Source organism: Nicotiana tabacum, chromosome 14 (genome assembly GCF_000715075.1).
Source record: "Nicotiana tabacum cultivar K326 chromosome 14, ASM71507v2, whole genome shotgun sequence".
Lineage (NCBI taxonomy): Eukaryota > Viridiplantae > Streptophyta > Magnoliopsida > Solanales > Solanaceae > Nicotiana > Nicotiana tabacum.
Genome location: NC_134093.1, coordinates 7,405,970 through 7,478,058, shown reverse-complemented (window position 1 = coordinate 7,478,058; position 72,089 = coordinate 7,405,970). Strand labels below are relative to the sequence as shown.

The 72,089-nt window shown below is 38.2% G+C and overlaps 1 protein-coding gene and 1 pseudogene across 1 annotated transcript; one reads left to right on the top strand and one right to left on the bottom strand.

The window, feature by feature from the left end:
- Positions 1-16,717: 16,717 nt before the first annotated feature.
- On the bottom strand, positions 16,718-18,806 carry LOC142168790 (toMV resistance protein Tm-2(2)-like; annotated as a pseudogene).
- Positions 18,807-35,234: 16,428 nt separating this feature from the next.
- Positions 35,235-37,871, top strand: LOC142168789 (uncharacterized). Its single transcript, XM_075229941.1, has 4 exons — positions 35,235-35,515; positions 35,974-36,614; positions 36,754-37,075; positions 37,766-37,871. The coding sequence occupies exons 1-4, from the start codon at positions 35,235-35,237 to the stop codon at positions 37,869-37,871; spliced, it is 1,350 nt and encodes a 449-aa protein (XP_075086042.1).
- Positions 37,872-72,089: the final 34,218 nt, after the last annotated feature.

The window sequence follows — 72,089 nt, the reverse complement described above, 5'->3', positions numbered from 1 at the left end:
ACAGCAGCCGGGCCTTCCACCGGGACAGCCGCAATGCCACCATCTTCATCTTCTAGGCCATCAGTTGCAGTACCAGTGCCAGCCTTATCCACTTATCCTCTTACTACGATGTGAGTCTCCCAGACTTTGGTGAGCCTCAACAAATGGATGCAGACAGCCACTTCTAAGTTGTCTGACATATCCAGTACTGTTGCAGCACAGTCCTCTACCCCAGCAGCACCACAGGTCCCTCCGTCAGTGGAGAAAATATTGAAGAAGATTCTGGACAACCAGAAGACTGTGATGGATACACTGGTGGCTCACGGGGTTACTATTGAGGAGTTTACCAAGCATATGAAGAAGATGAGGAAATCCCAGGCTTCAAAGAAAGCAGTGGAGATTTTGAGAAAGGAGGTGAAGAAGATAGCAGCAATAGGTGATTTGCCTTTTGACCTACTGATAGAGCTGACCCAACAACACCATCAGCAGAGGCACCATCAGCAGAGGCACCAGCTGGCCCGTCTAACGAGCCAGATCTCACTGCCCCCACTGCTGAGGAGATGCTTCAGATGCTCACCAACCTTGTTGTCCCTCAGCCCGATGATGATGAGATATAGTTGGAGGAGACTGAGGGTGGTGATGCTGTCAATCACCCTTAGACCACGTAGGGAGTTTTCTTTACTCTCTATCCTCTTTTGTTTTGATTTTGCTAAGCATTAAGGACAATGCTTGTTCTTATTCTGGGGGGTGGTCTATTTTGGTTCATTTTGGATGACTGTGATGACATTTGATTACTTTTGGGCTGTAATAAATTTAATACTCTTTTTCTTTTATTTTTGTTTTCTCCCTCATTATATATATATTCATCCCTCTTATATATATATATTCTATTCCTCTCGGTTTGTATATTCATTTGCCTTACTTTCAGTAGTTTATTTCATAGCTTTTTCATTTTTGTTTTCTTAATAGTATAGCTTCTTAGTTAATTTATTAGCTTCTTTTTGATTTGTTAGCTTATTTTTATGTTTTAGTAAACAATAAGCTTTTGGTTTTCTTAATGCTACGGTTCTTTCCAAAGGTGAGTCTTGTGTGAACCGGTTGACTCGTCCCAACGATGGATGGCGTGACAACCTTCTTAAGGGATCGAGTCAGTTTTTGATGATTAGGTAGAAATAGGTAGTATTAATGAATAAATAAGGGTCAAGCATGCTTCACTTGTTACCAACACACTTAACTATGCGCTTATGGTTAAAAACAAGTTTTTGTAAAGAAATAGCCCTAGTTAGTGACCTTGTGACTCTTGTGTTGACTTAGGCAATCATCGGGTGATTTAGTTGAACCATTAGCGATTTTCAATCTTGAATGCAGTTGTTGTGGGCCCTTGACTCTATTCTCTTGGACAATCCGGTTCTGTTAGAGGTGAGGTATTTTGTTACAAGTCCAACTACCCGTGCGAGTGGTCTAGAACTTGCCCCGAATGTGTTTCTAGGCTAAATTCCAAGTTAGCCTGGCTTGAGAAGTGATTGTAGGCTTTCCTTGACCCGTTTTGAAACCTTCCATGGCCCACCAATGATATCATCCTTAGTAAACCCTTTTGAGTCTAAAGCCTTTTTATTCGATAACCACATTACAAACCTTTACCTGTTTTATAGTGACTCTCTCTTGGCACCCGAAATTTCTTTAGCACTCATGTGATTCAAATGGCAAAAACATAAGTTTGGGGGAGAGACGGGGAGTTTAAAGATGGTCTCAAGGAACAAAAAAAGAAAAGAAATGAAAAAGAGGAAAGGCAAAGAAAAAGAAAGGAAGAACAAAAGAAAAACAAAAAAGAAAGTGAATAATGTGAAAAGGTTGAAAAGATGCAAAATAAATCAAAAGTTCAAAGCATGGAGATAACAAAGAAGGAAAGTATGAATAGCATGACAAAGAAAGAGTGATGTCAAGTCTCTCTAATCCCCCTAAGGTAAAAGAAAATGACTCAAAGAGTCGGCAACGTAAGAGCCAAAAAGAGAATATGAAGTACAAAAGGAAAGATGAACCAATTACATTCCGATATTTCCCTACTTAGTCCAAAAGCCTTCATTACATGCCGAAAAAACCCTACGTGATTTCAAGCCGAGCGAGCTTACATTAGTGGTAATCTACATGAGAGGCAAGCATATGGTACTTAGAGCCGGGCATGAGACATTCTTTTGAAAGTGATGAATGAATCTTTCTCGAGTCATTGAATTGAATTCTTCATTCGGGAGTGAGATGAGCTTCCAGAGAGTATAGGAGGAGGAGTTTGGGATCCACAGTGACCTGTATGAAAGTGCGAGCTTCCTTGATGAACAAAGTCAACCCTTGATGCTCAAGCGTCACATTAGAGCCATTTGTGCTTTAACATTCAAATCATAAGCCTGTTAATGATTCATGAGCGTATGTGTAATTGTTGGTCCCAATTGATTTGTGTTTGATTCAACTTAGGCCAGCTGAAATAGCTCTTTTCTAGTGGAGGTGGAAAATTGCTTTAATTGCTTGAGGACAAGCAAAAGTTTATGTTTAGGGGAGTTGATAAGTAGAGATTTTGATCACTTATTTACTCTCTTTTACTTACGTTTTAGCTCAAAAATGCTTAAAGGTATTCCCGAGAACTAATGAAATGTGCTTTCTTGCAGGAATATTAGAAAATGACCCAAAGAAGTGAAAATCAACTCAAAAAGGAGTAAAATTGTACAAGAACCAAAACAAGGCAAAAAGGCTATTGTGCGGACCACACAATACTGTGTGCGGCCGCAAACTCTAAAGATGCACTGATAGAATTTCTTCACAGAGTGCGGACCGCACAATTATTGCACGGCCGCAGAAGACTAGATTCAGAGACTTGTAGTTTGGGAGCTTGAAGATGTGTGGACTGCACTATCATTGTGCAGCCACAGGATGCCAAAATGCGGCCGCACACATAAATGTACGGTCCGTAGAATAAAACCTAGATCCAGTCCAAGATCAAGAGTGCGGCCGCACTCAGAAATATGTGGTCCGCAAAATTAGAGGAAGTGCGGCCGCATCTCACTTTTATGAAACCACAAAAAGCCAACCTAACCAGTCAATATCAAAGTGCGGACCGCACACATAATTGTGCGGTCGCACAACCTTCGCAAGGGCAATTTTGTCAGATATTTTCAGCTGGGTATAAATAGATCTTTTTGTCATTTTTAGGTTAAGTTGGGTGCACCTGAACACTTAGAGTCATTTTTGTTTACTGTATTGGGTAACTTTGTACTAGTTAAGCATTTAAATATTAGATTTTCTTTCCTTAATCAATTATTATGCATTTTATCTTAGTTTCTTCTTTAATTTCTTTATTTTCCATGAGTAGCTAAACTCTTAGCTAGGATTGTGACCCAACCCTGGTATGGGTACTTAGTGGGTGATTGATTTAAGGCTTATTAGTGATTGGGTATATGAATTTTAGCCTAGTTATTGCTTGAATTTGAGAATTAATGGTTGCAAACATAGATTCATACCTAATTGACTTAGTCTATACTTGAGAAAGTGAGACTAAGTCTAGAAAAACTTGGCTAACAAGAAATTGGGGAGAGCTCAAGAAATTGATAGCCCCAATTAAAGGGTCGAATTTAGAGATAGTAAGACCTGACTTGAGCATTTATCACTTGTGTCGTGAGATACCCATTTGGACTTGAGAAATCCGAATTGGGAAAAATCACTCAAATTACCGAGAGGTATAAAGTGAGTAATTACGTGTGATTGCTATATTGTATCCCGATCAACCAAACATGCCCTAAAGCTATAAATCCGTTAGGTAACCAACTAGGTGGAAGTCGTAACCCTAGATCTTTTATAACTTGAAAAACAACCAAAACCAAAAACATTGTCTCTTAGATTTATAATTACATGCATTAACGTAAACGTAGAAGTAGAAACAATAATTGATAATGTGGAAGTGTAATCTTAGGCACGTCATACATTCACATTAGATATATACCTAATCCCACATCAAGCTCCTTGTGGAATCGACCCTGACTCGCATTGGGTTTTTATTATTGCATCGACCGCCTCGCAACCTAAATTAGTGGTGTGAGTTTTGGCGATATCAGTCTTCGACTCTAATCTACCGATTATGTACATCGGCCCAGGTGATAGCCGGGTACTTGATTAAGTTCTGCTTCAACAGTCGCGAAGCCATCAAACTTCGTTCGTTCAATCCTTGGTTGAAAGCTTGAACGGCCCAGTCGACCATGACCGGTGGTAGATCCGTTCGTTCCATTTGGAAATGAGATACGAACTCTCTTAGCATCTCGTTATCTTTTTGCCTTATCCTGAAAAGGTCTAACTTCCTGGTTTCGGCTTTTATGGCTCCGGCATGTGCTTTTACGAAAGAATCTGCAAGCATAGAAAAAGAATCGATAGAGTTAGGGAGTAAATTATGATACCATATCATTGCTCCCTTTGACAGTGTTTCACCGAACTTCTTTAATAATACGGATTCGATTTCGTCATCTTCTAGATCGTTCCCCTTAATGGCACATGTGTAGGAGGTGATATGTTTGTTGGGGTCAGTCGTTCCATTATATTTAGGAATTTCGGGTATGCGGAACTTCTTGGGGATCGGTTTTGGAGCTGCACTCGGGGGGGGAAGGGCTTTTGTAAGAATTTTTTGGAATCCAAGCCCTTCAATATCGGTGGTGCCCACGGGATCTAATCAACGGTGGAGTTATAAGTATCCATATTTGGGGAGAGAATCTCGGCGAAAATCAAGAAAAAGCTAATTAATTAATCTATCATGGGATCCACACTATGTATTTTTAATTGTACCCAAAATGAGATTCCCTCACTATATTAAGAGTGCTTATCATTTGTAAGAGGACATTAATTGATACACATTCATTCCAATATATACAGAAAATAGAGCTAATACTATCTTTTTTTGGCTTTTGGTATTTTAGTAATATTGTTTCTTCTATCAATCGTTCTTCACCAAATTTGGAGGTGATTAAACTTGAAGGCTTAGGTTAACTAGTTCATCTGGTTTGCATTCATCTCTTTTGTAACCAATTTCAATATACATTTATTTATCTTTCCCAATTTGTACCGATATATACCACGTATCCTTAAAGCTGCGTATAAATTCAACTCTATCCGTTTTTCGGGTAAACGGTTTGGCACCCACTATGGGGCTAAGAATAATAGTGGTTATTTGGTGCGAATCTCTGCAAAACACACCATTTTACACTATATCTTGGAAGTGTCTTCGATTTCAGGTTAAAAATGACGAACTCCCAATTAATGGCCCTACCTATCGACAACGAAGTTGGCTTTCAAGATGAAAACAGCAACCTGACGACCGGGAATGAAAGGCCACTCGTTGATCCCATTGGAACTCGGGCCGTAGATCCAATTAACATTAATTCACATGTGTCTATTGAGGCGAACCAATGTTCTGACCCCGAAAACAACATTCATGGTGGAACTCGATCTGCAGTTCGAAATACCCAAAATGTTGGAGAGGATGGGATCAGCCTTCGTATGATTTTCGAAATGTTGCAAGCTCAACAGGTAGCGATAGCTCAGTTGCATAGCCAAACTCAGGCACCAAGCAGGCTCGAGCCCGGTCCACCCAAAGAAGTCACCCACAAAATGGGGCCAGTTGTAGTAAGGACAAATGAACAAGAATCGGGGACTAATCCCGAAATTATTAAGATGCTAGAGGAACTGACAAAACGAAGAGAGTCAGGAGAAAGGAGGATTGAAGCAAACGATAAAAAAGTGGAAACTTATAACTCCAAGGTTGATCAGATTCCGGGGGCACCACCGATATTGAAGGGCTTGGATTCCAAAATATTCGTACAAAAGCCCTTCCCCCCTAGCGCATCTCCAAAACCGATCCCCAAGAAGTTCTGCATGCCCGAAATTCCTAAATATAATGGAACGACCGACCCCAACAAACAAGTCACCTCCTACACATGTGCCACTAAGGAGAACAATCTAGAAGATGACGAGATCGAATCTGTATTATTAAAGAAGTTCGGTGAAACCCTGTCAAAGGGAGCAATGATATGGTATCATAGTTTACGGCCTAACTCTATTGATTCTTTTGCTATGCTGGCAGATTCTTTCATAAAAGCACATGCCGAAGCAATAAAGGTTGAAACCAGGAAGTCGAACCTTTTCAAGGTAAGGCAAAAAGATAACGAGATGCGAAGAGAGTTCGTATCTCGTTTCCAAATAGAATGAATGGATCTACCACCAGTCATGGACGATTGGGCCGTTCAATCTTTCACCAAGGATTGAACGAGCAAAGTTCGATTGCTTCACGACGGTTGAAGCAGAACGTAATTGAGTACCCGGCTGTCACCTGGGCCTATGTACATAATTGGTATCAATCGAAGATTAGAGTCGAAGATGACCAGCTGTGTTCTAGGCCCATTATTAAAAGGGGCACTGACCGAGAACCAAGGTCGAACAAGGACCGATATCGGCCGTATAACGAAGATCGTAGGGGTAGCAAACCTGCACGCAACTCCATATAAGACGAAAGGAGAAAGGATCGAGGCCAAGGGATTCGGGGGCTGATGAACAGGAATGGGTTCGACAGGCATACCGGACATAAGGAAGCACCACGATTATCAGAATATAACTTCAACATCGATGCATCCGCCATTATGTCGGCTATTGGACGCATCAAAGGCACTAAGTGGCCTCGACCTCTGCAGTCCGATCCAGCCTAGAGAAATCCCAAACAAATGTGCAAGTACCATGGCACCCATGGACAAAAAACGGAAGACTGCAGGCAGTTGAGAGAGGAGGTAGCCCGGTTATTCAATAAAGGGCACCTACGAGAATTTTTAAGTGACCGGGCTAAAAACCATTTCAAAAACAGAGATTTCAATAGACAAAACGAACAAGAAGAGCCATAACACATCATCCACATGATCATCGGAGGGATCGATGTCCCCCAGGGGTTGGCGCTTAAACGCACTAAGATGTCAATTGTAAGAGAGATGCAATCTCGGACTCAGGATTACACACCTAAAGGAACCTTGTCCTTTAGCGACGAAGACGCAGAAAGAATCATGAAACCCTATAATGATGCACTGGTAATATCTGTACTTATGAACAAAACTCAAGTTAAGCGTGTGTTAATTGATCCAGGTAGTTCGGCCAACATCATTCGATCAAGGGTCGTAGAGCAGCTCGGTCTACAGGACTAGGTTGTGCCCGCAACCCTGGTACTAAACAGATTCAATATGGCATGTGAAACTACTAAGGGTGAGATAATTTTTCCAGTAAACGTGGTTGGGACCATCCAAGAAACGATGTTCCAAGTGATCGAAGGTGATATGAGATATAACACCCTATTCGGGAGGCCATGGATCCACAATATGAGAGAAGTACCCTCGACACTTCACCAGGTTCTAAAATTCCCAACACTAGAGGGAATCAAAACGGTGAGCAACCGATCGCAAAGGAAATGTTTTCTGTCGATGAAGAGATTCCGATATCATCGCTATCATCGACAAAGGGTTCAGATTCGAAGCATGACACCAAATAGCAATTACAAACATCAGCCTCGACCCAACTAGAGAAGTAGAAGACTGACGAAGATGATGATTATGGGATCCCTCGATCCATCATGGTCCCCGATGATTCCGACGCTACCAAATCAACGGTCGAAGAACTGGAGCAAATCACATTAATCCAACAATTGCCCGAGCAAAAGGTACACTTGGGCACGGGGTTAAATCCCGAGCTTAGGAAAAAGCTTATTAAATTTCTTATAACTAATATGGATTGATTCGCTTGGTCCCATATTGACATGACAGGGATCCCACCGGGAATCACCACTCATAGACTAAGCTTGGATCCAAAATTCCATCTGGTAAAGCAAAAAAGAAGGCCCCAGTCCAAGGTCAAACATGCCTTCATCAAGGACGAGGTAACCAAACTTCTTAAAATAGGATCCATTCGAGAAGTAAAATACCCTGAATGGCTAGCAAATGTAGTGGTAGTCCCTAAGAAGGGAAACAAACTTAGAATGTGTATAGATTACAAAGACCTGAACAAAGCATGCCCTAAGGATTCTTTTTCTTTGTCTAATATCGATCGTATGATCGATGCCATGGCCGGCCACGAGACTCTCAGTTTTCTCGATGCCTACTCCGGGAACAACCAAATACAGATGAACCCGGAGGATCAGGAAAAGACTTCATTTATCACTAACTACGGTACCTACTGTTATAACGTAATGCCATTTGGTCTAAAAAATGCTGGTGCAACTTATCAACGCCTAGTAAACCGAATGTTAGAAAAATAAATAGGAAAATCAATGGAAGTTTATATTGGCGCCATGTTAGTTATGTCCATGCGAGCAGAGGACCATTTAAAGCATTGGCAGGAAGCTTTCGACATACTGAGGGAGTATAATATGAAGCTCAACCCCGAAAAATGTGCATTCGGGGTTGGCTCGGGCAAGTTTCTTGATTTCATGGTGTCCAATCGAGGAATCAAGATCAACCCCGATAAAATCAAAGCTATCGAGGACATCATAGTAGTAGAGAATGTAAAGGCCATGCAGAGGCTAACAGGATGGATAGCTGCCCTAGGACGATTCATTTCGATATCCTCAGATAGGAGGCACCAATTTTTCTTACTGCTTATGAAGAAAAGCAACTTTACGTGGACTCTGAAATGCCAACAGGCTTTGGAAGACCTAAAACGGTATTTATCGAGACCGTCGTTGCTTCATACCCCGAAAGTAGACGAACAACTTTACCTATACTTAGCTATCTCGGAGATAGATGTAAGTGGAGTTATGGTTCGAGAAGAACGAGGTACATAATTCCCTATTTATTATGTCAGTCGGACCTTGGGCGAGGCCGAAACTAGATATCCACACTTAGAAAAATTAGCGCTTGCTTTAATAAGCGCCTCTAGGAAACTAAAACCATATTTCTAGTGTCATCTGATACATATTGTAACAACTTATCCTCTTAGAAATATTTTGCACAAACCTGAGCTTTCGGGTCGATTGGCCAAATGGGCCATAGAAATCGGCGGGTACGATATTGAGTATCGACCCCGAACCGCTATCAAATCTCAAATCTTAGCGGACTTCGTGGATGACTTCACGCCGGCTTTTGTATCCCAGATTGAAAAAGAACTACTGATAAAATCGGGTACCTATTCAGGAATTTGGACCCTCTTTACGGACGATGCCTCAAACACGAAGGGGTCCGGACTAGGCATCGTACTAAAATCACCCACAGGTAATATAGTTAGACAGTCTATTAGAACTACAAAATTGAATAACAATGAGGCCGAGTATGAGGCCATGATTGCAGGTCTCGAACTAGCTAGAAGCTTGGGAGCGGAAGTTGTAGAGGCTAAGTGTAATTCCCTCATCGTGGTGAACCAAGTTAACGAGACTTTTGAAGTCCGAGAAGATCGAATGCAGAGGTACTTGGACAAACTACAGGTGACTCTACATCGATTTAAAAAATGGACCTTGCAACATGTACCTCGAGAACAGAACAGCGAGGCCGACGCTCTTGCAAACTTAGGTTCATTGGTCGAAGATGACGAACTCAACTCGGGGACTGTCGTACAACTCATAAGATCGGTAATCGAAGAAGGTCACGCCGAGATAAACTCCACAAGCTTAACATGGGATTGGAAAAACAAATACATAAAGTACTTCAAGAACAGGAAGCTTCCATCAGATCCAAAGGAATCGAGAGCACTGCGCACAAAGGTAACACGGTTCATCTTGTCCGAAGACGGAACACTGTTTAGAAGGACGTTCGATGGACCATTGGCAATATGTTTGGGATCGGGAGACACCGATTACATCCTACGGGAAATTCATGAGGGCACTTGTGCAAATAATTCCGGTGTCGATTTGTTGATCCACAAAGTAATCAGAGCAGGGTATTATGGGACCGATATGAGCAAGGATGCAAGGGAGTTTGTTTGAAAATGCGACAAATGCAAAAGGCATGCGCCCATGATTCATCAACTCGGAGAGCTACTCCACTCGGTCTTATCTCCATGGCCTTTTATGAAATGGGGAATGGATATCGTTGGCCCCTTTCCATCGGCCCCAGGTAAGGCTTAGTTTATTTTGTTTATGACTGATTATTTCTCTAAATGGGTTGAAGCATAGGTTTTCGCGAAAGTCAGAGAAAAATAAGTGATAGACTTCATTTGGAACCACATCATATGTTGATTCGGGATACCATCTGAGACTGTATGTGATAATGGAAAACAATTCATCAGCAGCAAAGTAACTAAATTTCTCGAGGATCACAAGATCAAAAGGATCCTATCAACACCGTATCATCCCAGCGGGAACGGACAAGCCGAATCGACCAACAAAACCATCATCCAAAATCTTATGAAGAGATTGACCGACGCCAAAGGAAAATAGAGAGAAATACTACCCGAGGTCCTATGGGCATACCGCACAACATCGAAATCCAGTACCATAGCAACACCATTCTCGTTGGTTTATGGCGCCGAAGCTCTTATCCCAGTCGACATCGGAAAACCTAGCATCAGGTTCCTATATGCAACAGAGGAGCCGAATAACGAGACCATGAATATGAGCCTAGAATTGTTGGACGAAAGACGAGAAGCCGCTCTTGTACAATTGGCCACCTAAAATAGCGGATCAAAAGGTATTACAATCGAAGAACCAATCTTTGACATTTTAATATCGGAGACTTGGTGCTAAGAAAAGTCACCTTCAACATCTGAAATCCGAATGAATGGAAACTGGGTCTGAACTGGGAAGGACCGTATCAGGTTCCCGAAATCATCGGAAAAGGATCCTACAAGCTCGGTATGATAAACGGTAAGCAACTATCGAGTAATTGGAACGTATCGCACCTAAAATGATACTACTGCTAAGGTACGACCCTCCCATGTTCATTTGTATTTCGAAACTAACCCTTGCAGGTGTTTGAGCGGAAACAGGGATGGATTCTTCAAACACGAAGCCTTTAGGTCTGAAAGTATGCATTTCACTCTTTTTCCCTTAGACCGGTTTTGTCCCAAATGGGTTTTCCGGTGAGGTTTTTAATGAGGCAACCATTGATCGTCCTAACTTAGAACAATTCAACAGTATCCGAGGCCTCTTTACAATCAACCTCAAATACTGGGGGGCATCGCCCTCAGATATCAAGCTCGTTACTTTATGGAAACGGGGTCTCAACAGGAAATATTTGTAAGGGACAAAATGGTCAAACGAACCATGCCCGCATAGTTTGCTCAAGCCCTAGCACAAAACATGTACGCATGTATAATGACCTATAAAGAGAAAATTTTCTTTTACCGATATCCCACACCTTAGAAAGGTTCTTCTGCTTCATATTCTCGATCTATTATGCAAACAAGCTTAAGGGCCGACAATGGCCGAAGTTCGAACTATAACCCCGAATCGGGGACTACGTATAAAGCCTAAGGGCTACCTTAATTTGAGTTCGAGAAATCACCCTCACTCGACTGTAAAGTGTAAGGGCTATCTTAATTCGAGTTCAAAAAATCATTCTCACTCGACTGTAAATCCTAAGGGCTACCTTAATTCGAGTTCGAAAAATCGTTCTCACTCGACTGTAAAGCCTAAGGGCTACTTTAATTCGAGTTCGAGAAATCGTTCTCACTCGGCAGTAAAGCCTAAGGGATACCTTAATTCGAGTTCAAAAAATCATTCTCACTCGACTGTAAAGCCTAAGGGCTACCTTAGTTCGAGTTCGAGAAATCATTCTCACTCGACTGTAAAGCCTAAGGGCTACCTTAATTCGAGTTCAAGAAATTATTCTCACTCGGCTGTAAAGCCTAAGGGCTACCTTAATTAGAGTTCGAGAAATCATTCTCACTCGACTGTCAAACCTAAGGTCTACCTTAATTCGAGTTCGAGAAATCGTTCTCACTCAACTGTAAAGCCTAAGGGCTACCTTAATTCGAGTTCGAGAAATCATTCTCACTCGACTGCAAATCCTAAAGGCTACCTTAGTTTGAGTTCGAGAAATCATTCTCACTCAACTGTAAAGCCTAAGGGCTACCTTAATTCGAGTTCGAGAAACCATCCTCACTCGACTACAAAGCCTAAAAACTACTTAGCTTCGAGTTCAAACATTCACTCGGGGACTACCTATAAGAAACGGTCGAGTGCAGTACTTGCTATCGGTCCTTACTATCTCAATATTGGGCCTTCGAATAATTATTCCAAGCCGATACATTTTTTGACCTTTATATAAATTGACAAAAAGGCAAAAGATTCAGAAGCCATAGAAGGGTAAATTTTTTATATATACATCAAAATCTTTTAATGAATGCAACACGGTACAAAGGAAGTTCTTTACAAAGGACGAAGCAGCCTCGATAGAAATAACAAAAACTACTTAAGGTCCTAAATGGCTTGGTCTTCATCGGAGGTCGCGTCCTCGGGATCTTCCCCACCTTCAAATTCGCTCGAGCTATCGGAGTCTTCCTCAGGGAAGGCCAACCTTCGAGCCCTGTTTTCCTCCGCCTTGGCATTTTCAATTTTGGCCTCAACATCGAAGCCCTGAGCACTGACCTCCTCGAGAGCTTCCTGCTGAACCTGCCATTTAGCATGTTCGACCATGCTCTTGGCCTTGGTCTGCTTGACCTCAATATCGATCCTGAACTGGGCCACTTTAGCATCAGCTCTTTTATTAGCCTTGGCCACTTCAAATCTAGCCCTTCGAGTTCATTAACCAAGCTTGTCTTATCGGAAGTGGCCAAATCTAAGCGACTCTAAAGCTCATTAGCCCTCTCGATCTACATCGAGGCATTTTATTTTGCAGACCGAAGCTGGGCCTCAACGAACTCCAATTGCGCTTGAACAACCTCTTTTATGGAGGCGAGGATATCCATATTCTCTTTGAATTTTCCCCCCTCGACCATTAGCTCATCTACATGTGAATTAAGCCGTCCGATCTGTTCAAGCCTCTGCCAAACCTGTAGAATCAAATTGTTAGTGGTTATCTCCAATTCATCTTCACTATCGTGAAGAATTAGGAATACTTACTCGGCCATATCCTCGTGCTTATCCCGAGCTGCTGCCAAATCTGCTTGAAGTTTCTCGCTAAGAAGTTTGTAGGGGTCACTCTTCTCAGTAAGGTTCCGAACCTCGGCCTCATGCTCCTCTTGGATTCGGAGAAAATCCTCGTGATGAAACACCGAAACCTACAAATATGGGAAAAAATGTTAGAATTATCTACAACTCTAAGTATGAAGGAAATAGCAGAGATGCCATCGAAAATTATCCGATACAGAGCATGTTGGGCCTCGTTGAAAAGGCAGGCGAGTCCTACTGAATTCATCACTATTTGATCCTCTTCGGTCACCAAGGACCGAAGGTAACTGGCAATCCCCACGGGGGGAGAGACGATTCGGGTATCCTCCGGGACGGAGAGCACTATCTTCCGCCTACGATCGGGATCAACACTTGGGGCCGGGAATCAGTCCACCAGTTTTGGAACTGATGAAGACCCGGTAGAGCCTGACCATGATGCTTTATTTGGTATCGGTAATCCACCGAACCCGATAACCTCCTCTGAGGCAGCTGACTCGAGCCCATCCAGAAAATGTGGATATCAGTCGGCTCCTGAATACCCCCGTAGGATCGACCTTCCAAGATGCTGGCCTCACGGATCATAACATTCAAAATCTGGGGGGATCCGCTAATATCAACTATCTCGAGCTCATCCCTCGAGATATCCTTTGCTACCCAAGAAGTCCTACCCTCGGTCTCCCCTTCAACCATCTCAGCTCGAGATGGAATAATCTCGATTTCCTTGTTCCGGGATTAGGGCCAGTGTTCCCTCATTCACCTCCGTCGATTTGGAAGATTGTTGTATCATGACAGTAGCCCATACATAGGTTAATTCCTCTTCTCCTTCTTCGGGCTCATCCCTTAATCGGTGGATCGATTCCGAAGGCATGACACCGGAGCCCCCCTTTGGCTTGCTAGATTTCTTCGCCGGTTTTTTCTTTTCCTAGACCGGGGAACTCGGTGCATCTTTTCTCTTCTTTTAAACCTGCTTCAGGATAGGAACCTCCTCATCTCCAGATGGGGGCCTCATGGCAACGTCTTTCCCAAGCCCTACAAAGGGGGAAAGGGTGTTAAGCAAGTAAAGAAGAGCAAATGACAAACAAATTAAGAAAGAGAATTAACATGACTACGGGCCTCCCATCGACACTTTGATAATTTCACCCAAGAGCGCTCGGAGTACGGTCTCTGCAGCACTAGACCTTCAGCCCATTGTTTAAGAACCGGAATCGGTTCAGGCATCCGAGCCACAGCTGTGACAAGAAAGAAAAAATGGATCAAGAATATGAAAGGCATCCACAAAATTAAACGAACGAAAGAAAATAAGTGCTCACGGTTCATATTCCATTTCTCAGGAAATGGCATGTCATCGGCAGGGATCAGGTCCGAGGTTTTGACTCGAACAAATTGGCCCATCCAACCTCGATCATAAGTCTCGTCTATACTCGAGAATGACACTTTGGTGGCTCGGCGAGCAAGCTTGATTAACCCTCCTCGATAAAGTCAGGGACTATAAAGGCGCATAAGGTGATCGAGGGTAAAAAGACACCCCTCGATTTTTCTCGAGAAAAATCGAAGAAGAATCACTATCCTCCAAAAAGAAGGATGGATCTGCCCAAGAGTCACGTCGTATCTCTTGCAGAAGGCGACGATGACAGGGTCTAAAGGACCCAACGTGAAAGGATAAGTATAAACACTTAGGAACCCTTCCACGTGAGTAGTAATTGATTCATCAAGCGATAGGACTAACACGTGCTTATCGTCCCAGTTGCATTCTTGTTTTACTTTCTCGAGAATTTTCTTGGTGATTGTACACTGATACCTCGACATCGTCTCACATCGGCCCAATACCGAAGAAGGTTTTTAAACCTTAAAATCACTAACAGTCGAACACCCTACCGGAATGAATTCCTTAGGGCGAGGCTCCGCCGCATCCTCACCACCGGCTGGTCGTGATGAAGAAGCGGCCTCTTTTTGCGGCACCGTTTTGGAAGTTTTTTCCATTTAATGAACAATGGAAATTAGGGTTGTATGCGATAAAAAATATGAGGCAAAGGGAGTCTCTAAAGAAGATACAAGAGCAGGGAAGAAGCTTTTGAGTGAAAGGTTTAGATAAGGATGAAAGTTCGAATATTTATAGTTTGGTAATGACGGTTCAAAATTGGTAGTGGCCGACCATCGACTGACGCACATTTAATACCTTGGTGACTGGGCTGACGGGATGTTTGTCACATATGTCACTATCGGGATCGTCGCATACATCAGTATTCGTTTAGTCGGAGGTTGAAAAATCATATCGTTTCTCGCCATCTTCTTTCCGAGAAACGAATGGACTATCTGTATACGGTCAAAATAGAGTTTGTCCTTCGTGTGATTAGTCAAGATTGGAGCATGTTGGACCGAGATTCATTATTATAATATCGAGCTGTGATGTGGAGTTGGGTTGTCGAGCTCGAGAACTAGAGACCGATCAATATCGAGCTCGAGACCCAGAGACCGATCAATATCGAGCTCGAGACCCAGAGACCGATCAATATCGAGTTCGAATCAATATCGAGCTTGAGACCCAGAGACCGACCAATACCAAGACCGGCCAAGATCGAGATCGAGCCAAGGGACAAAAGAGCCGTTATAATCACATTTGGGGAGAGAATCTCGGCGGAAATAAAAAAAAAAAACTAATTAATTAATCTATCATGGAATCCTCACTATGTATTTTTAATTGTACCCAAAATGGGATTCCCCCACTATATTAAGAGTGGTTATCATTTGTAAGAGAACATTGATTGATACACATTCATTCCAATATATACAGAAAATAGAGCTAATACTATCTTTTTTGGCTTTTGGTATTTTAGTCATATTGTTTCTTCCATCAATCGTTTTTCACCTAATTTGGAGGTGATTAAACTTGAAGGCTTAGGCTAACTAGTTCATCCAGTTTGCATTCATATCATTTGTAACCAATTTCAATATACATTTATTTATCTTTCCCAATTTGTACCGATTTATACCACGTATCCTTAGAGCTGCATATAAATTTAACTCTATCCGTTTTTCGATTTACAAAACTGGATGTATACTAAAAGTAGGGGGAGGGGACTAGTAGAAGGGTGTTAAAAGCGGAAGTTTCTGGAGAAAGGGGTTAAAGGCGTGAAGGGTTGGGGAAAAAGAGGGAAAGGGGAAAATGTGGGGGGAAATAAAGAATGTGGGAGGAAATAAAGGCGCTCTTTTTTTTTATTTTTAGGGTAGTCGATGTTTATTTGCGTCACTTAATGACACCCCCCAAATTGATACAATTTGTGGAGATAGTAAGAACCTCCTCAATAAAATCTCCGCAAGTGGTCCGTTTTCTTGTAGTGTAAATCAAATCGACAATCTTTTCATGATAATAGCCAGAAATTAAAAGATGCTAAGAAACCAACCTGTCGTTCAGTAATATTGTCTATGTATTGCAAGGCTTGCCGGACGTGGTTTAGAGAGCCTAATATTTGGTGCATGAGAGACTATGACCTTCTTGAGTTTTGGCATGCTCAGCTCATCCACGGTTATATCCCACGAGTCGCTTCCAACAATATAATGTGCAACTCTTCAAGTTGAGGAAAGGTATCGGCACCTGTTGAGAGGTCTATCTTACTCTCATCACATTCAAACCAGCAGTTCCTAAATTTGAGTATCTTTAATTTGGATAGTTGTTTGAACATTGTTATATGATACATATCTATTGGTCAATTGGTGCAACCATCTTGCCTTCATATAGTAATCGTCCATCCCAATTATAGAGTTTTGTAGATTAGGCAACAACATATTGCTTGAAGAAAATGTGCCTGACTTGTAAAATGGCCGACGTACAAAATTTAAAAGACGAAGATGCCGCAATTGGTCCATTGAATATCTAGGGTCAATAAACTCCTGAGCTTGACTATACTACGTGGCATTTTTCCGCTGAAGTTTTGCCTAAGCAACTTAAATTCCCAATTCCTTTTGGAACACTAACAGCCGTCCAGGAACTACTCATAGGAATATGCATAGACAACACTAGCAATAACTTGAAGTTAAAATGAGTATTAAGAGATGTGAAACTGTTTTCACTAATATATAAAAGGGCACGAAGCTTCTTAGGCATGGAAAATGAAGATAAGAATTCACTGACACCACCAGAATAGAATACAAGCCTTCGTTGTCGAGTAACAATATCATCATCAGATGTAATATTGTTTTTGGTCAGAAGGAAGTTATTACTCTCCTTGGCCAATGTGACGCACAAACTATGTAGTAAATCGTGTATGCATGCGACAACTTGCAATTCTACCTTGGAATGTTCTTTTGGAAACTTGAATTAGGTTTCTTGAAACCAAATCATTTAATAAATCCTCTGCTATATATTCAACCTGTTGCATATAAACTTCTCAGCAACCGGCCACATATTTATCAAATCAAATGCAGGAATTTCTTGATCTTCAGGAAAAAGGCCAAAATACAAGAAACATGGCCTTAATGCAGTTGGTAAATCATTATAACTCAGAGTCAATATCTTAGCACATTGATTTTGAATATTTTGACACATAGTCTCAAGTACCCTATTCCATGCATGTTCAGTTCTCTCCCTTGCTCTTAGCATGCCTGCAATCACCACAATGGCTAGTGGTATGCCACCATATTTCCCAACTATCTCTTTACCAATGTTTTCCAAGTTTGGTGGAGCACTCATCCAATAATTATTATCAAAAAGAAAAATCCTCTTTGTAAAGAGTTCTATGCTTTTCTCGGGATCTAATGGTTTCAACAGGTGGAGCGAGTTATTCCCTCCGATGTATCTGCCTACATTGCTATTTCAAGATGTGATAATTATCTTGCTACCAGAGTTTAAATCACATTCAGGAAAGACAAGCTTTAAATCATCCCAAATTTCAACATTCCAAATGTCATCAAGGAGTATAACATATACCTTTTTCTTTTCAAGAATGACCTTAGATTGTCCTCCAAATTATCTTTCATTATCTCTTCCCTCAGGCCTCAGTCCAACTTGTTTTGCTACGTCAAGTAAGATTTCTCCCACTCTTGGCTGTTGTGAAATATAGACCAATGCCGAACACTCAAATTGATTACAAACTTGCCTATAGAGTTTCTTGGCAAGAGTTGTTTTGCCCAAACCGGACATGCCAACAATCGAGATTACTCCATATCTATTATCTTGATTAAGTAGTTTTGCTTGTAACATATTGGAGTCATCATCCAAACCAATGACCTCAGTTTCATCAGAATAAAGGAATAAATTACTTCTCCGATCCATTGGAATGTAATCGTGTTGATTATTGTTGTTATAACTTGTATCCATGATGCCGTAAATGGTCCTGATACGGTCAATCTCAGCAACCCTTCTTTTTATCTTCTCAATCTCCATAGCAAACTTATGGACAAAAGAAGCATGAAAAAGGATGCTAACCATCTTCTTAAGGCAACCAACTGTGCCTTTGCTCTTGTGGGATTCATGAAGTTATGGAAGGAACTCATCTAAGAGGTCCTCAACATCACTTGCCAGTTCTTGAATATCTTTTATAAAGTTTTTCTCAACTGCCTTGGCCTTCGCGTCATCTATATATGATCGGATGTGTGATCTCATTTCTCTCTGGAGCCAATCGTTGTCTTCTTTTAACCAATATAAGCCCCTCCCTTCTTCAAAGAGTAGATTTCCAGCTATTTCTGCTGATTTGTCTATGACTTCGGTAAGAATAATTTCAGCCATATCTTTTTTCTTCCTTTCTTTATTCAGTAGCTAAGAAGACTAGGTACTAAATCTGAAGGTGAAGAGTGCAAGATGTTGTCTTGCTACTACCTAATTAAACAAGAAAGCAAATGTTATGTCGCGAGGTTGAGTTACGAAATAGAAGAGAAAAAGTTGATCAAAGATCACTAAGGAATATTAGCTAGCGTCTAGACATAGATTTAGTTTGAAACTTGAAAAACGAGTTTTTGAAGTTGTGTTGAAAAATAATTTATGGAAGTTAGAAGTTGTGTTTGAACATGCATTTTATTTGAAAACACTTAGGACCCGTTTGGCCATAGATTTTGCCAAAATAAACTTGGATTTTATTTGATAAAGTTCTCAATTTTTGAGAACTTGAAAATTTTTGAATTTTTTTCCTCAAAACATGATCATATTTCATAGGCAGAATAGCCTCAGAAACACTTGTACTAGTTTAGTTTTGTCATCCCGGTCCCTCTACTCCACAAAGTTTCAACCGGATACTTGAACTCGATCAAAACATAAATTTTAAACACCTCTCATGCTCACTCGCTTGACATGACAGACATATCATATCCACCTCAGCTAAATTAATACCACATCATTATTTATTACAAAATATTATTTTTTTTATAAAAATTGTAAATCCATCCCCTTTTTCCAAAAAAAAAAAGAAAAGAAATCTGAAATAGTCCTCTCTCTTCCACTATTCCATTTCTCAATCTTCTACCCACCATCACCGGACATCACCACCCCTTCCTCCTTGTCTGTAAATACATAACCAAACCTACGTTTGGTTACAATTTTCAATCAGCCATGTTATTCCCACTGTCACCGTTACGGGTGAATCTCTCCAAAACCATCAGTACACTCTTCTTCTTTTCACTTTTACTATCACTTTTCAAAATCCAAGCAGTCCCTTATCGCCTATTTAGTAGAATATTACATAAAGTACAATGCTTAACCACCACAATTTAAAATATTTCATAAAATAATTGGAAAAATTAAAGAAAAATAAAGAAAATCAGATGAAAATTATGAGATTCTTTTACCAGCAGTAGCACCTTCACTGACACCATTGTCGAAATCGAATTTTAGAAGGGGAACTAAAATTGAAGTACCATGTTTCATGATTTAAGCCAATAAATTTCAATTGATTATTTTGAGTCCACTTCACAAAAAAAAAAAAAAAAGTAAACATGCAAGTGATTATTCATACCATGAATTCAAGCATTCTCACCAGAAATTGAAAAAAGAAAAACTCAAAATTAAATCAAATCACAGAGAAAAAATATTTTGGTGGCAGAAACAACCATTTTCAGTAAGGGGTTGCTTTTTTTCTCTTTTTTTGTTTGGAGATGGGGTGTCACGCCCCCAAACCTGATGAAGCGTGGCTGTCACCCGATGCCATACTCGGCCCGAGCGTACCACTCTGTAACTATGAACTCTGGAGGGTAACCCTCAACTTAGGCCGATGAGACCATATTCTGAATCATATAAAACAAATGTCTACAACCAACAATAACAAACTAAACATCTACATAGGGCTGGTAAAGCCACAATACTGATATAAAAAATGTACATGACTCGTCTACAAGCCTCTAGGAATAACTGAATTGTATCATGGCCGGGACAGGGCCTCGACCTATTCATCAAACCTGTATATATAAAATGGACTCCAAGTTATCGACCTGGTAACTCCGAGGAAGTGGAGCTTACCAACCTAGCTGATGTTTGACTTTGTCTACTAGGAAGGTCTATCCAGTTGTCTATTAGTACATGCAGGCATGAAATGCAGCGTCCCCATCAAAAGGGACGTCAGTACGAAATAATGTACCGAGTATGTAAGGCAACAAGATAACTAAAATCTGAAACTGAACTGATAATATAATAACTGAAAGTACCTGGGAGTCAAATATAATTTGAAGATATACTTACCTGCTGATACTTACTCATCTCTCTCAATATAGTAAGTAAAATAGTTGTCCGGCCCTATATGGCTCGGTATGTGTAACTGCTATGCCGTAGTAGGTTTGCTCATGGGCGCTCGGCCATACTAGGCTCTGTATCTCGGCCATCCTGGGCTTGCTCATAGGCGCTCGGCCACAATAGGCTCGGTATATAACTTACCATCTGATCAAAGGTTGCCCAATAGGGGCCTGCCCATCGATTATAGCTCGATGGTGGTGAAAATACTGTAATAATATATATATATATATATATATATATATGTAAAAATACTGTAATACTGTATATATATAAACCCTCTGCTCTCTTGAATGGAAGAAAACAATACTTAAACTGAATATTAAGTCCCGATAAGGGAGAACATTGTAACTTCTGAGACTAGGATAATGTGAATAAATTCATGAATACGAACTTCTCTTTATGTCTCATTTCCAAACATATGTAGTTACGGGATCATGCCAAATTTAAGGAAAGGTTTAGCCTTAACATACCTTTGCAATCTTCTCTCCAATCATCAACCAAGCTCAATATGATCTTCTTATATCTACAATGAGTAACTCGACTTCGTCGTCATCATATAAGCATTGTAACTCTCATATTTCAAAACCAATATTCTATAATAAAAAACCGACAGCACCTCCCCTGTTTTTACTACATCCCATAAGTTACTAAAAGTCAATAAACAGCCCAAACAACAACAATATAAATCACAATAAACTCTCTGATTACTTCAACAACCATTTTGAGCGGCAAGCTTGATTTACAATTAACAAAAAAATATAATTTAATTCAATTCATTTTCCATGAATCTGCCTACAACTTGTATAACATCATACTTATGCTTACCATATCATTTTCATCCCAAAACATGATAAGAATAATCTTCAAAAATAGTCCACACGCCTAGCACCTTAACCTTTATTGTCAACCTCTTCTTTTTCATGTTATCTTCTTCAATCCACTGAATTAGCACATAGATAAGCTTAACAACAGAAACCACAACATAATCAAACTATTTATAATAATTTCCAGCCACAACCAACCATATATATATAGCCTCAACACAGCCCACAAAACAAAAAAGATAATGATTCCTTATGCCATGTCAACTACTATCTTGAAGATTTTAACTCAAACAACTCAAACAACACATGATTAACCTTAATCACAACCAAGAACATGATTTACATACCTTAGGCAGTAGATACAACTTGAATTTTCCAGCCATAACAACATATATATATATATATATATATATATATATATATATATATATATATATATATATATATATATATATATATATATATATATATATACACACACACACACACACACACACACACACACACCAACTCTTCCCCTTTCAAGTGTTATCTTGTAATCTTTATCCAATAACATAACCAACACATAGATAATATTAATCCCAAGAAATAGGGTATTATACATACCTTAAAGAATCTGAAAAAACTCAAACCAAAGCTTCTCATATCTTACAACCACCCTTAATCACATCACGACACCATAGAGACTCTCTTCTTCACTTAGGCTAACTTTTGATGTTTGTTTATGGTGTATTCCGTTGGAATTCGTTTGGAGCCTTTGGGGAGCTGTTTGGGAGGTTTTGGAGAGTGTGATTTTGGAAGGAGAACGAAAAATGAGCAAAGCTCATCACAAAAAATAGATAAGAATAAGTGAAGATCGGGCCCCGACCAAGTGGGTCCCATAGGGGCCTCCTGCGCAGTCTCGCGAAAATGCAAATATCTCTCTACAATGATGTCGTATTGATGAACGGTTTGAAGCGTTAGAAATTAGACACATGGGAATTTAATTCAATATAAATATCTATCATTAACTCTTAATATATCGGGAGAAAACAGCCTCGCAACCTGGCCTATAAACCTGCCAGTTTCTCCGAAGTGCGGCGACATGACTTGGCGACCCTACTTTAAAAATCCATATTTCTTTACTCCGATATTGTATGAATAAATAGTTTGGACCGTTGGAAACTAGGTTCATATACCTTCATTGTGGTATAATATATGTCCCAAAATGACATCATTAAACTTACGAATTAATTTCTCAAAACGGCTTGTTACAAGGCAAAGCTTAACTCGATTTTTCCGTAACTTAAATCCAATTTGTCCCAAACTTTATATTCCATATCCAAACATCATATATAGTCATATCATGACTTTAAACTCATTTAAACCATGATTAGAAAGTCTCATATTCTTCTTAACTTACTTAAGACTTCGGTAAACCTTTCTTATCCTTATAGAAGGATTTCGTCCTCTTTGAGCTTACTTTAGTTAATCCTATAATGACAGTGACGTCTGAAGTACGGGGTGTAACATCATTCCCCCCTTTGAAATATTCGTCCTCGAATGTTGATTGATGCGCTTATCATTCTCAAAACCTATGCCTCTTATGAATAGTTTAATATTGTCATTTTCCATCTAGGCAACTGTTGTATGAATAAATCCAAAGGCCAGGGCATTCCCCCCTTTAGGCCTCTTTATCACGCCACGACTCGTGGTCAGAATTCTTCCAATCTCGTAACTATTGCTACCTTCTATCATTCAGTCTGTACGACTTTGTCCTTGTATGTGCGCCTATGCAACTCTTCTCTCATTTTCCTCCAGCTTTTAACCAATCTCTAGGCCTCACTTTGTGAACATATATAGGACTACGACAAGATGTCCCTCTGAGCATCTATAGATATACTGAAGTTCTCCTCTTGGTACTTTGTTGAATGTACCATTATTGCTATTTTTTGTATCATATCCTTGGTTATCTGTCCATATGGATTTACTACAACTAGGTAGGTCATGCTATACCATAACACTTACTTTGGTTTATTACTACCTAGGTCTGCTACCCAACTCTAGGTTACTCTCTCGCTGCTTATCCTATATGTATAAATCTAAGTCCTTTAGTTCTTCCTCATTACTGTTCATCTTAAGAATACTTTGTAACTTTTATCCATCCATTGTTGATTCACCTTAATATTGATCCATAATCTACCATTGATAACTTGAAACTTCTTACATAATACATTGTCAATAAGGCTCACATCTCATCGGGGAACATTTGAAGTGATTTGCCTGATCCTACTAGGGATGATATTATACTTCAATAACCGTATTTCATAGCATCCTAACATGATTCATCATATGGGTTCTATTCCCGTGCAACTCATGAAATCCTTTTTTCTCAAAATTGTTACTCAATCAAAGGCCGAAACGTCATCCTCTTATTTATCACCATTACACCCGTATTCTACTACCAGGGAAGCATTTCATCTCTTCTAATTGCTCATAGTCTTAGACTCCTCCGAGTCAATTCAAGCTATACTGCTCTTTCTATAACTTACGGAAACCATCAACTCTCTTATTTTGATAGGCTTAATCCCGATGCCTTACCTATTATTGTCAGATTCTCACTCATATTTTCTTATCCTTGCTCTCATCTACCTAAAACCTTATCATTGTACCATACTTTAGCTTGCGACCTACACATATCTATTTATACTACTCGTAACCTTCCTTTAACTTGCTAGCACCATAGATTTCCTTTCGTGCTTTCTCAGTTGCCTTTAAACATAAGCAATTACTTTTCCTGGTCGTTCTACCACTTGTTGCATGAATACATGGCTTATCTCATTGCCCATGATTACTGGAATTTCTTGTAACTCATATGATCTCAAATATCAGCTTTTGATTTTTTTTTTCTTCTTCCAGTTCATTAGCCACGATATGTGTCACTTTCTTATGGAGTACATACAATATTGTAGTAAGATTGTTGTTACAAGACCGTTGCTTCTTTATGTCACTATGCTTAGGTGGAAGCCTTCTTCCTTATTTCCCCAGTTGGTCTTTCTTTGTAGTATTTAAGGAGACCTTCTGGCTCTTGTAAAGTTACGAGCTTGTTATATTGTATACCCGAAGGAATTTTCGATGTTCTTACTCACCTACAAATATCCTTAGTTATATACCTCCGTTCCCTTGTGCTCGTAGAGTTACTTCTGAACTCAAATATTGATTGTCTCCTTAGTGGCACTCTCTCTTATTTTCGTAACATTTATACAGTACCTTTAATTACTCCAACTCCTATCTAAATATTTCTCAAGGGTTACGACGTCATATCTGCTAGACTGAATTCACTATGTTAGGGTTCACTACGTCTATCTTGCATGATCTATTTATTTATCCCTGGCCTCTTGTCTATCCATAACTAGGCTCTTCCTGAATCAACTACAGACTACTCGTTGGTCCATTCTCATATCTATATTCTGTGTAACCCCTCTTGGGTTATGTCCTTTGTCTTAACTTACCTCTCGCATTGGCTCCTTATGTATTAAGTGTTTCTCGCACTTATTTATCAATAATATCGAGTGTGGAACCCTTACTGGTTCTCCCCAGCGTCATGTTTGCATAATGTTCTAGAATCATATCATATCTGTAGGATCTGAATAAATGCAATATCATTCCTTTCACCTCATCATCTTTAGCGTCTTTTCACATTTTCACTGACATCTTACTCATCTTGCGGTAACCCTTATGTACCAAGGATAACTGAATTTATTTTTTTTACGCACGAAGGTGACACCTAGTGTAACTGGCACACTTAATCTCTTAACCTTAACTCTGCTCACATTGCTTACTTTAGGAAGCGTCTTCCTGAATGACCTTTAAAGGTTTTTCTTCTGTTGTCCATTCTATTATCGCCGGAATGTGATCTCTGAAATTCTCACGATGTCGACTATTATCAAATCCTTCGGTCCCTAATTTATGTTCAGTTTATCTTATTCACCAGCCCATACTATTTTTTATTACTCTGGGGTCTAATGTTTCCTTCTGGTAATCACGTTGGAGTCACCAACTCATTTCTCGAAATGGTAATATGATTTTATGACTTATACTCTTTTATTGCCTCAAGGCTTGTCACCTCTTGTCTTTTCCTTCACTTGACTATACACTTTATCATCTTGTCATATTTTGATTTACCGTTATCACCCATATATCACATCTTACTCGATGTTTCATTTACTCTCTTCTTATTCTCCGGATAATATTTTTGTGTATCACTTTATTCTGAAAACTTCAACACATTATTCTTTCGCTTTTAGCTCCCCTTGATCTATCCGCTGGCTCTTAGGGTCGCCTAGCATTCTATATTTACTAGGGGAGGGATCCATACAAAGGTAAATATTTATTCCCTCTACGATTCCAGTGCCAATCGTCTAATTTTTTTTCCCGGGCATTCTTGTATTTCATATCTAAATGTACTATTCTAGAGTGCACCATTGAGGTGTCTCACAAGGAGATTTATTACCACATTTGCACTATCATTCGAAAATATTAGCTAATGATAACAATCCATCCACAATTTTGGGTTACTCTAACCCTAGCTTGATCCTGGTATACTATCCTTCTCTTAAACTATATTTGTCAGCTCCCATAGGGCATAATTGAGATGGGTGTGGTCAATTATATATATATCTGTTACTTTTGAAAGTAACTCAGAATGTTTATATTTTTCTGCCTGAATTGTAAAGATGGTTAATCTTCATTAACTGGTACCTCGTACCCTTCTTCACCTGCTTCTTTTACTTGCTGAAACTTGTGTCTACCTTCCGATTCTCTTATTCCTTTTTACCATACGAGTGGATAGATATTCTTGCCTTAAATATTCTTATCAAGAAGCTTATACATCTTAGTACACACATGATCTGATGAATACCTCACATTTATTCATCATAAGCATGATGAAAAATCGAGTTCCTGTGACTCAGCTCTTCCACAACCATATTCAATCTTTTACCAACTGTCTTTATGGATGTAGGTATCATTCTATTACGAATAAGATAAAATTTAGGAGTTTGAATTCTTACAACTAAGCTCTACCACACGATCTAGAGTAAGAAAAAAGAGTGACAGTCCTAAATGCCTTGTAGCCTCCTGCTTATAAGTGTGGTGCACAATACAACCATAAACAAGATTCTACTAGACACGGCTTGTAGACTCCATAGGACAGAATTGCTCTGATATCAAGTTTGTCACGCCCCAAACCTAATGAGGCGTGGCTGGCACCCGATGCCATACTCGGCCCGAGCGTACCACTCTGTAACTATGAACTCTGGAGGGTAACCCTCAACTTAGGACGATGAGGCCATATTCTGAATCATATAAAAATAATGTGTACAACCAACAATAACAAACTAAACATCTACATAGGGCTGGTAAAGCCACAATACTGATATAAAAAATGTACATGACTCGTCTACAAGCCTCTAGAAATAATTGTATTGTATCATGGTCGGGACAGGGTCTCGACCTACTCATCAAACCTGTATATATAAAATGGACTCCAAGTTATCGACCCGGTAACTCCGAGGAAGTGGAGCTTACCAACCAAGATGGTGTTTGACTTTGTCTACTAGGAAGGTCTATCCAGTTGTCTATTAGTACATGCAGGCATGAAATGCAGCGTCTCCAGCAAAAGGGACGTCAGTACGAAATAATGTACCGAGTATGTAAGGCAACAAGATAACTAAAATCAGAAATTGAACTGATAATATAATAACTGAAAGTACATGGGAGTCAAATATAATTTGAAGATATGCTTATCTGCTGATACTTACTCATCTCTCTCAATATAGTAAGTAAAATAGTTGTCCGGCCCTATATGGCTCGGTATGTGTAACTGCTATGCCGTAGTAGGTTTGCTCATGGGCGCTCGGCCATACTAGGCTCTGTATCTCGACCATTCTGGACTCGCTCATAGGCGCTCGGCCACAGTAGGCTCGGTATATAAGTTACCATCTGATCAGAGGTTGCCCAATAGGGGCCTGCTCATCGATTATAGCTCGATGGTGGTGAAAATACTGCAATACTATATATATATATATATATATATATATATATATATATATATATATATATATTCCCCGGAATAAGGAACTTCTTCCCGATCCTATAAAATTACACAAGAAGTTATTGAGTAAGAAAAATGGGTATTATCACTTTTAGCTCGCGCCAGAAACTATTTATATCTGGTAACCGAAAAAGTGTATACAACTTGTATAATTTTTGTGTACTAGTTTTAGTGTACGTGCGTTGCACGTGCATGCAACATCAGTCAATTAAAACTTGTATAAAAAAAAATTAATTCTGTAAAATATCAAATGACATTAAAATAAGATTCTTAAAATAACAGTCACTTTAATGACAAAAATAAACATGGTTAATAACTGTCGTAATTGAATATTTTCTAAACTTGCAAAGATAATAAATAATTGAGTTAAGTTAGTTATATATTATTTATAATTATAGGTACTTTATTATATGAGATAATAACATGTTAGTATATTATTGAATCTAACCTAATTTCTCTTTCATAGACGATGTTGTTGGTCCTACACAATCAAATTATTTAGTTAATGCTATAACAAAAATAATGACTCTCTATCGTTAAACCATTGACGCATTTACTTTATAATAATAAGAGCAAATTACCAAGTAAAATATTTAATCAAAAAAACTATGAAAAATATTTCTTAAGCTAATCAACTATTTAATTGTAACAATTGATTTAAAATTGTAAAAGGAACAAAAGAATTCAACAAAGTAAATTTATAGAAAATGAAAAATATAAATGAAGAACATAAAACCATATTGATATATAATGCAAATATTAATAGTATAAAATTCATTAACAACAACAACAACCTAGTGAAATCCCACAAGTGCGTTCTGGGGAGGATAGGATGTACGCAGCCTTACCTTGAGAGGGCTGACAGACTATTTTTGATAGACCCTCGGCTAAAGAAGATGGAAGAAGTGCTGATAGCAATTCATAGCAAGACAATATATTAGAAATTAAATTGAAGATAGCAATAAAAAATATGAAAGAAGTACCTATACCAAGTAATATCAAGACAATCTATTTAGAGAAACTAAATCTGAGGTCTAATAGCAATAAAGAATATGAAAGGAGCACTGATAGAAAACTAATAATATAAAATTCGAGAATAAAATATTCATAGAAAACATAAATCAAAATAATATATAAATTTAGTTTATTTGAAACGTCAGTTTGAATAGTAGGAACATAAGAAAGATTAAAACGTTTTTTAGAATTGTCAAATTCAGTCTTCATGTCTTAATACAGAAAACACAAAAGTGGACCTGAAAGACAAAGTTGCACTCTAGTGTAACTTGCATAACCATTGATTTTGAACCTACGAATATGATCGGCAAAATAAATTATAGTTTATAGTCTCAATGCAATAAGGAAAGGACAAAGTTTATCCAACGGTCACTAAATTTTTAATTGATTTCAAACTCCTCTATTAGGCAAAGTATATAATATTTCATATTATAATTTTATTTAGCATGAATTATAAATGTGATATTCACCAAGAAGAGAGCGAGAGAGTGTTCTTACCATTAATGAAGAGGAGAAACTTCAGTTATCTCCGTGAATAATACTGCCTGTACAATCTCAATTCTTGTTCCAAATTCAAATTTCTCCCCACGAGACCTATTTCTATAAGTTATCAGATTTAAGCTTGAATTTGTTTAAACAAAATTAGCTTGAATATTGAATTTACCTTTTATGTTTAATGAAGAAAGACAAAAACCTCTAATTTAAAAGAAATAAAAGAAATCTTAAAAACGAAGAAGGGCTATGAATTCATATTGGATACCTACAGGGATTTATGTTAAAAAAATAATACTAAAAATATGGAAGGGTATGCCTATAAGATTCAATGACAATGCTTTTGTGTCTCTTGGTAACAAAAAAAGGAATTATGAACAAAAGCTGTAAGAAATTATAATCATCTTACATTATATAGTTAATGAGGGGCTTTATAAACGGTAAAATTTTAATAAATTTAAAGACCTAAATATTAGGAATACATACATATTCCTAAACCTATAAGGAGGTAAAATTGCTTGAGAACTTTACCCAAAAAAAATATTCGTAAACCTAACGTGCACGAAAAATTTACCTAAAATATTTATAAAGAATTAATGAATTTTTTACCTAACATAATTATATAGAATTAATCCTTTTCTTATAAAAGAAGTAATCGGTTAATCTTTTCAAAAGAAATATTCCTAAACCTGAATCAAAATTTCAATTTCTTTTTATAACTTAGAACCAAAAAAAAAAACTCATAAACCTAGAAAAGGAACTGAAATTGCTTAAAACTTTTACCAAGATTACCTAACTTTTTTTAGAATTAATTGATGAAGTTGTCACACCTCCTTTTTCCTAAGGGGATAGGGGAGTTTTTCCAATTAAAGTAATATTAATCGAAATGGGATTATTTAATTTAGTTTAGAGTCGCCACTTGGAATAATTGATGGTGTCCCAAGTCACCGGTTTATTTTAAATCCCAAATCGAGGAAATTTGACTCTATTTACGGTCCGCGAACACAGAAGACCGGGTAAGGAATTCTGTTAACTCGGGAGAAGGTGTGAGGCACTCCCGAGTTCCGTGGTTTTAGCACGGTCGCTCAACTATTAATAATTGGCATAATTATCTGATTTATTATATGTTTAAAACCTATTGTGCATTTTTACTTTGTGATCGTTTTTAATATTTATGGAACTTTATTTGAACAAGTCGCGATGTCGCACACTCGTTTGTTTTTGTACATATTGGTAATCGCGTCACGTGAAATACACCCGCGATTTATAACATGTTTATTTTTATTATTATTTCAAGTTGTGGTCGAGTTGCGCGAAACGCGCACTCGAATTGGGGTTATGTATCATGACTATGCCACGGGAACCGTACACTTAGTCACGATGATTTATTTAAACGCGCCTAAAGCAAACTACAAATGTTCGTAAGTTATTTTCCTCAACTAGTTTGAAATTATTTGTGAAGCTATTAAATTATGGAGGTTATTGTGAATGTCGTAGGTATTATGGAAGTCATTTGAAGTTATATTAATTTATAAAGGAGAGCTAGCTTACATGTTTATTGGGAACATGCCAACAATTTAATTATTCTTCTTGCCTTGGATCCAAAACGTGGGTCATTTAACATTACTGACTAATAATGCCTAAAATTAATTTGCAAACAAATCATATGACCCACTTAGCAATTAATTATAAACTAACCAAACTAAATTAAGAAAGAATACTACTTAATAAACCTCAAACAACTAATCAGAGATACTATGCAAATAATCAAACATATGAGCATTTATATCAATGTAATCTAGCAGACTCTATTCTAACAAATAAACATCCAACATGATAAATTCAAAGAGAAGTTTAAAGAGAGGATGAACCTTTATTGCTAAAATTTCCAACATGTACAGTGAAAGAGAAACTCCAAAACAGAAAAAATCCAAAACCAGCGCTTAACCAGGACCTCAAACGACGGAACTCTAACGCGACTTCACTTCAGCGTTAGCTTTTGACGGTATTTTTTGGGGCCGATTTTGGGTGCTTTGAAGATGGATTTTGTGGTATTTTGCTGGATTTTTCGAAAGAAAGGCGAAGAAAGAATGACACGAGTAGAAATTCTCTTATCCTAGAAGAACAAAATAAATTTCTCTCAATTCCCTCCTCTCTCTTTTTTTTCTCCTTCTCTCTTTTTTTTCTCCTCACATTTCTCTTCTATTTATAGGAAAAAAATCGGAATTTTCAAAATTTTTTCTTATTTTTTTATTTTTTATTTTTAATTAAAAAGAATTCCCACTTCCCATTTTTTTTCTTTTTAAAAATAAATAATTTTTCACTTTCCTTTACTTTTATTTTTTAATTTCTCACTTTTTTACTTTTATTATATTTAAATTCTCACTTTTTTTATTTTTCTTTTTTTTATTTTCCACTTATTTTACTTTTCTTTTTTTAATTTTCACTTACTTTTACTTCTTTTTTAAAAAACTTTCAGCTACCTTTACTTTTATTTTTTAATTCCAAATTTCTTTTACTTTTTATTTTTTTTAAATTTTCACATTCTTTTACTTTTATTTTTTTTAATTTTTCACTTTCTTTTACTTTTTTATTAAACAATTTTCACTTACTTTTACTTTTTAAATTCTATATTTCTACTTTTCCTATTTTTTATTCCCATCCGAAATTTTATTCCCATCCTATTTTCCTACTTTACCTATTTATTTAATTTTTCGGTTTTTTAATTTATTTTATTTTAAAATAAATATAAAAATAAAAATAATACTAATAGTAATAATTGAACTTTTAAATTATTATTAATTTTTACCCTATTATATAAAGAAAATGTAACAAAGCTAAAAAATATGTATTAAATTTCTGAAAATATTTACATAGTAAAAGGTGATAAAAATTCAAATATAGTCAAAAATTAGGTGCTCACAGAAGTTTATGACCAAAAATGTACTCTCCAGTAAAGTGCTTCAAAGTTTATGTAAACGACGCTTTTGAAACACTTTACAAAATAATTTGATTTTTCTTGTACAAATTATATGTTACATAGTTCAAATAAGGAAGATTTTAATACACAAAATCTAGTTGATCTCGAATTCCTAAATATTAGAAAATATTAAATGACAATTCATATTACCAATATTAGAGAAATAACCAAAGGACTATTTTGTCTAGTGTGAACTCTATTTTTAAAGGGTAAAAAAGGCGAACGATATTTTGCTAAGGGTATTTGTGCTTTTAATATAATATAGATATAGATATAGATATATGACAAATATGTGTGTGTGTGTGTATATATATATATATATATATATATATATATATATATATATATATATATATATACACAAAAACTATACAAATTTTATAAATTTTTTCGGCTATTATTTTTACAGTGGCTATACAGTGTCATTTTTCCTAAAAGTTAAAGATTACTTGACTCATTCAATCCGACTATTCGGTTTAAATGGAAAATTTATTCCTCCACCAAAAAATTATTTCTTTTTCTAATTAATTTCACGAATACATCATACCAATTACCACACACAATCTATCGAGTTCTCAAATTAAAGATCGATTGTATTGGAACTAATATCATCACCATTTTTTTAATGGGTTTTTTAATTTATTGACTTAAAGGTGAAAAAAAACGAAAAGAAATGGATAAGACAACTAATTTTTTGATGGATAAGACACAACTACGCTGGTGTAAATCTGCTTAGTTATCATTTCCAAACTCAAATAAGAAAAGATTATGGTAAGTTAACAACTAGCCTAGAAATATAGAGAAAGTAGGTTGGCATCCATTGACCACATGTTCCCTTTCTGAGTCTTCAAGTAATTTACATACGACTTTCACCGAATACGACTTTTCGCAGAACTCTATATGTATCTATTCAGTGAGCATGGCTCCACTCAATGTCAAACATACAAAATCGGAGTGGCATTAATATTAGACGGAGCAAATAGTTTCTAAAAGTGACTTAAAACAAAAAAAGAGTTGACGTTTAACTTCTAACTAATTCATCGACGACTTTTAATAATGCTCCCGCGTAGGAGCCTATGGTTCCACTCTTGTTGTTGTTGGAGGAAGAATTTCTACCATAAAATAAAAAAGAAAAAAGAAATATTGGATTTACACTATAAGAATTAAGAACTAAAGAGATGATTTGAGAGCTAAAAATGGAAAAGGAAAAATGTATTAAGCTTGAAAGATTTGAAACTATGAAAATCGAATAAAGGAATATCCAGATCATAAAGCGCAAAAATGATGCTAAATGTAAATTTCCTCCTTTTCCATAGGTCATGTATTCACAAAAAATAAGCCAAATATAAATGACCTATTTTATGAGAAGTACTGAAGGATGTACACGTACCTGGTGGCTGGTGATTAACTGATTTAGCTTTCTTGATTGATAGAGAAAAAATTCTAAGGCATGAATATATATATATATATATATATATATATATATATAAGAAGAGACATACCAAACTTCAAACTGGTCATACTCTCGGCGCACGTTAGTTAACGTACGCCGCCTGTGTTAGCCATGGCGAAAGGGAGAGGCATAGGGCGTGGTCGACCTAGAAAACATCCGTTAACTACTCTTGTAAGCTCGGTGGTAACTGAAAATCAACCACCGATGGAGAAAGCAACACCAGAAGCAACCCCACCTCCATCAGTTCTAATTGCAGATCCAGCAAATGGAGGTGCTGCATGTGAATTTGGATCTACTTCGACTCATCCTGGCATTTCTAAGAGACTAGATCTAATTTCTCCAGTGACAATTGGTCATTTAGCAGCCTCTTCAACAGTACCAGTCAATGGAACAGTAAAACTGGTAAATCCAGCTCAAAGTCAAGTAAACACTCTAGGCTCGTCAGAGAAATCAGTAGTAGAAGAGGTGGTGATAGCAAATGAAGCTACACCTAAAGCTCCATGGACAACTTTGTTCCAGAAAAGTCGATTTGCTACTAATGGTATGTCACTATCCTATATTCCACCACAAATTATTGATGGCCAGCCTATGGTTCAATTAGACAAATCAGAGGTAGAAGGGGAAGAAAATAAATAGAGGTGTGCGTTGATTGCTTGTATCTTAGAGGATGGACCAGGGTATAATGCGATGAAACGGTACATCAATTTGCACTGGTCGCATATTCCTAATCCTGAATTATTCTACCATGATGAAGGCTATTATATTATTAGATTTCAAACTATTGCAGATGCTCGAGAAATACTATGTATTGGTCCTTACTCAATTGCTAATAAGCCTATCATCCTAAAACCATGGACTCTTGACTTTGATTTAACGAACGAATTTCCTACTTTCATACCATTGTGGGTCAAATTTTCTAAGTTGCCTATGTTATGTTGGGAGTTGGCTCTCTCGGCAGAATTGCTAGTGTAATTGGGACCCCTATATTTGCTGATGAGTGCACTACTAACCAGACTCAAGTATCCTTTGCTCAAATACATATTGAAGTTAATGTTACAAAAAAATTGCCAACTGAAATTATGGTTATGGATCCTACTAGAAAGAAATTTCTGCAAGTTGTTACCTATGACTGGAAACCTACTTATTGTGACAAGTGCTTGGTTGTGGGACACAAGTGTTCCAACCAGCCACGACCTATGATGCAGCAGCCCATCCAGACTAAAACAACAAGATAACAAGGTGATCATACAGGAATGGAGAACCAAAGGACCTATACATAATGCACCTGGTCCTCAGAATGTAATCTCATCTAAGGATCAACATCAAATTGACAACAAAGTAGAAGTTGTAGGTCAAAGAGGAACAATAAAGGCACCTGATCCCAAGGAGATTAATAATCAGCACAACATGGTACCTGTAGCTGAGAGGCAGGATGACAAAGGTAAAGCAATGCAAAGCCCTGAGCTTAATCTCATCAACTTCCCACTTTTGACTCCCATCCCAGTGAGAATAGGTTTGAAGTTGTAGCAACAAGTAGACATGAGGAGCACATTCCACCTGGGGATAGAGGTAGAATTATTATTCAACAATGATGAATTGGTTGTTCTGTAACATAAGGGGTGTAAATAAAAGGTATAAACATAAGGAGGTTAGAGAGTATATTAGGGAAAATAAAATCAAGCTAGTAGACCTTGTAGAAACTAAAGTGAAGGAAGGGAATGCTCAAAGGATCTCAAAAGCTATTATTCTTAGATGGAGTATACTGACAAACTATAAGGATGCTAGGAATGGAAGGATTTGGTTATTATGGGATACTAGCCACTTCAGTATTACTGGTATTAAAGATGATGCTCAAATGATTCATGTCAGGTAAAAAGTAGAAGAGGTGATATAGATTGTTTACTCACTGTAGTGTATGGATACAATGGGCTAGAACAAAGAAAATCTCTCTGGGATAATTTACAACTACTATCACTGAGTATAGAAATACCATAGTTAATAGCTGGAGATTTCAATGCAGTACTATACCCCAATGATAGACTATCTTGTAATCCAATAAGCTACTCAGAAATTCAAGACTTTGTTGTCTGCCTCCAACATACAACACTGACAGAACTACCTTGGAAGGGTGACTATTATACATGGTCTAATAAGCAGCCTGGAGTAGATAGAGTCTGCAGTAGATTAGACAGAGTTTTTGGCAATTATGAATAGATGATGTCTTGGGGTCATGTGGAAACAAATTATGATTTGCCTCAAATTTCAGACCACGCTCCTATGCTATTAACACTGTCATCTTCAACTTAGACTGGTGGAGTGCCTTTCAGATTTTTTAATATATGGGCAATACATGAAGATTTTTCTCAAATAGTGGCTAGCATGTGGAATTCTCATAGTACACAATGTACTTTGAAATCAGTTTGGACAAGATTGACAGACCTGAAACCTGCTTTGAAAGCTTTAAACTCTAGGGAATTCAGGGGCATCACTCAGAAAATTGAGAAGGCTAGAATAGATCTGAGGGTTATCCAAGAGCAGATTTCACTGAATTGCAATGATGCTTTATTAGATATGGAGAAGAAAACACTACTCAATCTTGAGAAGTGGTCCTTAATTGAAGAGAGTGTCCTGCAACAAAAAGTTAGAGCAAGATGGATACAACTTGGAGATTCTAATTCTAAGTACTTCACAGCAGTAATGAAGGATAGAACTCAAAGGAAGCAGATTACAGAAATCACAACTCTACTAGGAGACAAGTTGACTGACCCTAAAGCCATCAAAAGAAAGATTGTGGATTTCTATAAAAGACTAATGGGATCAGCTATCAATTCTTTGCCTGCTATCAACAGATCATACATGAAGAATGGTCATACACTGTCTCATCAGCAAAGAGTTGATCTCTGTGCAGAGGTAACTAACCAAGAGATTGTTGAAAGTCTTAAAGCAATTGGTGATGATAAAGCTTCAGGTATTGATGATTTTAATGCAGTTTTCTTCAAAAAAAAAAGCATGGGACATTATCAACAATCAGATCACAGATGTTATAAAGGAATTCTTCTCAACTCGAAAGATCTATAAGGCAATAAAATGCACCGTTGTTACATTAGTTCCTAAAGTGACTAAGCCTACCACAGTCAAAGAATATAGACCAATAGCCTGCTGTTCAATCCTATACAAGATGATCTCTAAGATCTTGGCTTCTAGATTGCAGAAAGTCATGTCATTCATCATTTGTGAAGCTCAAGCAGGTTTCATTCCTGGTAGAAAGATTGCTGACAATGTCATCCTAGCTCATGAACTAGTTAAATCTTATACTAGGGCTCAGATGTCACCTAGGTGTATGATAAAGATTGATCTCCAAAAAGCTTATGACTCAGTAGAATGGATCTTCTTACAACGGGTGATGGAGGAGATTGGTTTCCCTGACAGGTTTATCAAATGGATAATGGAATGCATCAAGACTATACTATCCTTGTGAATGGAGAAACCACATAACCTTTCAATGCTGCTAAGGGTCTTCGACAAGGAGATCTTATCTCTCATTTTCTGTTTGTAATAGTGAAGGAGTACTTGAGCAGATCCCTGCATGAGCTTAAGAAGGAGCCTACATTCTAGTATCACCCCAGGTGTAGGAAATTTGACATAACTCATATGAGTTTTGCTGATGATCTCTTGTTATTTGCCAAAGGTAATCTATCCTCAGTGATCATATTATATAAATGTTTCTCTCAGTTCTCTGAAGCATCAGGTTTGCACGCTAATTTGGGTAAAAGTTTGATGTATTTTGGTGGGGTGAAACAAGATGTGAAGGAGCAGATTTTTGGCTCACCTAGGATTTGAACAAGGATCCTTGCCCTTCAAATAACTAGGCATTCATCTATCTACAAAGAAAATAGCTCTCATACAATGGAAACCTTTGATTGAAAAGATCACAGCCAAGATCTCTTCATGGTCTGCTAAAAAGCCATCTTATGCTGGTCGTGTGCAGTTGGTTCAATCTGTTATTTTTGGCATTCAATCTTACTGGGCTCAATTGTTCATCTTGCCTGCTAAGGTATTGAAAATGATAGAGGCACTCTGTAGAAGCTATATCTGATCTGGAACTAACACAATAACCAGGAAGGCGTTAGTAGCATGGGAAAAGATATGTACCCCTAAGTCAGCTGGTGGACTTAATCTCATAAATCTTCCTCTGTGGAACAAAGCAGCAATTGCTAAAACATGATGGGACTTAGCTCACAAACAGGACAAACTATGGATAAGGTGGATCAATGCTTACTACATCAAACAGCAGTAGCTACAGCACATGCCAATCCCACATCAAGCAAGTTGGATGGTGAGAAGAATAATTGGATCAAGAGTTACCATGTTGCAGGCACAGAACTTAAGTGATCACAACAAGTGCATTATCAGACAAATATACCTACAGCTGTTAGGAGAATTACCAAGAGTGAGCTGGAAATGTCTAGTCTTTCATAATTCTGCAAGACCAAAGGCAGCCTTCACTATGTGGTTGTTACTCCATGAAAGACTACCTACTAAAGATAGGCTAGTCAACTGGGGCTTAAATGTCACCCCTCATTGTGTTATGTGTCAAGGTCGGGATAAATCAAGGGAGCACCTACTTATGCAATGTCCATATGCTATAGAATCGTGGAATAAAGTCATGAAGTGGATTCAAAGTGTACCAATGATCACCACCTGCTGGAACCAACACCTCCAGTGGATCATCAAGCAAGGGAAAGGGAAGTCCAATAAGGCTAGCATATTCAGAATGATATATGTTGAGATCTCATATGCAATATGGATTGAAAGAAATACACGTATATTTGAGCAAAGGTATCGAGACAGTGATGTTCTTGTAAGGGAGATAGCATATATTTGCAATGTTAGAGTAGCTACTCGAGTTAAGAGTTATATACAACAATATTTTATAGGAACAGAGTAGATACATTAGTGCTATATATAAATAGGTATGCTATGTTTGTTTTTACACTTTGAGATAGTCAGTTGAGTTAGCTTGATTATGGATTTGTACAGTTCCATCTTTGGTGATTAATACAAAAGAAAGTTAATTAAAAAAAAAAAAAAGACATCACTACAAAATATAAAGATTCGTGGGTAAATACTGACTAAGAAAACACGTCGAAATTTTGGAGAATTTGGAAGTATAAAGTCAACGAAATACTTAAGTACATCAAATATTCTAATGTTTTGAGACTTTCTATGCGTTAATTATTTTTTTGGTAAGAGGGAAAATTCGCAACCGCTACCATCTCTGTCACAGCCTCTGCTCTTCGGGTGAGCACTGGGTAAACCTCTCCCTGTGTAATAACCTACAAACCACACATGGAATGTAAACCGTACTAGGTAAGCCCTGTGCGACAAGCTCAACCCAGAAGGCATTGAGGGGGGTAATCGATCCCAGATCATCTGTACGGATGACCGCTACAGATGACCGCCCTCCAAACCAATTGGATAACCCCGAAGAGTTTATGCGCTAATTATTGCTTTACAATTTCTATAGGCAAATACTGTGTGAATATTAAAGACAATAATTAATCTTCAAATATTCTAATGTTTTGAGACTTTTTGTCCATTATTACTTTAGAGTTTGTGATATATAAATAATAGTCCATGCGACCTAATTTATGTGATACTCTCTGCTTTTTATTCTGTCACAAATAATGATATTTCTTATTATTAAAGTTTAAATTTAAATTTTCTATTTTATTTTTAATGAAATGATTTATAATCTACATGTATTTATGGCTTGTTCTAACACAAGTTTCAAAAATATTTTTTTTTCTTTATACTTCGTGTCAAATCAAACAATATCACATAAAATAGAGTATATTATAGGCATATACCGTGTATTGAACACAATAATTAATCTTTACTTTATCATGTTAGCTGATATTTCATTTTCAAGCATAAATAGAAAATGTTAAGAGTCAAACGATTGAGGCAGTATGGATATTTTAACCCTCTTATATATTTTTCTCTTCTATTAATTGAATTGTTCCATTAAAATATTCGTCCTTCCAATTAACTCAAGAATAGAGCTAACGACGCGCAAAATCCAACAGCAAATATGAGTTTTTGCCGAAGTTTCTGGTGCTGTGGCGAAGCTAAAGGTGATGAAGGAGGTTCAACTAAATTTCTTTCGACCAAATATATATTCTGCAAATATGGTATATAAGCAAACTTTATGTACATATGGCTGGCGTTTAACTCAGATATCTTCTTGATTGTCAAAGAGAACATTATTTACCCGAAAAATGGATAGAGCTGAATTTGTATGTAGTTCTAAGGATATGTGGTATGACTCGACACAAATCGTAAAAGTAAATAGAAATATCGGGTGTTGACTGTAGAGAATGAAAAATAAGCAAAGTTGAAAAGAAGATGATTTATGGATATAACAAGATGAATCAATCTCTCGAACTAGAAAAAGATAACTCATCAATATAGGAGTGTATGATATCTCAGTTATAATGTATGTCCCCCCAAAAAAACCTCTCCCTTACAGAAATATAGCCATCCCTTTTATAGTGGGAGGTTCCTACTTTAGGTATAATAAAAAATATATAGTGGGGAACCCACGATAAATAAGTTTTTTCCTAATTTCCGCCGAGATTCTCTACCTTAGTGCGGTTGTAACGACTCTTGTCTATGAGCTCGATCTTGGTCGGACTCAGCATCGGTTGGTTTCTGGTTTCAGAGCTCGATGCAGGTTTGAGTTCGATGTCGACTCGGGGTCCGGTAATGACTTGGGCTCGGTATTGGTTGGCCTCTGGCCCTTAAGCTCGATTCCATCGCATTTCATCCTAGTTCGATTTGGACCCGAGCTCGATAATGACTTCGAGCTCGATATTTGACCTATCCCTGAAACTTGAAGATCGTTTGTGCCTTCTTCGGATCCCATCTCGATCAGACGTACGAAAGCCGAAATCATTTTCGACCGTATACAGATAGTCCCCTCGTTTCTCGGGAATGATGTGGCGAGAAACGATATGAATTCCCAACAGATCGATTAGATATAAGCTGACGCTTACATCGGGCACGATCATGACGCGCATGATAGTCATCCCGTCGGTTTAGTTTTCCAAGGCATTTAATGCGTGTTAGTCGATGGTCGGTCCCTGTTGATACTGAACCGACGTTGCTTAATCTATAAGTAGTCCCTTTCTTTACCACTTAGTTCTTTCCCGTCTCCTATCTCCAAATTTTATAAAGTTTTTTCTTGTATCTTCTGAGTTTATCTGTAAACTTGTGAATCTTTCACTGTAAAATCTCTCTTCAAAATACCAAATCTTTGTTACCTCCTTCTATTTTCAATCTTTAAATCAAAAATGGCGAAAACATCAAAAATCACTCCTCAGAAACAAAATGCTTCTTCTTCACAGCCTGCCGCTGACAAAATACCGGTGGAGCCACGGCCTGAGGAGTGCGTTCCTGGGGCGTGTGTTCTTACCTCTGATTTTAAGGTCGACAAAGGCTCATCGGTTCTCGGCCGATATGAGCCAGTATCGAGGTATATGTGTTCGATAACCGGGGAAAACCTCGAACAATTAAAGAAAGATTTCCATTGGGAGAACAAAGAAATAGTAATCACGTCTTCTGAAGAAGATATCACCACTTACGTGAAAGGGTTCTTAAGTGTGTATACTTACCCTTTCACGTTAGGTCCCCTTGACCCTGTTATTATTGATATCTATCGTTAATAGCAAATAACCCTAGGGCAGATTCATCCTTCTTTTTGGCAGATCGTTATTCTGATCCGTTACTTCGTGAACATAATCGAGGGGGTGCCTTTTACCCTCGATCATCTCATTCGACTGTATTGCCCTCGCCTCTTTCGAGGCGGGTTAATAAAACTTCAGCGCTGGGCTACCAAGATTCTGTTCTCGAGCATAGACGAGGACAGGGATCGAGGCTGGATGAGCAGGTTCATTCAAGTGAAGACTTCAGACCTGATTCCGACTGAAAAGATGCCATTTCCCGAGGAGTGGAACATGAAGCGTAAGTGTAATTCTGTTGTTATTTCTTACTATTTCGCCCTTTCATTTCTTTTTACTGATATCCCCCTTTTGTGATGCAGCGATTCCTTGGATGTCTGGTGCAGTTCCCGACCTCAAGAACTGGGTATGGGATCTAGCTTCGACCTTCATGTACGCCGAGCGCTCATGGCGTGATTTGTCAAAGGGCCGATGGGAGGCCAAAAATCATGGTAAGCCCATTTCTCGTATCTTTGGTAGTTTGAACAAGATATTTTCCATACTTAAATCAATTTTTCTGTATGTAGGTATGGGCAAAGATGCGGTTTTGAGGACCTCGTCCGTCGAGGAAGAGGCTTCGGCCTCTGTTCCAAAGCCGGTGAAGGATAATAACAGAAAGAGGGCCTCTTCTTTCGAAGATCCGAAATCGAAGACGAGGATGGCTCATAAGCCGAGAAAGAATACCATCCCTTTAACCATGGAATCAGTTTTGCGTCTAACGGATGAAGACGAGGAAAAAGAAGAGAAAGATGGGTCCGTGCTAGTGGCCCGAACGAAGAAAACCATCGATGCCCGAAAGACAGCAGCATCGATGGTGATTTATAAAGCTCCACCTCGGACTGATGAGATATCTGGGGAAGGTTCGGACAGAGTCCCCGAACCATTAGAGATCGAGGATGCTTCCCTCCGAAGTTATCAAACAGAGGGTATAGAAGAGGCCGGTCCCGAAGCTCTCCGGACTGAGGAGAACGCCCCAAGCGAGTTGCTTAGGGCAATAGTAATCGGAGATTCGCCCAATCTCCTTGCCTTTTCCGAATGGGCAATTCGGGAAGCCCAAGCTTTGGGGGCCCTCGAGATAAACTGGTCTCATGAAGGGGAGGACCCTTTCTGTGATTTGTTTACTGGGGTCGAGGACGCTGCTGGCCCTAGTGATGTGTCGGGCCTTTTCTGTGAAGTTAGTAAGCTTTGAATTGGGTAAGCTAAACTCTCTTTGTTGATATTACTTTTATGTTTGATATTCTTTAACTTCTTTTCTTCTTTTTTCTCAGGACGTGGCAGTTCATCGAGAAGCATGTTCTCGGTCTCGAGTTGAGCTGCATCAGTTCGAGGCCGACCTCTGACGGGTTACTGAGGAGAGGAACGCCCTTAGACTCCTTTCCGGGCAAAGGGAAGAAGAAATCAAAGGCCTTCGAGCTGAGTTGGCCAAGGCTCATCAAGACCAGACCGACCTGACCGAGCTGGTAATGATAATATTAAGAACTCATGGGCTTGATTCAGGATTGGAGGCTAATATTTCGATCGCACAGCTGCAGGAGAAACTCGAGATGATCGGGCAGCTTCGTGAGGAAGTTGATATAATAAGGGCAGAGACCATAGGATGGAAAGATGGCATGGACCGTCTTGCTGCAGAAAAGGAAACTGTCCGGGCCCAATTGTTATCGACTGCAAGCCAACTCCAAGGCATGAAGGAGAAGAGATTGGTTAAAGCGAGAAGATTAGAGGAGCTCGAGGCTCGGTTGGCCTCCGAACTTGCCAAATCCAAATCTGATGTCGAGGAAGCAAAGGCTAATGCAAACGCATTCGTGGCCATCTATCGGGCCGATGCTGAAGCTGCTCAAGTACAAGCAAGAGAGGTAGCCGAGACTGCTAGTACGAGCACATTGGGTTGCCAAAGTTGCTAAATGTCGATCTCGGAGGGAGACTCTTCAGGAGATCCATGCTCGAGGTTTCGATCTCACCGAAGAGATAAAAAGGGCTAAAGAGCTCGAAGCCGATGCTAAAGCCTTGCCTTCTGATGATGACGATGATGATGATGATGGGAGCAAGAGCGGGTCTAAGAGAGGGGAGGAGCCCGATGGGGAAGAGACTGCCCCCGGAGATAACCAAGAAACTTAGTCCTTAGTTTCCATTTCGGACATTGTAAACAATCTTGTAAGCAATCTTGTATATATATATATATATATAAATATCTTTTCTTTTCCCGACTTGCCTTTATTTTCTGCCTTGTGAAAATTTTGTTTCATTTATGCCTTACGAAGGTTTTCATAAGACTTTAGGCAATTTGATCGAATTTGGAACTTGTAGCCTTTATACTTGAGTGAGTGCTTGCTCGAACTCGAAATAAGGTAGCATGTAGGCTTAGTAGTTGGGTGAGTGATTGGTCGAACTCGAAATGATGTAGCCCGTAGGCTTATTAGTCAAGTGAGTGATTCGAACTCGAAGTAATATAGCCAGTGGGTTTAGAGGTCGAGTGAGCGATTCAAACTCAAAGTAATGTAACCCATAGGATTAATGGTTGAGTGAGTGCTTGCTCGAACTCGAAATGAGAGTAGCCCATAAGCTTAGCAGTCGAGTGAGTGCTTGCTCGAACTCGAAATAAAAGTGGCTCGTAGGCTTAGTAGTCGAGTGAGTGATTCAAACTCGAAGTAATGTAGCCTGTAGGCTTAATGGCCGAGTGAGTGCTTACTCGAACTCGAAATAGGAGTAGCCCGTAGGCTTAGTAGTCGAGTGAGTTTCGAACTCGAAGTAATGTAGCCTGTAGGCTTAGTAGTCAAGTGAGTGATTCGAGCTCGAAGTGACGTAGCCCGTAGGCTTATTAGTCGAGTGAGTGATTTGAACTCGAAGTAATGTAGCCTGTAGGCTTAATGGTCGAGTGAGTGCTTGCTCGAACTCGAAATAGGGTAGCCCGTAGGCTTAATGGTCGAGTGAGTGTTAGCTCGAACACGAAATAAGAGTAGCCCGTAGGCTTAGTAGTCGAGTGAGTGATTCGAACTCGAAGTAATGTAGCCTGTAGTCTTATTAGTCGAGTGAGTGATTCGAACTCGAAGTAATGTAGCCTGTAGGCTTAATGGTCGAGTGAGTTCTTTCTCGAACTCATAATAAGAGTCGGCCCTTGAGCCTGTTTGCGTAATCGATCATGAAATAGAGATATGGGCAAAGAAGTTTCTTTTCATGTCGTTATACATGTGTTTATATTTTCCACCAGGGACCGAGCAATCTACACGAGCATGGTTCGTTTTGACCATTTGGCTCTTACAATTTTTCTATCGGAACCTTGTTGTTATGAAGTAACTTTCTAGCATCGAACTTGATATATTTGAGGGTAATGCCCCACCGGTATTCGAGGTTGATTGTAAAGAGGCCTCGGATACTGTTAAATTGTTCTAAGTTAGCACGATCAATGGTTGCATTATTAAAAACCTTGCAAAAAACCCATTTGGGATAAAATCGTTCTAAGGGAAAAAGAGTGCAACACGTGCTTTTAGACCCAAGGCTTCGTGCTGCATGATCCATCCTTGTTTTTGATTGAACAGGATCTGTTCCATAGGTTGAATGACCCATCCTTGTTCCTGATTGAACTCCTGCAAGGGTTAGTTTCGAAATATAAACGAACATGGGAGGATCGTACTTCAGCAGTAGTATCGTTTTAGGTGCGACACATTCCAATTGCTTGGTAGTTGTTTGTCGTTTATAATTTTGCCGTTTATAATATCGAGCTTGTAGGATCCTTTACTGACGTTTTCCAGTACTTGATATGGTCCTTCCCAGTTCGAACCCAGTTTTCCTTTGTTTGGATTTCGGGTGCTGAGGGTGACTTTCCTTAGCACTAAGTCCCCAATTTTAAAATGGCGAAGATTGGTTCTTCGATTATAGTATCTTTCGATCTGCTGCTTTTGGGCAGCCAATTGGACTAGATCAGCTTCTCATTTTTCATCTAATAATTCGAGGCTAGTACTTATAGCCTCGCGATTTGACTCTTCTGTTGTATATCGAAATCTGGCACTGGGTTCCCCGACTTTGACTGGAATCAAGACTTCAGAGTCGTATACTAAGGAGAACGAGGTTTCCCCTGTACTGGATTTTGATGTTATTCGATATGCCTAAAGAACTTCGGGTAGGATTTCTCTCCATCTCCCCTTAGCGTCGTCCAACCTTTTCTTTAGGTTTTGAGTGATAGTCTTGTTCATTGACTCGGCTTGTCCATTCCCACTAGGGTGATACGGTGTCGATAATATTCTTTTTATTTTGTGATCTTCGAGGAATCTCGTCACTTTGCTATAGATAAATTGTTTTCCATTATCACACACTATTTTGGAGGGTATCCCAAATCAACATACGATATGATCCCAGATGAAGTCTTAACTTCTCTCTCTCTTACTTTCTCGAACGCTTGTGCTTCAACCCATTTAGAGAAATAGTCGGTCATAAATAAAATGAATTTAGCTTTACATGGGGCTGATGGCAGAGGGCCGACGATATCCATTCCCCATTTCATGAATGGCCATGGGGATAGGACTGAGTGAAGTTGCTCTCCAGGCTGATGGATCATCGGTACAAACCTTTGACATTTGTCACATTTTCGAACAAACTCCTTTGCATCTTTGTCCATATCAATCCAATAATACCCTGCTCTGATTATTTTTCGGACTAATGAATCGGCGTCGAAATAATTTCCACAAGTACCCTCATGAATCTCACGTAAGATGTAGTCAGTGTCTCCTGGACCTAAACATACTGCCAATGGTCCATCGAATGTCCTTCGGTATAATGTTCCATCTGCAGTCAATGTGAATCGAGCAACTTTGGTTCGTAGGGTCCGTTAGGAGTTTTCCGTTCCCCAAGTATTCAATATACTTATTCCTCCAATCCTAGGTTAAGCTTGTAGAATTTATCTCGGCATGACCTTACTCGATCATGGACCTTGAGAGTTGAATGACAGTCCCCGAGCTGATCTCATCTTCCTCGACCGATGACCCCAAATTTGCAAGTGCATCGGCCTCACTGTTTTGTTCTCGAGGTATATGTTGTAAAGTCCATTCTTTGAAATGATGCAACGTTACCTGTAGTTTGTCCAAATACCTTTGCATTCTATCCTCACGAACTTCGAAGGTTTTGTTTACTTGATTTACCACCAGTAAAGAGTCACGCTTGGCTTCAATGACTTCTGCTCCCAAGCTTTTAGCTAGCTCGAAACCTGCAATCATGGCCTCATACTCGGCCTCGTTGTTAGTCAACCTAAAAGTTTTGATAGATTGCCTAATAGTGCTACCCATAGGAGGTTTTAAGATGATGCCTAGCTTGGACCCCTTCACGTTCGAAGCACCGTCTGTGAAAAGGGTCCATACCCCCGATGATATACCCGATTTCAATAAGAGTTCCTTTTCGACTTCGGGTACGAGGGTTGGGGTGAAATCGGCCACGAAGCCCGCTAAAATTTGAGACTTGATGGTCGTCCGGGGTTGATATTCGATATCGTACCCACTGAGTTCGACGGCCAATTTGGCCAATCGGCATGATAGTTCGGGTTTGTGTAGAATATTACAAAGTGGGTAAGTGGTTAATACGTATATGGGGTGACATTGAAAGTGCGGTCTTAACTTTCTAGGGGCACTTATTAAAGCAAGCGCTAATTTTTCTAAGTGTGGGTATCTGGTTTCTGATTCCCCTAAGGTTCGACTTACATAATAAACGGGAAATTGCGTACCTTGCTCTTCTCGAACTAGGACACCATTTACCGCGATTTCCGATATTGCTAAGTACAAGCAAAGTTTCTCGTCTGCCTTTGGAGTGTGAAGCAGTAGTGGGCTTGATAGGTATCGCTTCAATTTCTTTAATACTTGTTGGCATTCCGGGGTCCAGGAGAAATCGTTCTTCTTTTTTAGTAGAGAGAAAAATCTGTGACTTTGATCTGACGACCTTGAAATGAATCGGCCTAAGGCAGCAATCCGTCTCGTTAGCCTCTGCACAGCTTTTACATTGTCCGCGATGGTTATGTCTTCGATGGCCATTATTTTAGCGGGGTTGATCTCGATCCCTCGATTTGATACCATGAAGCCAAGGAACATGCCCAAACCGACCCTGAAAGCACATTTCTCAGGGTTGAGCTTCATGTTGTATTTCCTTAAAATCTCGAATATTTCCTGCAAATGAGCCAAATGGTCCTCTGCGCTCATGGACTTAACTAGCATGTCATCAATATAAACGTCCATTGATTTACCTATTTGTTCCTCGAATATTTTATTCACTAGGCGTTGGTAAGTAGCTCCTGTATTTTTTAGCCCAAAGGGCATCACATTATAATAATATGTTCCATACTTGGTGACAAATAAAGTTTTTTCCCGGTCTTCGGGATTCATTTGGATTTGATTATACCCGAAATAGGCATCGAGAAAAGTAAGGACCTCGTGGCCGGTCGTGGCATCGATCATGCAATCAATGTTGGGCAGCGGAAAAGAATCTTTGGGGCACACCTTGTTTAAATCCTTATAATCTACACACATTTTAAGTTTGTTCCCTTTTTTAGGGACTACAACTACATTGGCTAACCTTTCGGGTTATTTCACCTCCTGAATGGACCCTATTTTGAGAAGTTTAGTTACCTCGTCCTTTATGAATGTGTGCTTTATCTCGGATTGGGGTCTTCTCTTTTGCTTCACCGGTTTAAACCTAGGGTCCAGGCTTAGCCGATGCATCGTTATATCTGGTGGGATCCCTGTTATATCTAAATGGGACCAAGTAAAACAATCTATGTTATCGATAAGAAATTGAATAAGCTTTTCCCTGAGTTCAGGGGTTAACCCCGTTCCTAGATATACCTTTTCTTCGGGCCAATGCTCGATTAGTATGACTTGCTCCAGTTCTTCAATCGTTGATTGGGTAGCGTCAGAATCATCGAGGACCACGAAGGATCGAGGGATCCTTTGATCATCATCTTCATCAATCTTCTGATTTTCTAGTTGGGTCAAAGCTGATGTCTGTGATTGCTATTTGGCATCTCGTTCCCCTTTTGAGTCCGACCCCTTTGTTGATGAAGGTGACGATATCGGAATTACTTCTTCGATGACAAACATTTCTCTCGCGGCATGTTGTTCTCCGTACACTGTTTTGACTCCCTCTGACATTGGGAATTTAAGAACCTGGTGGAGGGTCGAAGGTACAGCTTTCATATTGTGGATCCATGGCCTTCCAAAAAGGGCGTTGTACCTCATGTCACCTTTGATTACGTGGAACTTCGTTTCCTGGACGGTCCCGGCCACGTTTATCGGCAGAATTATCTCGCCTTTGGTGGTTTCATATGCCATATTGAATCTATTTATAACCAAGGTTGCGGGTACGATCTAGTCCTGTAGACCGAGTTGTTCTACAACCTTTGATCTAATAATGTTGACCGAGATACCTGGATCAATTAACACTCGCTTAACTTTAGTTTTATTCATAAGTACGGATATTACCAGTGCATCGTTGTGAGGTTGCATGACTCCTTATGCATCTTCATCATTAAAGGACAAAGTCCCTATGGGTGCGTAACCCTGAGTCCGGGGTCGCTTTTCTCCCATAATCGATGTCTTAGTGCGTTTAAGCACCGGCCCTTGAGGGGTATCGACACCACCGATGATCATGTGGATGATGTGTTGTGGCTCTTCCTAATCGTTTTGTTTACCGAAATCCCTGTTTTTGAAATGGTTTTTGGCCCTGTCACTTAAGAATTCTCGAAGGTGCCCTTTATTGAATAACCAGGCTACCTCTTCTTTTAGTTGCATGTAATCTTCCGTTCTATGGCCATGGGTGCCATGATATTCGCATATTTGATTGGGATTCCTCTAGGCAGGATCGGTCTGCATGGGTCGAGGCCATTTAGTGTTTTTGATACGTCCGATATGCGATACGATGGCGGACGTATCGATGTTGAAGTTATACTCTGATAACCGTGGTGCTCCCTTAGGTCAGGTAGGCCTGTCGAACCCATTTCTGTTCATCAGTCCTCGAGACCCTTGACCTCGATCACTCCTTTTATTGCCTTGTCTAGGATTACGTCTCAATTCATCGATCCTGTGGTTTCCACTATATGGTCGGTATCGGTCCCTGATCGGACCTTATTCTCGATTGATGTCCCTTCTAGCAGCGGGTTCAGAACCCAACTAATCGTCTTCGACTCTAATTTTCAACTGGTACCGATTATGCACATCGGCCCAAGTAATAGCTAGATACTCGATCAGGTTATGCTTCAACCTTCGTGAGGCCATCGAACTTCGTTCGTTCAAACCTTGAGTGAAAGCCTGAACAGCCCAATCGTCTGTGACTGGTGGCAGATCCATTCGTTCCATTTGAAAACGAGATACGAACTCCCTTAGCATCTCGTTATCCCTTTGCCTTACCTTGAATATGTCCGACTTCCTGGTCTCGACCTTTATGGCCCCGGCGTGCGCCTTTACGAAGGAATCTACAAGCATAACAAAAGCATTGATAGAATTAGATGGTAAATTATAATACCATATCACTGCTCCCTTTGACAGGGTTTCACCGAATTTCTTTAATAATACGGATTTGATTTCATCGTCCTCTAGGTCGTTCCCTTTGATGGCACTTGTGTAAGAGGTGACATGTTCGTTGGGATCTGTCGTTCCATTATATTTAGGAATCTCGGGCATGCGAAACTTCTTTGGGATCGGTTTAGAAGCTGCACTTGGTGGAAAAAGCTTTTGCACGAATTTTTTGGAAACCAACCCTTTCAACACTGGTGGTGCCCCCGGGATATGATCGACCCTGGAGTTATATGTTTGTATTTTTTTATCGTTTGCCTCAATCCTCTTTTCTCCTGACTCTATTGGTTTGGTCAATTCTTCGAACATTTTAGTAATTTCAGTATTAGTCCCCGATTCTTGCTCATTTGACCTTACTATAGCTGGCTCCGTTCTATGGGTGGCTTCTCGGGGCGGACTGGGCTCCAGCCTGCTCGGTATCTAGGTTTGACTCTGCAACTAAGCTATCGCTACTTGTTGAGCTTGCAACATTTTGAAAATCATATGCAAGTTGATTCCGTTTTCCTCAACGTTATGGGTGTCTCGAGCTGCGGATCGAGTACCACCATGAATACTATTTTCAGGTTCAGAACGTTGGTTTGTCTCAATAGCCACGTGTGAATTAACATTTAATGGCACTTCGACTCGAGCTCCAACGGCGTCAACAAGCGGCCTTTCGGTCCCGGGCGTCAAGTTATTGTTCTCATCTTGAAGACCAGCTTCATTGTCGATAGGTAAGGCCATTTTAATTGATGGCTCGTCGTTGCTAATCCGAAATCAAAGACACTTCCGAAAACAAGCGTAAAAATGACGTGTTTTGCGGATTCGTATCAAATAATCACTGTTATCCATAGCCCCACGGTGGGCGCCAAACTGTTTACCCGAAAAATAGACAGAGTTGAATTTGCACGTAGTTCTAAGGATATGTGGTATGACTCGACACAAATCGTAAAAGTAAATAGAAATATCGGGTGTTGAGTGTAGAGAATGAAAAATAAGCAAAGTTAGAAAGAAGATGATTTATGGATATAACAAGATGAATCAATCTCTCAAACTAGGAAAAGATAACTCTTCAATATATGAGTGTATGATATCTCAGTTATAATGTATGTCCCCCCAAAAAAACCTCTCCCTTACAGAAATATAGCCATCCCTTTTATAGTGGGAGGTTTCTACTTTAGGTATAATAAAAAATACATAGTGGGAAATCCATGATAAATTAATTTTTTCTAATTTTCGCCGAGATTCTCTCCCTTAGTGCAGCTGTAACGGCTCTTGTCTATGAGCTCGATCTTGGTCGGACTCAGCATCAGTTGGTTTCTGGTTTCAGAGCTCGATGCGGGTTTGAGCTCGATACCGACTCGGGGTCCGGTAATGGCTTGGGCTCAGTATTGGTTGGCTAGCCCTTAAGCTCGATTCCATCGCATTTCATCCTAGTTCGATTTGGACCCGAGCTCCATAATGACTTCGAGCTCGATATTTGACCTGTCCCTAAAACTTGAAGCTCGTTTGTACCTTCTTCGGATCCCATCTCGATCAGACGTATGAAAGCCGAAATCATTTTCGACCGTATACAAAGATAGGAGATGCATAGAAGATAAGAAGAAACTACAATTCTAAGAATATATGAAGGTCAAGGAAACACTTAGGGTGCGTTTGGTATAACGGAAAATATTTTTCAAGAAAATATTTTCTTGGAAAACAAGTAGTAATCTTACTCTTTTTCTGGTGTTTGGTACGCAAATTAAGAAAAATAACTTCTGAAGAGTATTTATAAATAATTTAGATACAATAAACATGAAGCCATAAACTGATGAACCGCTAAACTTTTGAACTCGTAAATTCTATAATTTCTAAACCCGTAAACTTTCAAACACATAAACTTCTGAACTCATAACTTTGGAACTCGCAAATTTTTGAACCTGTAAAATGAAAAACCAACAATATAAATATTTTTAAAAAAAAAATTGCCGCGAGGGGGGGATGAATGGTGTAGAAAAACGAAAAAATAGAAAAAAAAATTGAAAATACAAAAAAAAAAAAAATATTGGGGGGTGGGTGGGGTTGTGCAGAAAAACGAGAAAACAAAAAATTAAAAAATACAAAAAAATTATCGGGGGGAGGGGGGAAGAGAGGGGGATAAAGAGAACTGAGAAATGGAGGGGAGTTAGGGAGGGGGCGGTGACAGAAAAGAAAAAAACTGAAATCTAGAAAGAAAAAAAAACTTTTTGGAGAAGGGGGTTGGGGTTAGATGTGAGAGTAGGTGGAGTTTTTGAAAAATATTTTTCTAACGTTTTCTAGGGAAGTCATTTTCCTCCAAATATTTTTGGTGTGGGAGAATGGACTTTGATATTTGAATTTGCTAACTGAAGCTTTTGGTGTGGAATTTCGAAACCAAACAATAATGGGGTTGAGAAGAATAGTTGAGAATGGATAAAAGAAGGAATTTTATACTTTAATCATGGTTAAGGCTTTATTTTAGTCAATTAAATCATATCTCTTGATTTTTAATCATGACAGGTGTCTTCAATCCAAATAGGAACTTGAAAAAATGAAGAGGCTCAGAAATGGAGGGGAGTTGGGGGACAGTGACGGAAAAGAAAAAAATTGAAATCTGAAAAAAAAATGTGATATCTAGGAAAATATTTGCCAAACTATTTTGTACAACCAAACAGTGAAAAATGGAAAAATATATGTTTTCCGTCATACCAAACACACCCTTAATTCTAATGTTATTGAGATTTTTTTAATCCGTTGTTGCTTTCCAGTTTGTATGATATGTAAATGACATATAACAAGCAAACTAATAAATTTAAAATTTTCTACTGATTTCTTCCGGATTCAACTCCCCTTCATTTCTCGGTCTCTCCAATTCTCCAAGTTTCTACTTAGATTGAAGACACTTGTCATGCTTAAAAATTAAGAACGTGATTTAATTGACTAAAGTAAAGTCCTAACTATGATTAAAGTATTTAATTCTTTCTTTTATCAATTTTCAAACTTCCTATAGTCCCTCTCTCTTCGCGCCAAAATACATCTGCTCAAGGCAACACTGAAAATCATATGGCCCCAGAAAATCTTTCAGATTTTTACCATGAAAATCAAGTCTTTGAAGGTATGGTTAGGTCAACAATCAGTAAACAAATGCAACAAGTGAAAAAACAGAGAATAAGACAGTTGTGAAACTTTATTTTTCTGGAAATAACTGACCAATTCTCGTCAGGTTCTTCGTTATCTATTTCGGTTCCTTAGAAATTAGAAACTAGTTTGTGCGTTTCTTGCTGTGGCTATTGACCAATTATTGAGTTAAAATTTGTATACAATGTGTTTATGAAATTTAATACTAAGAACCTTTTGGTGTGGGGAGAATGGATTTTTTTTTTTGGTAAGTAAAATTTATATTACCAGGGAAAAAATATTTACATGATGTTCAAAAACCCCTAAAGTTGGACATACAACCCCAACTTTAGTAAAGCAAACTCTACACCTTACTATCAAGTTCAACCAAACTACTACCAGAGTACCAGTTACTAACAGGAATCTACAATCTATATTAGTTAGCACCTTACACCTGCTTCAACTAATTAGGGATAGAAATTAAGACTTTGTATAGCTCCAACCAATCTTGGTTTGCAATTGCCTCTGCCATGTATGTCTTGGATAATTGTCTTCACTATTAGATCCACATCTCTACTTTTATTTTGAAAAATCCTTTGATTCTTCTCCTGCCACACCGTAATATATGTTAGCGTTTTTTCTTTAAAGGGTGTGAATGGAAAATGGAAGAGGCACCTTTTGGATTGCACCTCTCCATCTCACCCTTCCTTTGTCTATAAATTTAGAGGCTTGGCCTCATTTTTAAGATATGGAAAATCTGAAATCTTCTCCCCTCTTTTCTACACTGTTGCATTATTTTCTAAATAAATATAAGTGTCAAGTGTGATTTTCTCCGTTTGTTGAGTTTGCTAAAGTTTTGTGATTTGAAGTGCCGCTATCACAGAATAGTTATTCCGTTCTATCCTGGGAGGAATTAATCCGTATACCTTGGGCAACAGTGAGGGGATTAAATTCCTTAAGAACACACTGTGAAATCAGTGGGCTCGGATTTAATTTTATTCTTCCTATGCATTTCAATTTCTCTTTTACTTTACATGATTTTCTGATTTTGAATACAGATTACCAACAATCTTAAGGAATTTAAAGTACATTCACTTTATTACAACGAGTTATGAAATGACTAATTGGTTTTTTGTAGAGCGGACTCCGCGTCGGTTTAAATAATTTATTTCACACACTTGTGAAGTGTCCTCTGCCTAACGTTGGTTCGGAAAATTTGGTAAAGGAAACTTATTCTGCCTTACAATTCTGTCTCTGAAAACTAAATCAAAGTTGGCACTATGTCTTTCTATTCTCATGTTTATCATTTGATAATTGTTTATCACATGAAGCTTTTATCATGGTGCCATATGCAGGATTATACTACAGACCTTCAGTTTAAACAAGATGGTTTGATCTAACTAGGAAAAGTTTCTAACCAATTGTTAAAAGTGTAACTACGGTTTTACTAACCATTTGAGATTGTTTTATTGATGGTATAAGGGAGACGAAAGATGCAAAGAGCAACTTGTCATGATGGAAAATTGTAAGCTATTTATTAGAAAAATGACATTATTCTGATGTCTCCTCTAGAAGACATCTTTTCCGAAAGGGTGGATTAAAACCGTTCGCACCCGCAAGATTGACTAACAATTGGATATGAGAAGATTTATCTTTTCCTTTATTTTTGGTTAAGGTATTTTTTTCTTATTACTATATATGCTGAAAATTATAGGCATAATATCACAGAACCAACGCAAGAGAGAATGGTTTTTTTTTCAATTTCATCGCGTCCTTAATTAGCCTATAGATATGGTGGCTAAGGACGTGATTATGCTTGTTGCTGAATGAAATTCAGTTGGCATACATATATTTATATACATAAAATCATGTGGAGTTTACTTTGTAATATATGAAGTATATTATTTGAAAAGATCATAAATATATACTTGAAAATGTTCATATTTTCTGAGATCATGAGAAAGAAAATCATATCTATTTTTAGACATCATTTTGGCTTTCAGTAAATGTTGAAGGCGATCAAGAAACATGATGTCATCGGATTCCGTGTTACAATGGAATATGATAAAACGTTCTTATAACGCGAATTGGAGTTCAATGATCAGATGACACATAGAATGTGGGGTTATGTTTATTGGCATGTGCATTATTTTCGACCCCAAAGTGAAGTTGAAACGTAGCTTAACAAGAAAATTAAATTATTTGTGATTTTCTATCCCTAGTTTGGAGAGTAAAGTCTTTGTGACTTTCTACTCAAATGTTGGAGACTAAAATCTTCGTGATTTTCTACTCTTGCTTCGAGTTAAATTTGCGTGAGTTTTTACTCGTTCGTTGAGATTAAAGTCTTTGTGACTTTCTATTCATTTATCGAAAATTAAAGACTTTCTACTCATTTTGGAGATTAAATTTTTAGTGATTTATACTCCGGTTTATTACTCAATTTGAAGATTAAAAATTTCATCGTTTATTAAATCTAGTTGGGTCAGATATAACTCGGTTTGAAGATTAAAAACTTCACCATTTATTAATTCTGGCTCTGTCATGATACAAACAAGAGTCAATGTGGTTGGCTCTACAAAGTAATAGGGGCGGTGAATGTTAATCTCCTTTTGAAGAAATATATTTGGAATATGGTATTATTCATCAAACGACAACCCCTTAGTCACCGCAATCTAATGGAATTGCGGAAAGAAAGAATAGAACGTCAAAGGAGACGATGAATGCCTAGTTGATAAGTTCTGGTTTAGCCAAAACTTGTAGGGGGAAGCTATGCTTATAGCTAACCGAATACTCATTCGTGTTCCTCATAGAAAGAGACAATTCATTCCATATGAAAAATAGAAAGGAAGAAAACCCAACTTGAAATATTTCTAAGTATGGGGTGTATTTGGGTAAAGTACAAGTTCTTAAACCCAAAAGTATAAAAATCGGATCGAGAACCGTTGATTCCGTTTTCATAAGATATGCAACAAATAGTAAGGCATATTATTTTCTGATTCGTAAATCAGAAAATCCCGACATTCATATTAATACGGTGATCGAATCAGATAATGCTGAATATTTTGAGAATATTTATCCGTATAAAAAGGAATGTGAGTCGTCTAGTGAAATATCTAAGCGAACTCGGGAAGAATAAAAGGAAAGTATACCTAATGAGGTGAATCCAAGACGTAGTAGATGTCAAAAGACAACTACTTCCTTTAGACCAGATTTTCTGACATTCTTGTTGGAAAGTGAGCCTCAAACATTTAAAGAAGCAAGGTCTTGCTCGAAAGCACAATGTTAGAAAGAGGTAGTCAATAGTGATATAGAACCCATATTAAGTAATCATACTTAGGGATTGGTTGATCTTCCTCCAGAAAATAAACCTTTGGGTTCTAAGTGGATTTTCAGAAGGAAAATGAAAGCTGATGGTACTATTGACAAATATAAGGCAAGATTGATTGCCAAAGGATTAAGACAACGAGAAGGTCTTGATTACTTTGACACATACTCACCCGTAACGAGAATTACATCTATTCGGATGGTAATAGCGTTAGCCACCGTGTATGGCCTTGAAATCCACCAGATGGACGTAAAAGACAGCCTTCTTAAATAGAGATTTGGAGGGAAAAATTTATATAGAACAACCTAAAGGGTTCGTAGTTCCTGAAAAAGAAAGAAGGTGTGTCGATTTGTTAAGTCACTTTACGGACTAAAACAAACACTCAAACAATGGCATGCAAAATTTGACTAGAAAATATTATCAAATGGTTTTAAACTAGTGTATTTACATTAAGAATACTCTAAATTATGTAGTCATTATTTTTTTATATATGGATTATATATTGATAGAAAAGGCACATGAAACATGTGAAATGTGGGGGCATTTAGCTTATGCATAACAAAAGCTAATGCTAGACGGGATGCATATATTATCTAGAAGAATTAGATGATATGATTCTTCGAACCCCACAAATCCTTAGGGATATTGATACGGTAGTCGGTGAATTCATTACTTGTTCGGTCTTAGTGATGACTAGTGATGAAACTACAAATTTGAAAGTTGTTTGAGTGTCGTTCCAGAAATAATTTGTTCTTTCTTGAATATTTATAATGTTTAGCTCTTTATGAAAGGGTGTCACCTGGAAGGCTGTGACTTTTCATGAAAAGTGCGTTTATATATTTGGTATAAACATGACCGTTCATGAACGAATGTATTAATACGTTGGTCTATAATGAGGTGAACCAACCGATGAACATGACCAAAATTCATTGCAATTTGGATTTGTTTCAAGAATAGAGGTGCTATAATTTGCATATCATATAGGCGTATGAATAAATAACATACAAATGCTTGAAAATGGCGGAGTGACTAATAAATGTTTTATATATTAAAAGGTTGTGGCCACAACTGATGCCAATCATTCCAGCTGTTGTTATAATATACTATTACTACATTAAGTGTAGTCATTAATCTGATATGCAATCGAAAGTTGAGACGTATTAGTCTACGACATAAGAAAGTTTGCATTGAATTTTCATGTCAATGAAACGAGTTTTGAGGTATTTGAAATATACTCCAAATTATGCTTTGCACTACAATAAGTATCCCGTGATAATAGAGGGGTATAGTGATGCAAATTAGATCACCGGTTCAACCGATTCTAAACAGTCGGTGGAAGAGCAATGTTTTGGAAATCGTCTAAATAATTGTGCATTGACCGCTCTATAGTGGAGGCTGAGTTTATAGACTTAGACAAGGACGGTGAAGAAGTTGAATGGCTCCGGAATTTCTTGGAAGATATTCCATTTTGGCCCAAACCTTTGGCACCTATATGTATACATTGTGATAGTCAAGCGGCAATAGGCAGGGCAGGGAGTGTTATGTATAACGGAAAATCTCGTCACATTCGATGGAGACACAATACCGTTAGACAACTACTCTCTAGTGGTGTTATCACGATTGACTACGTAAAGTCAAAAGATAATGTGTCGGATCCACTTACAAAAGGCCTATCTAGAGAGGCCGTTGAAAGATCATCGAATGGAATGGGGCTAAGGCCTAGGACAAGTCATCATGGCGGTAACTCTACCTAGCAGACTGAAGATCCCAAGAGCTAGGTTCAAAGAGATCAAACAAAGTTATGAATGACGGTTCAACATTGTCAAATAACTCAACTCATTCTCGTGATGAAGACAATGTTCAGAAATCAAGGTAAAGCATTAAGGCTTTTTGATGAGTCAATAAAGCTTAAAAGCTTTTTAATGATTTGCTAAGTCTGGCAGGATATGACTAGGTAGTGTGTCTATATGATTACACGTTTAGAAATCACTGATGTGAGTGTGAAGTGAAGCCGCTTTAAGGGGAATGAAAGTAAAGGCCCATTCTCTAAGCACTCATGAAACCAGGCGGTGTTCATGGCTGAAACGAACACAACCGTGAGAACTAGAGACGGTTAAGGGTTAATTGTGTGACTTATGGTTGTCTAGGTATACACCAAAGCTCGACGGTTCAAAGATATCAAATCTACCGATTGACCGAGTATATCCGACATAAGTTCACTACGAAAAATTTAAAGGGAAACCTACTTATTCAGATGCGATTAATCCTTATTTGCGAATCATACAGTATTTTCATGCATGTTGTTTTCCCATATGTCCATTCCTCATTCATGTGGGGGATTGTTGCGTTTTTTCTTTAAAGGGTGTGAATGGGAAATGGAAGAGACACCTTTTGGATTGCACCTCTCCATCTCACCCTTCCTTTGTCTATAAATTTAGAGGCTTGACCTCATTTTTAAGATATGGAAAATCTGAAACCTTCTCCCCTCTTTTCTACACTGTTGCATTATTTTCTAAATAAACATAAGTGTCAAGTGTGATTTGCTCCGTTTGTTGAGTTTGCTGAAATTCTGTGATTTGAAGTGCTGCTATCACAGAATAGTTATTCCGTTCTATCCTGGGAGGAATTAATCTGTATACCTTGGGCAACAGTGAGAGGATTAAATTACTTAAGGACACACTGTGAATTCAGTGGGCTCGGATTTAATTTTATTCTTCCTATGCATTTCTATTTCTCTTTTACTTTATATGATTTTCTGATTTTGAATACAGATTACCAACAATATATGCTCCCAGTTAATGCCATTCTGTAGATTTCTACTTTACCAGAGTTTCCATATGCATGAGATCTGACCCATTCTATCTCATCTTGCCACCTTAAAGCACTCCTTGTTATGCCCAACCATTGGAGAATTCTTTGCCAGATAGTTGATGCCACACTACACTGGAATAACATGTGTTGTATACTTTCATCCACATTGGTACATAGCGGACACAATGGATTACAGTTAACCCCACATCTTGTTAACCTATCTTTCGTAGCTAACCTACCATTAAGTGCCAGATACTGGATAAACAGCCATCTAGGACTTCCCTGGTTGTTTCACATCAATTTCCTCCGGTGGACCTTGGGAAAATCATTCCTCAAGCATACATAAACTTTCCTAATTGAGAACACTTCCAGTTCCAATAGTTGCTCCAGAGTTAGTTGTGTTCCTTCCAAATACTTCTTTGCCTGTAGTATCTTTTGAGTGAGCCACGATGCATGTGTTGTGCTTATCTCCCAGGTTGCTTTCCTTTTACTGTAGTACATATGTATCCATTTATCCACAACTTGTATTTCATTTTGCATATGTTCCAAAAATGCTTTAGGATTGCTGCTCTATTCCAGGTAAAGATGTATGTGATGTTAAGGCCGCCAGCTGCCTTTGGGAGGCAGAGCTTTTTCCAGGCTATTAGTGCCCTTTTGGAACATTCTACATTACCAGTCCAAAGAAACTTCCTTCACACAACTTCAATGACATGCACAATCTTCTTTGGTAAAATAAAAACTTGTGACCAGAAGTTTTGGATGGCAATCAGCACAGTTCTGATCAGTTGCAATCTACCAGAGTATGACATGCACTTTTGTTGTCCAAGTAGTTATTCTCCCTAGCATCTTGTCGATCAATGGTTGACACTACCCTATGGATAATCTTTTAGAGCTCAAGGGAACTCCAAGATATCTGAATGGTAGTGTTCCAGTAGGAAAGCCTAGAAGCTGAGTAATCTTCTGTGGAACATTAGCTGGGACACCGCCAAAATATATGGAACTCTTTCCCTGATTAGCCATCAGGCCTGAGGCCAAGGAAAACTTCTGAAAGCATTCAAATACCATTTGAGCAGATAGTACATCACCTCTACAGAATAGCAGTAAATCATCAGCAAATCCTAGTTGGATGATATTCAGTTTTGCACATCTCGGATGAAAATTGAAGTCTGGCTTGTCTTTAAGAGATTTAAGGCTCCTGCTAAGGTACTCCATTACTAGTACGAAGAGATAAGGTGAAAGCGGATCACCCTGTCTCATTCCTCTTTTAGCAGCAAAAGGTATAGAGTGTTTGCCATTTATGAAAATTGAATAGGAGACAGTTGAAACACAGGCCATAATCCACTTTACAAAGATGGTAGGGACATTTAGACCTTCAAGAACTTGTTCTAAGAAGACCCATTCCACTGAGTCATAGTCGTTTTGCATGTCAATTTTGAACATGCATCTCGGTGATACCCTTTTTCGGCCATAACCTTTTACTAGCTCGTGACTGAGGATTATGTTATCTGTTAGGACTCTTCCAGGTACAAATGCAGCTTGACTAATATCAATTAGGGCATCCATGGCTCCATGTAATCTATGAATGAGCATCTTAGAGATTATTTTATAGATAATGGTACAGCATGATATAGGTCTATACTCCCTAATCGAGGAGGGGCTCTTAACCTTAGGAACCAGGGTCACTGAAGTACAGTTGATAGGCTTGTACATTTTTGAGGTTTCAAAGAAGTTTAGTATAGAATTTGTGACCTCAGTACCAATTATAGGCCAAGCCTTTTTGAAAAAGTATGAGTTGAATCCATCTATCTCGGGTGCTTTCAAATCGTCAATGATCTGTAGTGCTTGATAAACCTCTTCTCTTGAGAAAGGCTGAATGAGTTGTTTCTGTTGATCTCTATTCAAAGTTGCACCCCTCTGTAGTAGCTCAGGTTGTATGGCTGGTAGTGAAGAACTAGTAGTGCCCAATAAGTTCTTATAGAATTGTAGGATTTCATCTTCTATCTCTTTATCTGTTTGAGCTAGTCCACCAGTTATTATTGTTAGAGAACTGATATGGTTTTGTGCCATCCTATGCTTCATGCTAGCAAAGAAATAGGCTGCATTTTAATCTCCCAACTTGAGTCATTGTACTGTAGACTTTTGTTTATAGATACTCTCCTCTATTAAGTCTCATTTTTCAAGTTCCAGCTTTAGCTCTCTTGCCATCTCAAACATGTCAGCATTATGACCATAATCTCTCATCTGCTCTTGCACTTCTTTCAAATTATTTCTTATGCTCTGTATCTTCTGTCACCCCCACAAATTCTTTCATGCTCAGTGTCTTCATGCTCTGCTTGACTTGTTTCAATTTGAACCATACTCCATACATATCATCTGTATTATTACTATTCCAGACCTCTTTAATTAGCTCCTCGAATTAGAGATGAGTTGCTAGGCAGTTTAGAAATTTGAATGCTTTTATTCCCTTCCTCATCTGGTTCCCTAGCTCAATACTTAATGGAGAGTGATCTGAGAAATATGGGTCAAGTACATGCACAGGTACATGGGGCATAGTAGTCATCCATATATCATTGACCAAAGCTCTGTCGATTTTACTGTAGACATGGCTATCGGTCCAAGTAAAAGTCCTACCAGTTGTCTTCAATTCATGTATACGAATGTCATCTATGAATTCTCTGAAATCCTTTATTTCATTGTCATGAACCTCAGTGCCATGTCTTTTGTCTTCTACATCCAGGACGGCATTGACGTCTCCCATGATCACCCAGACATCTTGCATTCCGCTTTCCAAAGTTCTCAGATGAGTCCATAGTTCCTTCCTATCATGTATTGTATGCAGACCATAAACATCAGTGAGTTGGAATTGGACATTAGCTTTAAGGCAGGTAACACCAATCTGAATGTATTGCATATGGATGTTTAGTACATTGACTGTGACAATATTAGGATCCCATATGATCTATATGCGGCCCCTAGTATCCGCAGATGCATTGGTTATCCAGCCCCATCCAGGTGTCACTTTATTTACTAATTGGCCAGCTTTAATAGCTAACAAACTAACTTTATTCTCTTTAATAAACACCCTTAACTCCTTTTGCTTATATGTTTTATTTAGTCCCCGAACATTCCATGTAACTACTTTCATCTTGTTACGAAGAAGGGTTGCTTATTGTCATCTTCACCTATTCTGTTGTCATGCTTCCTCTGATTGCCGCTGGTTTGAGACAAGTTGATGACTTGGGATTCTCCTGTGTCCAACAAACTTGGCCCTTCTTCCTGTTGCCTCTGAATGGTGAGATTGTTTTTGTTTTCATTAAGAGGGGTGAAGCCATTTTTGGTGTTGACATTCTGTTCATCGACAGCTTTATTTGACTTGGCAGCAGATTTAGCCTTCACTTCTATCCATCCATCAGGTTGTGCTTCTTGTTGGTGGTCTTTCTGCTCAATTTGCCTTTTGTTTGTAGCTAGTTCATTCATCTGATTATCTACCATATCTTTGATAGTCTGCTCTTTGTGCTGCCAGACTTGCACTATTTTTTGGTTCCTTCTTCTGTGTTGTTGTACTAGTGGTTGTTGTGCTAGAAACTTTTGTTTCTTTTTGAAATTGTGCCCAACCAGTAGACATGTCTCACAAAACTCCGGTTCCCATTCATATGCTACCTCTTGATCAAATAGTTCCCCTTGACTACTTTAGGAAGTGGTTTGGTAATGTCCATATCTATCAGAACTCTCGCATATGATATTCGAGCAATGTTCGATGTACAATCATCAGCATACAGAGGAGTACCCAAGCCACTGCTTATTTTACTTAAAGACCTCATTCCCCAACAATTTAGAGGAAGGCTTGGAAAATTAACCCACAATGGAATAGTTTTCAACACTTCATTGTGAAAATTGAACTCTGTTGTCCATGGTTTCATTATAACAGGTCTATTATTAATCATATTGGGGCCTGAAAGTAGTACCTGATCCCTTTCCTCTATGCTCTGAAATTAGATGACGAAATAGTCATCGTTGTGGTAGTATATCTGGGGCTTAGCTTCCAATTTCCATTGTGCTGCGAGGAATCTCTCCACTGCTCTAATCTATGGGGAATTACCAATGACATATAGGATAATTGCCATTTTCCACATTTCATTTTCTTCTGATATATCCTCCTGTTCTAGTTTAACTACTTTTTGGCCTTCTTGAAAAATAGAGACAATATATTGCAGGGGCATTCCTTTCTAGGCCAATTTATTCCTAGCGACCAAGCTTGCCCAAGTTTGGTTTCCACCATTACCAAATTGTTTCTCTGTATTTACCTGAGCATCACTTGTTTCCTTTGCCATCAATTTTCCAATTGTATTCCCTGGAGTATGCACTTGTTTGGGACTAGATTGGTATCCAGTATTGTTAGTGCCAATAGGGCCTTGACCTCCTCTGCTACTCCCACCAGTGTCGTTATTGTTCATCAGAGTCGTTTCTGGCCTAAGGTTGTTCGTATTTTCAAAAATTCCAGCTCTAATTGCAGGTTGCCTTATTACCTAGTCTCCACCATCATTGTTGCTCTGAATTCTAAGGTTACTGTCCACCCTCGCAAGTTTCATCTTCCCTGCGTTGATCGTAGGAGTGTCTGCAACTATCTCTAGGTCGGCATCTTGCCTTTCCTGTGATACCTTGGCATTTTTTCTATTGTTGTTCGATCCATTTGGTGGCTTATTATTGCTGGATCCCGCTTTTAGCTCATCAAGTAGCTTCAGATCTGTTAGTAGTACCTTGTTTGCACGCTTTGATGGTCGTCCCCTCCCCATTCCGGCAGCCGGCGCACGTTTAGACTTTGATATTTGAATTTGCTATCGAAGATAATGGTAAGCAACCTCCACTTCCAACCAAGAGGTAGTGAGTTCGAGTCACCCCAAGAGCAAGGTGGGTAATTCTTGAATGAAAGGATGTCGAGGGTCTATTGAAAACAGTCTTTGTATGTTGTTGTTGTTGTACTGAAGCTTTTGGTGTGTAATTTCGAAACTGAACAATACTGGGTTGAGAAGAATAGTTGAAAAAGGATAAAAGATGAATTTTATACTTTAATCATGGTTAAGCCTTTTTTTTTAGTCAATTAAATCATATTTCTTGATTTTTAATCATGACAAGTGTGTTCAATCCAAATAGGAACTTGAAAAAATAGAAAGATTGGGAAATGGAGGGCAGTTAGATCCGTTTATTCTGACCGTCAAGGTGAATCAGACAAGGACATAAGCTGATCCTCCAATGGAAAAAAAAGAATTGGCAAAACCATCACACTATTCTTAAGTGGTGTGAAACCTTTAAATTCAACTTTTCGGGCAAAAAAATCAATTTCTAACACTTAAAAAATTATTTTCTCCAATTATTCCAATCATGATTTTAATACTCAAATCTCTAATTTAAGAAGCATAAAACATGTTACCTAGTACCAACTAACAAATACTTTGGTCTTCACATTCTTAACCACTCCTTTAAAATCAAGATTATCAATATATCCGTGATAAAAATGAATAAACGTCTACAGGGTTGGAAGATTGACTGACTTAGCTTAGTTGAGTAACACTTGCTAATTCGGTCTTTGTCACTAATAGCATGTCAGGTTAAACTTTTAAAATCTGATTATTCTGAAAAGTATTCTTTATCAGAAGTATTTTTTTGAAAACATATTTTTGGAGATTAATAATTTGTGTTAGACTAATTATTCTGGAAAATATTTTAGCCATTAATAGAGCAACATGGGGTCGATTGTACTCATACTACACTTCTACACCTTGCGTGCAGTTTTGGATGTTGATGTTGCTGTGTATAGCGGTGTTTGATCAAGATTTCAAAAAGTGCTTTAAGGAGAAGCAACTTTTTGGTATTTTAGGCCGATAAAACAGAAATTCAGTTCGATTTTCAAATTTTCATATGTTATGTCATCTGCATGAATTTCATTGACCGGCTCCGAATGGCCTAAAATTTAGCTGGCCTATCAGAACCGACATAATGAATAGAAGTCATCGCTTTGCCATTACCGTTCCTCGTTTTTGGCGTTTTAGGAAAATAAAATAAGAATTCTGGATGATTTTCAGATTTTTGTGTGCTATAGTCTATGCCATCTGCATGAATTCGAGCAACCGATTCCGAATCGCCTAAAATTTTGCGGGACCATAAAAATGACCTAATGAACAATAGTCATCACTTTGCCATGACCATTCATCGTTTTTACCGTTTTAGGGCCATAACACAGGAATTTAGTACGATTTCTAAATTTTCGTGTGCTATACTCCATGACATCTGCATGAATTTGGGTGACTGCCTCCAAATAGCCAAATATTTTGCGGGCCAATCAGAAACGACCTAATGAACAATAGTCAATGCTGATCGTTCCTTGTTTTTAACATTTTAGGGCCATAAAACAGGAATTCACTACGATTTCCAGATTTTCGTGTGCCATAAGTCCACGCCATATGCATGAATTCAGGCGATCGGCTCCAAACCGTCTAAATTTTTATGGGTCCATCAGAAATGATATAATTAACAATAGTCATCGCTTTGCCATGATCGTTCCTCATTTTTTATCGTTTTAGGGCCATAAAACAGGAATTCTAGATGATTTTCAGATTTTTATGTGCTAGTCCACGCCATCTGCATGAATTCGGGTGACCGAGTCTGAATCGCCTAAAATTTTACGGGCCCATAAGAAATGACCTAATGAACAATAGTGATCGCTTCGCCACAACCTTCCTCATTTTTTGGCATTTTAGGGCCGTAAAACAAGAATTCAGAACGATTTTTAGATTTTTGTGTGCTAGTTCACGTCATCTGCATGAATTCGGGCGACCGACTCTGAACAGTCTTGAATTTTGCGGGTCCATAAAAAATAATATAATGAACAATAGTCATCACTTTGCCATGATCATTCATCGTTTTTTGTCGTTTTAGGTCTATAACACAGGAATTTACTACCATTTCTAAATTTTCCTATGTTATAGTCAACGTCATCTGCCTGAATTCGAGTGACCTACTCCGAATAATAGGCATCGTTTTCCATGATCGTTTCTCGTCTTTTGACGTTTTAGGTCCATAAAATCCAGGACGATTTTCCAGATTTTCGTGTGCTATAGTCCACGCTATATGCATGAATTCGAGCGACCGCCTCTGAATCGCCTAATATTATACGAGTCCATCAGAAATGACATAATGAACATTAGGCATTGCTTTTTCATGACCGTTCCTCATTTTTTGACATTTTATGGCCATCAAAAATGAATTCAGGATGATTTCTAAATTTTTGTGTACTATAGTCCACGCGATTTGCATGAATTCGGGCGACCGGATCCGAATCGCCAAAAAGTTTGTGAGCCCATCAGAAATCGCCTAAAAAATTTTGGGCCCATAAAAAATTACCTAATGAACAATAATCTTTATTTCGACATGAATGTTCCTCATTTTCTGGCATTTTAGGGCCATAAAACTGAATTCGGGATGATTTACAGATTTTCATATACTATAGTCCACGTCATTTACATAAATTCGAGCGACCAGTTTCGAATCTCCTAAAATTTAGCGAGACCATCAGAAACAACATAGTGAACAATAAACATCACTTTGCTATGATAATTCTTCATATTTTGGTGTTTTAGGGCCATAAAATAGGAATTCGGGACAATTTCTAGATTTTTATGTGTATAGTCCACACCATCTCCGTAAATTCGGGCGATCGGCTCCGAATCGCCTAAATTAGTGCGCCCATCAGAAATGACCTAATGAATAATATTCATTTCTTCGCGATGACCGATTCTTGTTTTTCGGTATTTTAGGGTCATAAAACAGAAATTCAGGATTTTCAGATTTTCGTGTGTTATCATCCACGCCATCTGCATGAATTTGGGCGCCGGCTCCTAATCGCCTAAAATATTTTGGGCTCATCAGAGACGACCTAATGAAGAATATTCATTGCTTCGCCATGATTGTTCCTCATGTTTTGGCGTTTTAGGGCCATAAAATAAGAATTCAGTACAATTTTTTGATTTTTGTGTGTTATAGTCCACGTCATTTGCATGAATTCGGGCGACCAACTCCGAATCAGCTAAAATTTTACGAGCCCATCAGAAATAACCTAATGAATAATAGTTATCGCTTTTCTATGACCGTTCCTATTTTTTGCATTTAGGGCTATAAAATAGGAATTCATGGTGAATTCCAAATTTCCGCGTACTATAGTCCACGCCATCTAGGGTTGTTCAAAATCGAACCACAACCTTTAACTAAACCAAACCGATGGCTTATTAGTTTATTGGTATCAAATTTAACGGGGTAATTGATGGTGAACAGATTGAGATTTTATAATTAAAGGCTTAACAATTTTAGGGACGGATTACTTAATTTTTTTGCCGGATAAACCGCTAACTCGTTAACAATTTTTATATTTACACTTTTACCTCCTTATGCATGACAATACGTGTATCTTTGTCACATAGTTGATTTCTTCTAGAGAATGTCATGACCTCTATGACAAGTCTTCATTTGAGCATTCAAAAATTTGTTCAAGAGATTGTTCTATGTACCCCATGACAAGTCTTCATTGAGTAATGTAATGAGGATTTTGAAAGGTAAGTTAAAATGATAAAAACTAGTAAACTATGTGATTAGGCCGCTTGGTATTCACAAGACCAGGATTGTTCAAAATATTTCTATTTGGTTTAGCTGATAAACCGTCCGATAATCATTAATCTGATACCAATCTGCCCGTTGTCTTATTGGATGGCTAGAAGATTACTATATTTATAATCCGATAAACTGAATCGTTAAGCGTAATTATCTGCCCGATCCGTCTGATAAGCACCCCTAACTCCATCTACATAAATTCAGGCTACCGACCCCGAATCGCCTAAAACTTTATGGGCCCATAAAAATGACCTCATGAACAATAATTATCGCTTTGCCATGACCGTTCCTCATTTTTTGGCCTTTTAGGGCCATAAACCAGAAATTCAGGATGATTTCCAGATTTTTGTGTGCTATAATCCACGCCAGCTGCATGAATTTGGACGGACGGCTCCGAATAGTAGTCATCACTTTGCCATGATCGTTCCTCATTTTTTGGCATTATAGGGTCAAAAAATAGGAATTCAGAACAATTTTCAGATTTTCGTGTGCTATAGTCCACGTCATCTGTATGAATACAGACGATCGGCTCCGAGTCGCCTAAAATTTAGTTGGCCCATCAAAAACGACCTAATGAACAATAGTATCGATTCGCCATGACCATTCCTTATTTTTTGGCATTTTAGGACCATAAAACAGAAATTCATGACGATATCAAGATTTTCATGTGCTATAGTCCGCGCCATTTGCATGATTCGGGCGACCGGCTTCGAATCTCCTAAAATTTTACGAGCCCATCAGAAATGACCTAATAAACAATAGGCATCACTTCGTCATGATTGTTCCTCATTTTTTGCATTTTAGGACCATCAAATAGGAATTCAGGACGATTTCTAGATTTTCGTGTGCTATAGCCCACGTCATTTGCATGTATTCAGGCGTCGAGCTCCCAATCGCCTAAACAAATTTTGTGGGCCCATCACAAATTACCTAATGAACAATAGTCAATGCTTCGCCATGATCATTTCTCCTTTTTGGCATTTAAGGGCTATAAAAGAGGAATTCAGTACAATTTACAGATTTTTGTGTGCTTTGTTTACGCCATTTGCATGAATTCGGGCGACCGACTCCGAATAACCTAAAATTTTGCGGGCCTATTAGAAATGACTTAATGAACAATAGTAATCGTTTCGCCATGACCGTTCTTCATTTTTTGGCATTTTAGGGCTATAAAATAGGAATTCAGGATGATTTCCAAATTTTCTTCTTTGTTATAAAATAATAAAAGAAGAAGAAGAAGAAGAAGAAGAAGAAGAAGAAGAAGAAGAAGAGTATTACATAGAAAAGTAGAAAGAGAATTCTTATTGATTTGGATGATTTGCAATGGAATAGACCCCCTATATTTATAGAGAAAAGTAACTTAGTCACCAAGTAACAAACCCTAAAATCTCTCTAAAATATAGGCATTCACCATAAATAAAATTCTATTTATAACACTCCCCCGTGAATGTCTATTCAACATATAATGTGCCTCGTTAAAACCTTAACTAAAATATAACCCAATGGAAAAAGATTCTAGTGAAGGAAAAAGAGTACACATATTTAGAAATATGCCTTTTGGTTGCCTCGTTTAAAACCTTGCAAGGAAAACCCAGTGGGACAAAACCTTGTAAGTGAAAAAGAGTACAATGCATATTAACTCCCCCTGATGAGAGCACCAATTCACATCCTTAAACCTTCGCATTCCAATCTTGTGCACCATCTTCAAAAGATCGTTGGTAGATATTTGAAAAATAAATAGGCCATATTAACTTGAATGAATATGTTGCACCTTGAAATCATCATTCTTAATAGATATGTAATGTCTTCATATATGTCGTGGAATGACCTTCTTAGTATCTCCATAGAGATGAAAATTCTCGCTATCATATTATCATGCTTATAGTTATAGTAAGATAAATATATGCACAAATTGTACTTAGGATATGGTACTTCAAGACCAAGAATTGTATATGCTTTAAACGATTTAAATCTTTTAGGGGTTGTCATATAAGTTAAGTATGATAACCTAAAAGGTCATCTTTAAATTTAATAATTATTTATGTATTATAAGACCTCAAATACCACTATTCATAGTTCCTCAACTTATGTGCGCAGTCCGTATAATTTTTCAGAAAGTTTTTATGTAAAAAATGGATTAAAATGTGAAATAGAGCCTTAAAACTCAACTGAGTTGACTTTGGTCAATATTTTGAGAAAACGGACCTGGATCAGTATTTTGATAGTTTTGTTAGGTCCGTATCGTAATTTGAGACTCGAGCGTATGCCCGAAATTTAATTTGGAGGTCCATAGCTCAAGTTATGGCCATTTAACAGAAACTAGAAATTTAAAGGCTAAAGATTTCTAAAGTTTGACCACGGATTTGACTTTTTGATATCGGGGTCGGAATTCAATTCTGGAAATTTGAATAGGTCAGTTATGTCATTTATGACTTGTGTGCAAAATTTGAAATTAATCGGACTTGATTTGATAGGTTTCGGCATCGAATATAGAAGTTGAAAATTCTTAAGTTGCTAAGCTTGCATTGGGGTATAATTCATAATTTTAGCATTGTTTGATGTAATTTGAGGTCTCGACTAAGTTTATATTATATTTTAGCACTTGTTGGTATATTTGGTTTAGGTCCCGGAGGCCTCGGGTGGATTTCGGATGTTTAACGGATAAAAATTGGACTTAAGTAAAAATCTAGAATTTTGCTGCTTCTGGTGCCTTCGCTTCTGCGAAGCCTTGGCCGCAGAAGTGGCCCGGTCAAGCTGGGCAAAAAGTCACAGGTGCGGAACCTTGAACGCACCCGCGCGTCCGCAGAAGCGGACTCTACGATCGCAGAAGCGGAAGGCAGCGCAGATACGCATTTAGCTCCGCAGAAGCGGAAATCCCCGGACAGTGTATAAATCGAAGAGTCCGAGATTTTTCTCATTGTTTTGACATTTCAAGCAAGGATTTAGGCAATTCCAAAAGAATTTTTTACGACTTTGAATTGGGTAAGTTTTCTATAACCAAAAGTGATTATATTTCATAAATCCATGTATATATTAATCATTTATTTCGAATTTAGATGGAAGAAATTGGAAATTTTGTAAAATTTTTTAAAAATAAAAAATTTAAGATTTGAAGGTCCATTTGACATCGGAATTTGATAATTTTTGTATGGTCGGACTCATCTCGGTTTGGATTTCGTAAGTTTTTTTAAGATTCTAGACATGGGCCCCATTGTTAATTTTTGAGATAAATTTCGGATTTTAATCCAAAAAATTAGTAAATCCATATGAAATTAATTACTACGATTTGTATTGAGTATATTGAATTATTTATGACTAGATTTGAGGATTTCGGACACGAATTTGCGAGGCAATCTTGAATTTGATTGCAAAACGAGGTAAGTGTCGTGGTTAACCTTGACTTGAGGGAGTAGGATTTGTTTGTCTATTTTCTACGTGATTTAATGTGCGGGGACAACGTATATGTGAGGTGACGAGTACTTATGCATTGTGGTTGGGTCAAAGCATGTTGGAGGAATTAAGATATTACTGTTTAAGTTTATTATTGATTACTTGACCATTATTCATGAAATTTTTATTGATTTAATTACTATTGAATATGGTGAGAAAGAGTACAAAAGCACGAAGGGTGATGCCGTGCCATTTTTATTATTTATATTATCATTGTCATGGTGAGAAAGAGTGTAAAAGCACGAAGTGTGTTGCCGTGTCATTTTTGAATGTAAAAGCATGAAGGGTGATGCCGTGCAATTTTCAGAGAGTGTAAAAGTACGAAGGGTGATGCCGTACCAAAAGAGAGTTAAAGCACGAAGGGTGATGCCGTGCCAATTATTATTATTTATTTATCAAATTATGGGAGGAATAAGAGTAAAAGCACGAAGGGTGGTGCTGTGCCATTTTCATATTATCAGTTGCTCATTTTATTATTGATGAATTAATTGGCTGCTACGTGACACTTCTCCTGCTGAAATTTCTATATCATTCCCCTTCGCATGTTCCCTCCCAAATTTATAAATTGTTATTTATTGTATTATAGTTTTTTCGCATTTGTATATACTTTTACATGTTATTTACGTACGTGTCTTGTCATAGCCACGTCACTATTTTGTTGAGGTTATGCTCGACACCTACGGAGTACATGAGGTCGGTTGTACTCATAGTACACTCTGCACTTCTTGTGCAGATTTTGGAGTTGGTCCCAACGGCGTACCATAGACTTACTCGGATTCAGC

What these genes read in the sequence shown, in the direction of transcription:
- LOC142168789 (XM_075229941.1), top strand. Translation starts at nt 35,235, where the DNA reads ATGATGAATTGGTTGTTCTGTAACATAAGGGGTGTAAATAAAAGGTAT. An exon ending in GCTCAAATGATTCATGTCAG is followed by an intron (nt 35,516 to 35,973) that starts GTAAAAAGTAGA and finishes AGTGCCTTTCAG; the next exon opens with ATTTTTTAATATATGGGCAA. An exon ending in GAGATTGGTTTCCCTGACAG is followed by an intron (nt 37,076 to 37,765) that starts GTTTATCAAATG and finishes CACAATAACCAG; the next exon opens with GAAGGCGTTAGTAGCATGGG.